This window comes from Mus musculus, chromosome 2 (genome assembly GCF_000001635.26).
Source record: "Mus musculus strain C57BL/6J chromosome 2, GRCm38.p6 C57BL/6J".
Classification (NCBI taxonomy): Eukaryota; Metazoa; Chordata; class Mammalia; order Rodentia; family Muridae; genus Mus; species Mus musculus.
This window is the reverse complement of record NC_000068.7, coordinates 87,922,200-87,994,288: the sequence shown is the minus strand read 5'-3', so window position 1 is coordinate 87,994,288 and position 72,089 is coordinate 87,922,200. Positions and strand designations below refer to the sequence as shown.

Sequence of the window (72,089 nt, the reverse complement as noted above, 5' to 3'; positions counted from 1 at the left end):
TAAGGGCAACAACCAAAGCCCTTCCGAATATGTCCTAGACCTCCCTAATGTCTCAGACTAAGCCAAAAGGAAGCACCTACTGTGAGACTCCAAACCACCCCTAAACTGTGTATAATGATCCTATCCAGAAGGAATATATGTGTGTGAGAATTACTTCAGTGTCTGAGAGCTTCTGTCATAAGAACAATAACACTACCACCAGGGAAGTGAACTGCTCTCCAGAAAAGCCACCCAAGACTCCCCTGCACCCCCTCACTGACTAGTCAGCCTCCTGCAGGCTCAGCCCAAAGGGCTCAGTGCAGTTTGGCCAGTGTCAGCAGAAACAGCAGAAGAATATGCAGTAGCAGAAATGGTGGAGTCAATCCACCCTCCCTGTTCCTGACCTTTTCTCTTTGCTTGAACTGTCCTACCTAGCCTGGCCAGAGATCTCTGTGGATGGATTCCAGTACACAGTGTCACACACACACACACAAAAAAAAAAAAGAAATTAAAGTATATACTCAATCCTGTGTGGAGACTGGGGAAGGGGTTCCTAATGCTCCATATCTAGTGCTGAGGGAAGCTGGAGAGAAAGAGAGGAAGCAGGAGAGGGAGAAAGAGAGGGAGAAGGAGGGGGAGGGGGAGGTGAAGGGGAGGAATGGGGAGGGAGAAGGGGAAGGGTAGGGGGAGAGAGATGGGGAGGGGGAAGGGGAAGGGTAGGGGGAGGGAGAGGGAGAGGGAGAGGGAGAGGGAGAGGGAGAGGGAGAGGGAGAGGGAGAGGGAGGATGAAAGGTGGAGGGATATGACAAAGATGGAATGTAACAATGTCTGTGATTTAAAAACTTAAAATATTCTATGTAGTGAAACAACTCTCATAATATATTCATGTTACTAAAATACACTAGTTTTCACATAGATCAAAGTTGTTCTCATTTTTCAAACACAATATTTCCTATGTTCATGTTCATATATGTATATGTATGTATGCATATACAACTTTTTTTTTTCAACATCGTTAACCGTAAGGAAAATGCAAGTCAAATCAAGCCTGAGATTCTACCTCACACCAGTCAGAATGGCTAAGATCAAAAATTCGGCTGACAGCAGATGCTGGCGAGGATGTGGAGAAAGAGGAACACTCCTCCATTGTTGGTGGGATTGCAAGCTGGTACAACCACTCTGGAAATCAGTTTGGTGGTTCCTCAGAAAATTTGGCATAGTACTACCAGAAGATCCAGTAATACCACTCCTGGGCATATACCCAGAAGGTGCCCCAAATCGTAATAAGGATACATGCTTCACTATGTTCATAGCAGCCTTATTAATAATAGCAAGAAGCTGAAATAAATCCAGATATGCCTCAACAAAAGAGTTGATACAGAAAATGTGGTACATTTACACAATGGAGTACTGCTCAGCTATTAAAAAACAATGAATTCATGAAATTTTTAGACAAATGGATGGAGCTGGAGGATATCATCCTAAGTGAGGTAACCCATTCATAAAAGAACACACATGATATGCACTCACTGATACATAGATATTAGCACAGAAGGTCAGAATACTCAAGACACAATTCAGACCACTTGAAGCTCAAGAAGAAGGAAGACCAAAATGTGGATATTTTGTTTTTTCTTAGAAGGGGGAACAAAATACCCAGGGGAAGAGATCCATAAATTTTGGAGCAGAGACTGAAGGAAAGGCCATCCAGAGACTGCCCCACCTGGGTATACATCCCATATACAGTCACCAATCCCAGACAGTATTGTTGATGCCAACAAGTGCTTGCTGACAGGCGCCTGATATAGCTGTCTCCTCAGAGGCTCTGGCAGTACCTGACAAATAGAGAAGTGGATGGCCTCAGCCAACCATGGGACTGAGCACAGGTTCCCCAATGGAGGATTGAGAGACAGGACCCAAGGAGCTGTAGGGGTTTACAGCCCTATCAGAGGAACAACAATATGAAATAACCAGTACCTCCCAGAACTCCCTGGTACTAAACCACCAATCAAATAAAACACACATGGAGTGACTCGTAGCTCTAGCCTAGTTGGTCATCAATGGGAAGAGAGGCCCTTGGTCCTATGAAGGCTCTATGCCCCAATATAGGGGAATGCCAGGGCCAGGAAGCAGGAGAGGGAAGGATGGGGAACAGGTGGAGGGGGAGAGCATAGGTAATTTTCAAAGGGGATACTAGGAAAGAGGATAACCTTTGAAATGTAAATAAAGAAAATATCTAATAAAAATAAAAACCATATTCATACAATCTGTACATATTATTTAAAAAAGAAACATGTTGGGTAATATCTTACTAAGTATACCTGTATAGATAGGCCAATTTGTAGGATTTAAGTCAAAACACTACAAGAAGAAAATTTACAGTTTTGAATATCAAAATTATACAAAATAAACTAATAGAAACAAATAGCAAACCGATACTTATTTTTTTAAAAAACCACTCAGTTTGTATACAAAGGCAGACACTGTGATCAATCTCATGGGATCAATTGATGAATAGGAATGAATAACTTGGAATTAGAAGACAATACAGCACATAATTAACAAGATAGAAAGGATAGACAAGGTAGATAATAAATAAATAAATTAATTAAATAAATAAATAAATAAATAAATAAATAAATAAATAAATAAATTTCTTACATCTATCATCCAGTTGTAATTTAAAACACAAATTGTCTATGGTAATTAAACATGTTCTAACTGAACAAATACGCTATAATGAGTTTATTTTACTTGTAATTCAAAAAGTAAAGAGAAAATATATAAATCACCTTTTTTATACTAAGATGCAACAACCCACCCCTGTAACACTGCATAGGCACAGAATTTGAGTGAAAAATATGAAAAGCACAAAGATTAATATATTGTAAGTGTGTTGGATCTGGGAAGAGTTGGCAGTGTGAGTAAATCTGATACAACCGCATTATACTATATGCTCATAGGAATAATAAAAGGAGATTTATCTGCAAGTGAGAATCCTGAAGAAAAGTTAGCACAAAAGATGATTTAATTAAGTAGAATGCAATCTTACATGACATATACTAAATAGAGTAAATTTAAAAAGTAAAGTGATCATCAGAAATAAGAGAAGATACCAGTTTCAATGTTAGACACAGTACTTTCTTTCTTAACGGATTCTCATTATTCATACAATTGGGTAATCAAAATATTCAACTGACTTTTAAGACTTTTACATGGAAAAACTAAAGAAGTTTCCTAATGTGAAGCCCATCTTTAAATAACTAAAAAAAACAATTTTTTGCTAATAATTTTTCTAAAGGCGAATTTGACATTTTTGTTCCTGAGACTGTATATCAAGGGGTTAAGCATGGGTATAATCAATGTATAGAACACAGAGGTCATTTTGTCAATATCCATTGAATGGCCTGTACTAGGACACAAATAAATAAAAATCAGGGTGCCATGATAAATGGTGATTACTGCCAGGTGAGAAGCACAAGTAGAGAACCCTTTCTTTCTTCCCTCTGCAGAACCTGTTTTAAGAATGGCCACTATAATATACATATAGGAGAGGAGAACAGCAAGAAGACAGACAGCTTCCACCAAACTTGTGAAAAACACCAGTATAATGTCATGTGTGTAAGTATCAAAGCAGGACAGAGAGAAGAGTGGAGTCATATCACAAAAGAAATGGTTAATTTCTTTGGAGCAGAATGACAACTGGAAAGTGTTAGTTGTATGGATTATTGAACTCATAGTTCCACCCAAGAATGCTTCAAATGCCAGCTGAGTACAGACCCTCTTGGACATAATTACAGTATAGAGCAGGGGGTTACAGATTGCAATGTACCTGTCATAAGCCATGGCAGCCAACAGGAAAGATTCTGTATCAACCAGAGAGCAGCAAAAATAAAACTGTGTAGCACAGCCATTGTAAGAAATCACCTTCTTGTCAGAAATCAAATCCACAAGTAATTTGGGGGCAATGACAGAGGAGGAACATGCATCTATGAAGGACAGCATCCAGAGGAAAAAGTACATGGGAATGTGTAAATTAGGACTGACTGTGATCAATACAATCATGCCAATATTCCCCATCAGAGTAATGGAGTAGATGGAGAAAAACACAGCAAATAGGAGACTCTGGAGCTCTGGATGATCACTGAATCCCAGGAGATAGAATTCAGTCTTCACAGTGCTGTTCTCCACACTCATTATTTGTAGAAATTTTGGTTTCTGTAGCCCAGGTAGAATAAAAATAGAATAAACATGTAAATAAATTTAAAATTCAATAGAAAAGTGATTTATAATCAAGATCATTCTTAAAGAGTAAGAATTATAGCATAATAAATTAATAAATTTTCAATATTTATACTAAATTGGAATTTATAATGTCTTCTTAAAGATTTCATGTTCCATATTCACCATTATATTGTTGTGCTCTATTAATATAGATGACAGTTTATTTTAAATTTCATTGGCTCTGTATAAATGTTGTCAAAAGGTTACTCACTGTATATTTTTATATCTGTGAATAAGTTTGTTAGTTTCCTGTATTTTGCCTCATCAAGTGCTATAATAGATAAAATTATCTCAGTTCCAGAAAAGTTTTCATCGACAAAGGGGTAAAAGGACTGCTTTTCACTTTTAGAAGTCATTTCCAGGTGAGGAACAAGGGCTGTCCCAACAATCATTAACAACACAAAATTAAAATAAAACAAAATAAAGAGTAGGAATGATTATTCTCTGAGTATAAGTTCTGTTCCTCAGAAGCTAAGGAATTTTTAAGAAGACAAACATCTACTATGTCTAAGGTTCAGCTATAATCTGAGAGTAAATGAAAAGGACCAATAAGTCATTAACTAATTATTCAGAGTTCTAAACACTTAATGTCACACTTCTTTCAATACTTTTTGTCAATGTTATGATCTCTCCTGCAGGTTTATTACATGCTTTTGCTTACAGGTAATGATCTCATTAAGTTAAAATAAAGAAAAAATCTGTGTTTTACAAAAATAAAAATAAAAATTTATACCATTGCTATCTGAATCTCCCCTTTCTTTGTTTCTTCATGTATTTATTGATGTTGTTGATTTGAGTCTGCGTCTCATTATGTAGGCGTGTTTGGCTTGGAGCTCACTAAAATATCATGCTGAACTCACCTTTAATCACAGATTTCCACCTGCATCAGCCTCCCAAGTACTAGGTCAAATGTGTGTTTCATCATGCCTGGCTCTGTTAAATTTATTTAGTTAATAGCTAATACATTACTTTAAAAGATTAATATTCAGATGTTTTCTCAATGTTTAATAATTTGGATTGATGTTTTAAAAAATAGCACATTTTAAATGTACTTGAATTTAGCTAGATTTTTTTGTTGTTGTTGGTTTGGGACTCATCAAGAGGATGAAAAACCTGCTTGGCTTTAGTCATGTTCAAAGTCAATAAACAGCTTTCTAGATGGTGATTGTGAGAAGTGAACCACTGTAATCCCACCCATTGTCAATATCTGAGGATTATTATAAGAATACTTACCAGATGATCACCTTTCTGTCATTTACCTCCTTTTTCACTGCTGTGAGCCACAGCTTATTTTTGAACAGAAAACATGAGTAACATTTAAATGAAAAATATAAATCCATTATAGCATTACTCATTTTCCATTTTGACACACCTTCTGTTTTCTTCAAGGAAAGTATACCTTCCTTAAAAAGTTTCCATTCAAAGGAAAAGCAGGACATTTTATTGTTTGCTTTTAGGACATGAATCTCACATGAGCGTCTAGGAACCCAAGCACTAATATCAAAATTCCCATGAGAAAATATGTGAGCAATTAACAATTTCACAAAGGAATTCATTAAGCAAAATATGGAATGATGCAACAAATGTTTGTCTTGGAAATGCCTCAAAGATAATCACTTTGACTTTCCAAATATTAGACTATATAAAACATAATAACGTTTATTAACCCCCTGATTTAAATAAACAGAATAGTTTTTCAGATGGCACTGAGAATATTATGTCCAAAAAGAGTAGTAGAATGAACTGAAATAGCATATTTATTGATATAAAAATATATCAATATATCAATAAATATAATTGCAATAAATAAAATGAGTATATTTCCATTCTTTATAATTAGACTTTTAAAATAAAACTGTGGAAAGAAAACAAACTATGAATAAAATATATTTATTATATCTACACTGAACTGAAATTCTAACTACTTAAAGCAACACAATTTTCTAAAGTCTTCATTCATAAACACCCATACTTTGGAATATTTTGTTTCAGTTCCAAAATTTTGATTTTATTTGGAAAGTAGGAAATGCATCAAGCATGGAACAGCGACAGATAGAGGTACTTTAGTTTACCAATTTGTCTTTCTAATTACCTACATTAAATGTGAACTAAAAGGAATGAATATTTTACAAAAGTAATATAGATAATCAAGTTCACCTCTATGTGTCAAAAAAATGAATGAAATCTTATTGGTCTTCAATTTGTCTGTGCGTTGTATCTTGGGTGTTCTGAGATTTTTTCATAATGTCCACTCATCAGTGAGTACATACCATGTATGTTCTTTTGTGATTGGGTTACCTCATTCAGGATTGTATTCTGTAGTTCCACCCATTTTACTGTGAATTTCATGAAGACACTGTTTTTTATAGCTAAGTTGTACTCCACGGTGAAAATGTACCACATTTTCTGTATCTATTCCTCTGTTGAGGCACACTTGGGTTCTTTCCAGCTTATCGGTATTATAAATAAAACTGCTATGAACATAGTGGAGTATGTGTCCCTGTTATTTGTTTCAGCATCTTTTGGGTATATGCCCAGTAGTGGTATAGCTGGTCCTCTATTTCCAATTTTCTGAGGAACTGTTATATAGATGCGGATGCTTGCAGCCAACTATCAGACTGAGCACAGAAATTCCAATGGAGGAGTTAAGGGAAGAAGTGGAGGAGATGAAGGGGTTTGCAATCCTATAGGAAGAACAACAATATTAACCAACCAGACTCCTCAGAGCTTCCAGGGACTAAGCCACCAACTAGAGTAGTACTCATGGAAGGACCCATGGCTCCAGCTACATATGTAGCAGTGGATTACCTTATATGCCATCATAAGGAGAGGGAGAGGAGCCCCTTGGTCCTATGGATGCTAGACCCAGTGTGGGGGATTGCTAGTGTTCTGAATTGGGAGGGAGAGGGTGGGTGGTGGAGCACTCTCATAGAGCAGAGGAGAAGGTTGAAGGGATAGGGGGTTTAACTGGGAAGGGGAAAAACATTTGAAATGTAAATAAATAAAAGACTACTCATCGAATTGCTCTGCTTAGCCTCACAATCATGTTGGCCATCTGTTCTAATCCCCTGGATCCTTCTCATTCTCTATGTCCTTATCATCACCTGTGTATAGCTAGTTCTCTCTGCAACCTGTCTCTATAAAACTGTCCTGGTAAAACTTGCCTCTGAGTTCCATATACTGTACACCCACAAATTGCATTGAATTTCACTGCATCTCAGAGACAGACTCAGAGATATATATGCCTCTGTCTACTGAGTGTGGGATTAAAGTCATGTACCTTTTATGTGTTCACATAAAGAGATCCTTGTTGATGAAATTTAATCGAGCAGCATGGTTGTTAACATGGTTTCTTAATCCAAACTTTTTTTTTTTTTTTTTTTTTTTTTTTTTTTTTTTTTTTTTTTTTTTTTTTTTACCTGAAACTTGTTCTGGAAAAGAATATTGAACTCAGAATGTTCTAGGCTTACCTATACCTCTTAGATTAAAGGAGTTTTGTCTGTGTGTGTGTGTGTGTGTGTGTGTGTGTGTGTGTGTGTGTGTGTGTGTGTGTGTTTTCCAGCTGGAAGCTGGATCACACAGACCTAGAAGGTGTTAGGATTAAAAAACCATGTTAACAAACATGTTGCTGGATTAAATTTCATCTACAAGAATCTCTTTATGTAAACACATCTGTTGGAGAAGAATGCCTCTGCTATAATGGATGAATAAGGCACCAATCTATATTGTATAGGAGACTATTGATAGGAGATGTTTTAATCCCTACTTTCCTCTGCACTTGCTTTCCATACTGCCCCTCAGAAGATGCCACTTAATTATGGGGTCTCTGCTAACATTCCTTCCCTCAATCCCATCTCCTCTCCCACCTTCTATTGATCCTCCTCTTTTCATGCCCCCCTCGTAAACTCTATTCCTCCTTTAAAATCTATTATATTTCACACTTTCAGGGACGTCCACATATCCACATTCATCCCTTCCTCCATGCCAATCTATCCTCTCTTTGTCTATGGATCATAGATTTTTTTATCATTTATGAAATGGATAATATGCAGATATAAATGAGTATATTCATATTTATCATTCTGGGTGTGGGATACCTACCTCAGAATGATATTTTTCTACTGCCATTTGCCTACAAATTTCGTGATGCCATGTTTTAAACACCTTAGTAATACTACTTCATTGTGTAAATGTATCACCTTTTCTTTTTCCATTCTTTTTTTTCTTCTGTTTATTAATACCTAGATTATTTCTGGCTTCAAGATCTAACAAATTGAGCAGCAATGAACAGGTTTGATCACAAGTACTTTTAGTAGGTAGTGTATGCTATAGGTGGTATAGCTCTATCTTGAGTTAGATAGATTTTATCTTCCTGAGCAACCAGAACACTGATTTTCATTATGAATATAATGTTTGCACTACCACCAACAATAGGTAAGTTTTCTCCTTGCTTCACATATTCATCATCATGACCTAACATGTGCTATTGATTTTAGCCAAGTAAGATAGAATCTCAAAGTAGTTTTGATTTTCATTTCTTTGATAGCTACAGGTGTTGAATCAAGTATTTCTTAGCCATAAGAGACTGCTCTTTTTGAGAATATTCTGCTTAGACCTGTATCTCATTTGAAATTGAGTTATTTTGTTTTTTTTTTTTTTGCTGTCTAGTTCTTGAGTTCTTTGTATATTAGTCCTCTGTGGAAAATGGAGTTGGTAAAATCTTTTTCCCATTCTGTTGGCTCCAGCTCTCTGAGACTGACAGTGTCCATTAGACTCTTCTCAGTTTCATGAAGTCTTATGCATTAATCTTTGATGTCATTGCCTGGGATGTAGGGGTTCTGTTGAGAAAGCTGTCTCCTGTGTCAAAAGTGTTCAAAGTTAGTCTCCAGTTTTTATTCTATCAGGTTCAGTGTATCTGGTTTTAAGTTGATATCTTTGATCCTCTTAGATTTGAATTTGGTGGAAGGTTATAATCATGTGTTTGGAGTCTTCTAGATGTACATTCAAAATTGAAGCAGAATCTTTTGTTATAGATGCTGTCTTTTAACAATTATGTATTTCTTGTTTCATCATAAAAAAATCACATGTTCATATATGTTTGAATTTATGTCTGGGATTTCAATTAGAATCCACTAATTGATGTGTTTGTTTCTTTGTCAATATTATGCAGCTTTTATTACTTGTTCTATAATGTGGTCCAAGAGTCACCAACAAACCACACAAACATAGATTTCAGACAGAAATGGTTCTTGAACACAGAGCCTCTGACTGATAGACCAGGGCTGTTGTTCAATATTTGGTGGCTGAGTGTATGGCACAGAACATATTTTTCTGTCAGCTTATAAAGGCTAAGTTCTCAAAACCACAATGAGCTCCGATGCAGGTGCAGGAAATGCTACCAGTGGTTGGCACTGACTCATGCCATTTTAGACATAACAATTCATATTTACCTTTAATTTGATGAGTCCTATATAAAGCATTCTGGAATTTCTTAATCTTAACAACCCTCATACATAAAATAACAGGATATGTGATTAGACTGACATTGCTCTGAGTCAAGTTTGTGTGTGTGTGTGTGTGTGTGTGTGTGTGTGTGTGTGTGTGTGTGTGTGTGTGTGTCTGAGAGAGAGAGAGAGAGAGAGAGAGAGAGAGAGAGAGAGAATGACTGGCAGGGATATTACAGCAACAGTATGAAATAGATGGCAAGCATGGAACATAATGATTTCAGATATGCTTGATAGGGTTGGGGGCCAGACTTCAACACTTTATAGTTAATTGGAAATTAGGGATAATGATTTTAGCAACCAGACATCTCCTTTGCCTGCCCCAGGGACCTAGGGACAGCAGGAAACATGATTTCTAACTGCCGCACTCTAACACCTTTCCACAGACAAAGTCACATACTCTCTTTATACACAAGCTCTATATGTCCTTATCAAAAGCCAGTGCCTCCTCTATGGACTGTCCTTTTCGCTCCACCTTCCCTAAGAGGCAGCCTCTGTATACGGCACCTCCCCAATAAATCTGTCATGTGAGATCTGCCATGTGATGACTTTCTGGCTTTCATCACTTAGATCACAATGGATGATACCTCCAACAGCTCATTGTTTATAATAGTTTAAAATATGCTGGTTTTTTGTTTGGTTGGTTGGTTGGGTTTTGTTTGTTAGTTTGTTTGTTTGTTTTTGTTTTTGTTTTCCACATGGAGAATTGTCCTTTCAGTACTTGTGAAGAATTGTATTGAGTTTTTTTAGAATTTAATTGATACTGAAAATTGTTTTGGGGTAAGTAAATTACACAAACATAGGCTAGCTGAATGACTTAATCATGAGCAATTAAGGATTGAATGAAACAAAAGAGAGTCTGAAGCACCTGAAAAGCAATGTTGGTAAGCATTGAGTTTGCTGACTATGATAGTCCTAAGATGGGAATTTGTCACAATAAAGCCAATATCAGTGACAGAAAGATATAAGATAAATGGCTATTTAACTACAGTTTCAGGAATTGTAATTAAAACTCGACATACACTTGAAGATACACAGATGGCTTTATGATTAAGAGCACTTCCTAGAACACACATAGTGGCTAACAACCGTAGGATACTACTATACCAGATTACATGACCCCATTTTCTGGTCCCTTTGGTACTGTGGACATGTGATGAATAGATAAAATGAAGGCAAAAGACATATGAATATGACACAAATATAGGTAATAATAAAGAGAAATCCAATTCAAGTAAAAATGAGAGAAATTTTTAAAATCACAGTAAAAATAGTGATATAATTTTTAAAACACAAGATTAAAGGTTTTTAGGTATTTTTTATTTTTATTAGGTATTTTCCTCATTTACATTTCCAATGATATCCCAAAAGTCCCCCATGCCCTCTCCCCCTCCCCTACCCACCCACTCCCACTTTTTGGCCCTGACATTCACCTGTACTGGGGCATATAAAGTTTGCAAGTCCAATGAGACTCTCTTTCCAGTGATGGTCGACTAGGCCATCTTTGATACCTATGCAGATAGAAACAAGAGCTCAGGGGTACTGGTTAGTTCATAATGTTGTTGCACCTCTAGGGTTGCAGATCCCTTTAGCTCCTTGGGTACTTTCTCTAGCTCCTCCATTAGGGGCCCTGTGATCCATCCAATAGCAGACTGTGAGCATCCACTTCTGTGTTTGCTAGGCCCTGGCATAGTCTCACGAGACAGAGCTCTATCTGGGTCCTTTCAGCAAAATCTTGCTAGTGTGTGCAATGGTGTCAGCGTTTGGAAACTAATTATGGGATGGATTCCCGGATATGGCAGTCTCTAAATGGTCAATCCTTTCGTCACAGCTTCAAACATTTTCTCTTTAACTCCTTCCATGGGTGTTTTGTTCCCAATTCTAAGAAAAGGCAAAGTGTCCACACTTTGGTCTTCGTTCTTCAGTTTCATGCATTTAGCAAATTGTATCTTATATCTTGGGTATCCTAAGATTCTGGGCTAATATCCACTTATCAGTGAGCACATATATTGTGAGTTCCTTTGTGATTGGGTTACCTCACTCAGAATGATGCCCTCTAGGTCCATCCATTTGCCTAGGAATTTCATAAATTCATTCTTTTTAATAGCTGAGTAGTACTCCATTGTGTAGATGTACCACATTTTTGTATTCATTCATCTGTTGAGGGGCATCTGGGTTCTTTCCAGGTTCTGGCTATTATAAATAAGGCTGCTATGAACATAGTGGAGCATGTATCCTTCTTACAGGTTGGGACATCTTCTAGATATATGCCAAGGAGAAGTATTGCGGGATCCTCTGGTATTACTATGTCCAGTTTTCAGAGGAACCGCCAGACTGATTTCCAGAGTGGTTGTACAAGCTTGCAATCCTACCAACAATGAAGGAGTGTTCCTCTTTCTCCACATCCTTGCCAGCATCTGCTGTCACCTGAATTTTTGATCTTAGCCATTCTGACTGGTGTGAGGTAGAATCTCAGGGTTGTTTTGATTTGCATTTCCCTGATGATTAAGGATGTTGAACATTTTTTCAGGTGCTTCTCTGCCATTCGGCATTCCTCAGGTGAGAATTTTTTGTTCACCTCTGAGTCCCATTTTTTAATGGTGTTATTTGATTTTCTGGAGCTCACCTTCTTGAGTTCTTTATATATATTGTATATTAGTCCCCTATCTGATTTAGGATAGGTAAAGATCCTTTCCCAATCTGTTGGTGGTCTTTTTTCTTATTGACGGTGTCTTTTGCCTTGCAGAGGCTTTGCAACTTTATGAAGTCCCATTTGTCGATTCTCTATCTTACTGCACAAGTCATTGCTGTTCTATTCAAAAACTTTTCCCCTGTACCCATATCTTTGAAGCTTTTCCCTACTTTCTCCTCTATAGGTTTCAGTGTCTCTGGTTTTATGTGGAGTTCCTTAATCCACTTAGATTTGACCTTAGTACAAGAGTTAGAAATGGATCAATTCGCATTCTTCTACATGATAACCGCCAGTTGTGCCAGCACCATTTGTTGAAAAGGCTGTCTTTTTTCCACGGGATGGTTTTAGCTCCCTTGTCAAAGATCAAATGACCATAGGTGTATGGGTTCATCTCTGGGTCTTCAATTCTGTTCCAGTGTCCTACTTGTCTGTTGCTATACCAGTACCATGCAATTTTTACCACAATTGCTCTGTAGTAAAGCTTTAGGTCAGGCATGGTGATTCCACCAGAGGTTCTCTTATCCTTGAGAAGAGTTTTTGCTATCCTAGGTTTTTTGTTATTCCAGATGAATTTGCAAATTGCTCTTTCTAATTCGTTGAAGAATTGAGTTGGAAATTTGATGGGGATTGCATTGAATCTGTAGATTGCTTTTGGCAAGATAGCCATTTTTACAATGTTGATCCTGCCAATCCATGAGCATGGGAGATCTTTCCATCTTCTGAGATCTTCTTTAATTTCTTTCTTCAGAGACTTGAAGTTCTTATCATACAGATCTTTTACTTCCTTAGTTAGAGTCATGCCAAGGTATTTTATATTATTTGTGACTATTGAGAAAGGTGTTGTTTCCCTAATTTCTTTCTCAGACTGTTTAACCTTTGTATAGAGAAAGCCATTGACTTGTGTGAGTTAATTTTATATCCAGCTACTTCATTGAAGCTGTTTATCAGGCTTAGGAGTTCTCTGGTGGAATTTTCAGGGTCACTTATATATACTATCATATCATCTTCAAAAAGTGATATTTTGACTTCTTCCTTTCCAATTTGTATCCCCTTGATCTCCTTTTGTTGTCTAATTGCTCTGGCTAGGACTTCAAGTACAATGTTGAATAGGTAGGGATAGAGTGGACAGCCTTGTCTAGTCCCTGATTTGAGTGGGATTGCTTCAAGCTTCTCACCATTTATTTTGATGTTGGCTACTGGTTTGCTGTAGATTGCTTTCATCATGGTTAGGTATGGGCCTTGAATTCCTGACTTTTATCATGAATGGGTGTTGGATCTTGTCGAATGCTTTTTCCACATCTAACGAGATGATCATGTGTTTTTTTGTCTTTGAATTTGTTTATATACTGGATTATGTTAATTGATTTCCTTTTATTGAACCATCCCTGCATCCCTGGGATGAAACCTACTTGGTCATGATGGATGATTGTTTTGATGTGTTCTTGGATTCAGTTAGCAAGAACTTTATTGAGGATTTTTGCATCAATATTCATAAGGGAAATTGGTCTGAAGTTCTCTATCTTTGGTGGATCTTTCTGTGTTTTAATATCAGAGTAATTGTGGCTTCATTGAATGAGTTGGGTAGAGTACCTTCTGTTTCTATATTGTAGAATAGTTTGTCAAGAACTGGGATTAGATCTTCTTTGAAGGTCTGATAGAACTCTGCACTAAACCAATTTGGTCCTGGGCTTTTTTTTGGTTGAGAGACTATCAATGACTGCTTCTATTTCTTTGGGGGATATAGAGCTGTTTAGATCATTAACCTGATCTTGATTCAACTTTGGTACCTGGTATCTGTCTAGAAACTTGTCCATTTCATCCAGGTTCTCCAGTTTTGTTGAATATAGCCTTTTGTAGAAGGATCTGATGATATTTTGGATTTCTTCAGAATCTGTTGTTATGTCTCCCTTTTCTTTTCTGATTTTGTTAATTAGAATGCTTTCCCTGTGCCCTCTAGTGAGTCTGGCTAAGGGTTTGTCTATCTTGTTGATTTTCTCAAAGAACCAGCTCCTTGTTTATTTGATTCTTTGAATAGTTCTTCTTGTTTCCACTTGATTGATTTCACCCCTGAGTTTGATTATTTCCTGCCATGTACTCCTCTTGGGTGAATTTGCTTCCTTTTGTTCTAGAGATTTTAGGTGTGTTTTCAAGCTGTTAATGTGTGCTCTCTCTAGTTTCTTTTTGGAGGCACTCAGAGCTATGGGTTTTCCTCTTAGAAATGCTTTCATTGTGTCTCATAAGTTTGGGTATGTTGTGGCTTCATTTTCATTAAACCCCAAAAAGTCCTTAATTTATTTCTTTATTCCTTCCTTGACCAAGGTATCATTGAGAAGAGTGTTGTTCAGTTTCCACGTGAATGTTGGCTTTCTATTATTTATTTTGTTATTGAAGATCAGCCTTAGTCCATGGTGATCTGATAGGATGCAAGAGACAATTTCAATATTTTTGTATAAGTTGAGGCTTGTTTTGTGACCAATTATGTGGTCAATTTTGGAGAAGATACCATGAGGTGCTGAGAAGAAGGTATATCCTTTTGTTTTAGGATAAAATGTTCTGTAGATATCTGTCAGATCCATTTGTTTCATAACTTCTGTTAGTTTCACTGTGTCCCTATTTAGTTTCTGTTTCTATGATCTGTCCATTGATGAAAGTGGTGTGTTGAAGTCTCCCACTATTATTGTGTGAGGTGCAATGTGTGCTTTCTGCTTTACTAAAGTGTCTTTAGTGAATGTACTGCCCTTGTATTTGGAGCATAGTTATTCAGAATTGAGAGTTCATCTTGGAGGATTTTACCTTTGATGAGTATGAAGTGCCCCTCCTTGTCTTTTTTGATGACTTTGGGTTGGAAGTCGATTTTATTAGTTATTAGAATGGCTACTGCAGCTTGTTTCTTCAGACCATTTGCTTAGAAAATTGTTTTCCAGCCTTTCATTCTGAGGTAATGTCTATCTTTTTCTCTGAGATGACTTTCCTGTAAGCAGCAAAATGTTGGGTCCTATTTATATAGCCAGTCTGTTAGTCTATGTCTGTTTATTGGGGAGTTGAGCCCATTGATATTAAAAGATATTAAGGAAAGGTAATTGTTGCTTCCTGTTATTTTTGATGTTAAAGTTGGCGTTCTGTTCTTGTGGCTGTCTTCTTTTAAGTTTGTTGAGGGATTACCTCCTGCTTTTTCTAGGATGTGGTTTCCATCCTTGTATTGGTTTTTTTCTGTCATTATCCTTTGAAGGGCTGGATTAATGGAAAGATAATGTGTGAATTTGATTTTGTCATGGAACACGTTGGTTTCTCCATCTATGGCAATTGAGAGTTTGGCCGAGTATAGTAGCCTGGGCTGGCATTTGTGTTCTCTTAGTGTCTGTATAACATCTGACCAGGCTCTTCTGGCTTTCATAGTCTCTGGTGAAAAATCTGGTGTAATTCTAATAGGCTTACCTTTATATGTTACTTGACCTTTCTCCTTTACTGCTTTTAGTATTCTATCTTTGCTTAGTGCATTTGTTCTTCTGATTATTATGTATCGGGAGGAATTTCTTTTCTGGTCCAGTCTATTTGGAGTTCTGTAGGCTTCTTGTATGTTCATGGGCATGCCTTTCTTTAGGTTTGGGAAGTTTTCTTCTATAATTTTGTTGAAGATATTTGCTGGTTCTTTGAGTTGAAAATCTTCATTCTCATCTACTCCTATTATCCGTAGGTTTGGTCTTCTCGTTGTGTCCTGGATTTCCTGGATGTCTTGAGTTAGGATCTTTTTGCATTTTCCATTTTCTTTTATTGTTGTGCAGATGTTCTGTATGGAATCTTCTGCACCTGAAATTCTCTCTTCCATCTCTTGTATTCTGTTGCTGATGCTCACATCTATGGTTCCAGATTTCTTTTCTAGGGTTTCTATCTCCAGCATTGCCTCACTTTGTGTTTTCTTTATTGTGTCTACTTCCCTTTTTAGATCTTGGATGGTTTTATTCAATTCCATCACCTGTTTGTTGTGTTTTACTTCAATTATTTAAGTGATTTTTGTGCTTCCTCTTTAATGTCTTCTATCTGTTTAGCAGTGTTCTCCTGTATTTCTTTAAGTGAGTTATTAATGTTCTTCTTGATGTCCTCTACCATCGTCATGAGATATACTTTTTAATCCGGGTCTTGTTTTTGGGTGTGTTGGGGTGCCCTGGACTGGGTGAAGTGGGAGTGCTGTGTTCTGATGATGGTGAGTGGTCTTGGTTTCTGTTAGTAAGATTCTTACATTTACCTTTTAACATTTGGTAATCTCTGGAGTTAGTTGTTATAGTTGTCTCTGTTTAGAGATTGTTCCTCTGGTGATTCTGTTACTCTCTATCAGCAGACCCGGGAGACTAGCTCTCTCCTCTGAGTTTCAGTGGTCAGTGCACTCTTCAGGCAAGCTCTCCTCTTACAGGGAAGGTGTACAGATATCTGGCGTTCGGACCTCCCTTCTGGCCGAAGATGAAGGCCCAAAACAGAACCCTTCCCAGAAGCTGTGTTGTGTTGGCCTGTCACAAAAGGTGTTAGCTGTCTGTGTGCACACTCTCACCTGTGCAGACTACTTTTAGGTGGAGTCCCGGAACCAAGATGGCCTCAGCAGTTCCTGAGGCAAAAGCCTCCCTGGCCGGGTGGACACCTGTCCTCTGACCGGGGAGGTGGTTGAAACAACTATTTCTTAATCAAGATTAAAATTTTATGTTTATTTTCTTTAAAAAGTTAAACAAAAAATTTCACAATCACTGATTTACAAAAATTACATCGAATGAGGTAATTAATTCCCACTGCCGATTTAATGATCTCAGGAGAATGGGACTAGATTGTCCCAAAAGTTTGTGCATCGCCAACGCTGTAATTATTCATATAAGGTGTCTCTTGCAGACAAAAGACATCCTACAATTTTTACAATAAGGTTCAAGATCCAAAAGAAAGAAGAAAGATTTGTGTTCTCTCTCTCTCTCTCTCTCTCTCCCTCTCTCTCTCTCTCTCTCTCTCCCTCATTTCAATCAGCAAGACATTTTTGAAGGGAAGAGCCCAGCCATTGTTGCTTCCAACGTTTGGTGTAGTTTTTTTTTTTTTTTCTGAATAATAAAGAAAAGGATTTCTGTCTTTTTGCTGAGCTTTTGTGAGTGTCTCAGCCATGCTTCTCAAGACTCAGGTAAAGAAGGTCAAATGGGATATGAGGATAGAACAGAAGGGAAAACCTGAAAAATGTGTGTGTAACTTTTGCAAGTGGGTAGAATCACAGAGAAGATAAAACATGTAATTCTTTATGAGAAATAATGAAAGAAGAAAAGAAGATTTTAGAAAATGTGTGAGAGTAATAAAACCCTTGTGGGTGAAAGTGGAGAGGCACACTGGGGATAGATTAGAACAGACATGGTGATAAGATGAAGACAGGAGGGTCACGGAAATAAAGTGTGGTGGAAATTTTCATAAGAAAAAGCTGTTTGCTTATGTTAATTAAACAAACAAATAGATTTGGGAAAGTCTTTTCTAGAGAAAACTCTCAAAAGTACCTATATCTGTTAGAATTATGACATAATTATAAATTTCTATTAGAATTACGAGTTCCAGAAGCAAAGAAACAAGTAATCTACATGAGGAAAGATTATAAGAAAGATTAACACCATTTGATAGCAATATAATAACTGCACTATGCTGCTGAAGCTACTGTGTTCTCTGCAAAGTAGGATGACAGGAGTTGAAATGCTTAGTAAAATGAATCACACTGTGAATAAATGCATATGACAACTAGAATCCTTACCTTAATAATAGGCTGTGTTAAGTCAAATTCAGGAGTATAATAGGGGAAAGGACAAATGTGTGACTTACTTTTTTATATATTGTGACTTCTTTGTCAATAGATTTTTCTGAAACTATATCATGGTCTATGTAACCCTAGAGATATTACCAGAAATCAAAGAGGTACATGTTCTGGATAAGGCTGAATCTGATGATTGACCTTCAAGGAAATAATATGATGAAAAATTTTGGGTTATTTTTGTTACTTACTAACCTATTTTCCATAATTTTCCTGTATAATGCTATATTAGTTTGTTGTTTGTTTTTCATTTTCCTCATTCTCAGATAATTGAAGGACAGATATTAACTATTTTGAAGGGAGAATAAAAATACAGGAAAACATTTGAAAAAGGAAGCAAACAAACTTACTTAGAAATGTGAAACTTCTGTCAGTCTTCATGAGAACTTTTTTCTTAGAATAAACCTCCCCTTGCCTTGCATTTTCTTGTGCTTATTCTTAGCAATGGTATAAATGTATAAGCATAAAAATTTTCTATTATAGATGCTCTGATTTTTCCCCAAGATTAGTTTCTTTCACTCAACAAGATGATCATTAAATAAGAAGAATGTCATTATCTGGGCCTAGAACATGAATTATTCTGACTTATGGAAATGAATATGTGGCTAACTGTATGAGGATCAGAGATGTAGATCTAAATATGTAGATGGTCTCTATATGTATGCTAGTGAGAAAGTCAATTTTTTCTGCCTTGAATGCTATCAGTGACTATAAAGAAGTAAAATACTACTACTACGAAATAAAATCTCTGCTCAATTTTTATTATTCCATGTGGAATTATTAATAATTAGAACTGTCTGAAGTAAAAAGGATAATAACAGAAAATGATTAGCATGCATCTGATTTTAAAATGTACTAAGTAACAAAGAATAAAGTGACACAAAATATAACCAAAGAAGCACAACACAAAAATTGTTAAGATTGTGTAAAGATAGGATATATAGTTGATACATTTCCAAGTTGTAATACTGAATACCAATTTAAGATAATCAGTATCTACATTTACATTAAGTCCTGTCATTTTGGAATTTATAGAGCTATTCTAAGAAATTTAATTAAGTTAAAATAAGAGTAATACAATCTTATTATCATATAATCAGAACAAAAATAGGGAAGGATTTGTAGTTTAATCCGATGGATTTTAAGAAGAAATTACAATTGTGATGATTTTATTAGAGCTATAACCCTTTTTAAAAATCGCCTATAGTCTGTCTGAGGAATCAAGTACACAGGCAATGCACACTTTACTTATCCTACAGGTTTCATATGCAAAAATGTGCTTCCTCATTAACCTATTTCTATTTTTTTTTCTCATTTTCAGGGCTAATCTTCATACTCTTACAGGCACACAATGATACTGTCTGAAAAAAACAATAGTGGGATTATTTTCACCCTCTTGGTCTTCTCAGATTATCCTGACCTTAAAGTCCCTCTCTTCTTGGTGTTTCTCGTCATTTACAGCATCACTGTGGTAGGAAATATTGGTATGATCCTCGTGATCAGAATTAATCCCCAACTGCATTCCCCTATGTACTTCTTCCTCAGCCACCTCTCCTTTGTGGATTTCTGCTATTCTTCCATCATTGCTCCCAAGATGCTGGTGAACCTTGTTGCAAAAGACATAACCATTTCATTTGTAGAATGCATAGTACAATATTTTTTATTTTGTGTCTTTGTAGTAACTGAAGCCTTTTTATTAGTGGTTATGGCATATGACCGATTTGTGGCTATCTGTAACCCTCTGCTCTACACAGTAGCCATGTCCCAGAAACTCTGTATCACACTGGTGGTGGGATCCTACGCATGGGGGTTCACATGTTCCTTGACACTGACGTGTTCTACTGTGCAATTATCTTTTCATGGTGTCAATAGGATCGATCACTTCTTCTGTGAACTCTCTTCACTGCTAGCCCTTTCTTCCTCTGATACTCTCATCAGTCAATTACTGCTGTTTGTCTTTGCCACATTTAATGCTGTCAGCACATTACTCCTTATTCTGCTGTCTTACCTGTTCATTGTTGTCACTGTCCTTAAGATGCGTTCAGCCAGTGGGCGTCGTAAGGCTTTCTCCACCTGTGCATCCCACCTGGCAGCCATCACTATCTTCCATGGTACCATTTTATTCCTTTTTTGTGTGCCCAACTCTAAGAATTCCAGGCTCACAGTCAAAGTGGGCTCTGTGTTTTACACAGTGGTGATCCCCATGCTTAACCCCATAATCTATAGTCTGAGAAATAAGGATGTCCAAGATACAATTAGAAAAATAATGACCCTTATCTCATGTGTTAAGAATGATAGACACAATTAAATTGTCAGAAGTTTGGACTGAAGTAATTTCTCATTTGGATATTACATTATTTTGAGGTCTTTGTGAATACATAAACTGTCTTCATGAATGATCTTAAATATACTTTTACAATTTGTAGAGATAATATTATGCATGGATAAATTTTGGGTTTAGTTTAGAAAAAACAAAACTTAGAGTTAGGTCCTCAAAACTTAGAGTTTTGTTTTTTTAAGCTTCTAAATAGAAACAATGATTTTTCTTTATTTTAGCATTTCATTCCAGATTGGGTTGTATAGCTTGAAATACAATATTTAGATTACTTGTTTTTATAATTGCCATCTGGAAACACTTATATCAAAAATATATTATTCTATCTTCTATTAATATCAAATATTCAGGACAGAGAAGCATCTTTTGAAATGTTAAAAGGTTTTCATTCTCACATAAAATAGAACTCACTGTAAATATGAGATCTAATGCTTGCCTACAAAAATGCAGACACAAAATAGGGTGACAAGGATGAATCTGACTATTGGATGATACAGAAAATAAGTTCTGTAAATATTTTGGAAAAAAGGAATACTGTAATTGATTACAGAATGATAGGAAGAAACTTTTACAAACTACACAAAAACTATAAATTTCTTTTGTAAAACAAATATTCATTTTGCATACAACTTCCACTGAGGAATGGATTTTACTCATATATATTCAAATATATAAGAATATTGATATTATATCAGTTATCCTAAAAGTGTTTTTTGAGTGCAAATATTATCTTGTTGATGTGTAATTACATATCTGTATGCATGTGCTTGCCAATAATAAGCATTTAAATAACATATATTTAGTATATTTTAATAAATATCAAGTAAGGCAGTGAGAGAGAGATTGTGATGGACTCAACCAAAATTTTTACTGCTATACTGGATTAAATGAAATTCTGACATCCCCAGTCAGGGCTTCTGTAGTCCTGTCTACCTTTTATTTAATACTGATGTTGATGTAAGACACAGAAAAGAGAAATCAAATTATATCTCCCAAAGGTTGTACAAGCAGCAATGATTGGTTGGGAGAAAGGACTTCCTGACTGGCCAGTTCATGGCCACCTCAATCCATGCAGGTATCACGAATTCTATCTTCCAATGGTTCTGTTTTATTCCTCTTCTGTGTGTATAGCCATAGAAATTTCAAGTTCACAGCCAAGGTGAGGTCTGTGTTAGAAACAGTGGAGATCTCCTAGCTGAATCCCATGTATCTGGAGATGCGCCTTCATGAACAAAGGTTTTCAGTGACATGGCTGGCTTCGAGTTTATTCCTCAGACATGGTCCTCTAAATAATGTCAATAAACGCAGTAAGCTTGACTTGAATGCAGTTATTATTTTTTGTCTGCTACTAGTGCCTTCTGATGAATAAATACATGTTTACTTTCCTTTTTTAAAAAGTGAAACAAAACAGTTTAAATTTATTTTATCATGCTTGCTTGGGGTAGAGATGGTCACATTTTATAAAAAAAATAAATAAATAAAAATCTAACAATGTGTCTTCTTCCCTTACAATTCCTGATAATTAAATGAATATTCAAAGATATGAGTTTCACAATGTCATTTTCTTATCAATATGTTATTGTTTTATGTTCTTACTAAATATAATTGTTTCATGTACTTATTTGCTATGAAAATGTTTGGATAATCAGAATATGTTTGTGGCTAGCCTTCTCTCAATAGTGAATTCACTGTAAGCATGAGACATCAATATGTTATTTCAACTCTCAACAATAAAACTAATAATCCAGAAACTTGAAAATGTAGTAGTAAGAAAAATGTAAACAAATAATAATCCAATCATAACAGAACAAAATAAATAGTGAAAATAGAAAACATCTCTTAATATTCTTATACTTAATTATTCTTAATGTTGTTGAAATACAAACATTAAATATTTTCTCTCATATGTAAGTCTTGGATTCAAATAAACAAACTTCAACTCATGTTTTTTAAAATTGCAAATAGATCCTTCTCCTATATAATACATTCTGAATAAAGTTTCTACTACTTCTATGGCTCCCAATTTCCCTCCATATCTTGGTATATACCCAACCAACTCTATCCTACAACAGCCATATTCATGTTTATTGCATATTCATGTTTATTGACACTACTCTCAAAAGCAAGGATAAGAATGAGCATAAAGTCCAACTGACAGATGAGTACATATATGTTATATATTTTAGAAAATAAAATTTTATTCAATGTAAAGAATATAATTATATTCTTTGTAAGAAGGTGAATAACTGGGCATATATGCCAAAGATGTTCTAATTGGTAAGAAGGACACATGTTCCACTATGTTCATAGCAGCCTTATTTATAAGAGTCAAAGGCTGGAAATAACCCAGATGTCCCTCAACAGAGGAATGGACACAGAAAAGGTGGCATATTTACACAATGGAGTACTACTCAGCTATTAAAAAGAATGAATTTATGAAATTCCTAGGCAAATGGATGGACCTGGAGGGTATCATCCTGAGTGAGGTAACCCAATCACAAAAGAACTCACATGATATGTACTCACTGATAAGTGAATATTAGCCAAGAAACTTAGAATATCCAAGATACAAGATAAAATTTGCAAAACACATGAAACTCAAGAAGAATGAAGACCAAAGTGTGGACACTTTGCCCCTTCTTAGAATTGGGAACAAAAAAACCCATGGAAGGAATTATAGAGACAAAGTTTGGAGCTGAGACGAAAGGATGGACCATTTAGAGACTGCCACACCCGGGATCCATCCCATAATCAGCCTCCAAATGCTTACACCATTGCATACACCAGCAAGACTTTGCTGAAAGAACCCTGATATAGCTGTCTCTTGTGAGACTATGCCAGGGCCTAGCAAACACAGAAGTGGATACTCACAGTCAGCTATTGGATGGATCACAGGGCCCCCAATGAAGGAGCTAGAGAAAATACCCAAGGAGCTAAAGGGATCTGCAACCCTATAGGTAGAACAACAATATGAACTAACCACTAACCCCGGAGCTCGTGTGTCTAGCTGCATATGTAGCAGAAGATGGCCTAGTTGGCCATTATTGGTAAGAGAGGCCCCTTGGTCTTGCAAACTTTATATGCCTCAGTATAGAGAAATGACAGGGAGAAGTGAGAGTGGGGATGGGAGGGAATGGGTAACTTTTGGGATAGCATTGGAAATGTAAATGAAGAAAATACCTAATTTTAAAAAATCAAAAAAGAAGGTGAATAAAATTAATGTTTATATTAATAGGTCTGAAATACAAACATTAAATATTTTCTCTCATATATAAATCATGGATTCAAGGATTTATAATTTGAACATGTATTTGTTTGTTTTTCATGAATGTATAAAGGAGTAATATAAGATCAAACAATCTTAAGTAGGCAGGAACAGAATCAAATTAGGGTAATAGAATATATTCTACATAAATGTGGAAGGAGGATTATTACAGAGAAGGGAACAAGCATGTGTAGACAATTGTACACAAAAGAAAGTTTAAGGAATGATATCAGTGAAGAAAACATTTATTAATAAATAATATAACAAAACTTACTTCTTTGTATGATCACTACACACACAAATATAAAATATAAACATAACTCATAATATTGCCCCAGTCAATGAAGAGACACTAAGAAGAAAGGAAATTTAGTGTACGTTTTAAAATAAATCTAAGTGTTATAAAAAAGGAAAGATTAAATTTCCAATATACATATATGTACAAATTAACTCTGGAATATAGTTAACAATTAATCAAAACTGGTTCATTACTTGTAACAAATATATAAATATACATTCCTAAGAATTTGGTAATGCAGAAAGAGTTTGGTAGAACAGGTCTGATATATTTACTTCTCACTATTCATTAAACCACATTTCTTCAAAAAAATGAATAATATAAAAAAAAGAAAACCCATAATAAAAATATAATAAAGTTGTACATTTATAGTGAGCTTATAATGGTAATGGTTATAAAGGAAATACCAAGTATTTTTAAAAGAATAAGACAAGTCCTAAAATATTTCTCACTCATGTCTCTAGGTCTAAGACAAGTTAAGATTCACCAAAATCTTTATGTATGACATCTGATGGGATGCTGTACATCATTGCTACCAGGACTACTCTATATGGATGCTCTTCCATTTTACTGTTGAGAAACTCAGTCTTTCAAGAGGCATACATAGTGTAACAGTGTCTCTAACGTCAACTAAAAATAAACTGGAGAATGTTCTATGCCCAATTACACCTGAATTTAGCAAAACTTATTTGATAAACTAAGTTATACATAATATATGAATATTTTATATAAAATGAACATATAATTTGAATTGTCTTGAGGAAAAACAAAAAAGTCAGTGATCATCGTTAATACACAAGGGGTTCTCATGGTTTTATTCTTTGGGCATTTTGCTCATGTTTTGATCATTGTGGTGGTTTACATAGGAGATATAAATAATGAAAATCTTGTGACCTTAAAGAACAAGAGAAAAAAATAAAAAACATGTCAAGATACAATGTATAAAAGGCCATTTTGATAATTTCTTCAGAATTAAGAGAGCCTCATGTTAATTTTAGGCAACTATATATAGACTATTGAGAACTAGAAATATTATCTGAGCCGAATTACACTAATACATTTTTTGAACACTTTGATATATCTGAAAATAACACAGGTTGCTTTGAGCACACATATTTAAAATTAACATTGTATAAATAGGAAAAGACCAAACGTGGGAAAAGATCATGAGGTATGCCAATAGCATGCTCTCCCTCAATACACATGGTGTCTACTCTCCCAAATCTTTAGCAGCTGTCATCTTTCCATTGCCATTCAGATTTATTAACCAACTGCTTATTTCAACAAAGTTCACATATTTTTAGCCTAAGATAGGTATAAATGCTGACCTCATTCAGTTTGATAAAGTTGCACTATGACAATTCCTATTTTTAGCTTATTAATAGGGTATAAGAGGAGGGGGAGGGGATATGGGGTTTTGGGGAGGGAAACTAGGAAAGGGGATAGCATTTGAAATGTAAATAAAGAAAATATATATTAAAAATATTTTTAAAAAGGGACTCACTATATTCATTCTCACTTCTCTCCAATTTGGGGAAAACGCTACGGTGACTTGGCGCTTTACTGTGTCAGTGGTATAGTATTGAAATAAGACAACATATCCTATGCGATCTATTCACATATTACACAGAGGTAAAACTTAGTTGTTGTATACATTGTTTACCAAGAAACTTCAACTTAATTATGTTACATTCAGATACAATGAATCATACTAATAATATTCCCATTTTATATCTCATTACATGAATAATTGAATCTCAAGAGAGAATATATTCTTGCTGTCATGTTGATATCCTACAGAGACTGCTGCTTGTTTTCAGAAATTTGGGATTATAAGCTTTAGGGATACACAGTGAAACAAAGACTATGGCATTTTGTACAATGACATCTTTAGGAGAAGAGAGAGGTCTGCAATATTTGTTTCATTGGTGAGTTGTTAGTATATGCTTAACTACATTGTATTTGGTGGAATACACTGAAATAATAGATTCTTAGAGCTCAAATTTTGAATTATTTCCTCTCTGGGATAATATATTTGCACTCATAAAGAAGAATTTGTAAAGGGAACTACTGAACCAAACACAATTGCTTTTTTGAGTTTATGCCTTGCTTCTAGAGTGTGCATTATTATATAACATGTCATGAGAATGCACATAGAATAATATATTTATTCCTTGGCAGTGGATAATCCTGGCAGTAAATGTTATAAGTTTAATCTGCAGGAAAAAAATTGGATAATTACTGCTCTGAGAGTAAAATCTGAGAGTCGGAAGTGAACAAAATTTTGCTATTTGAATAAGAAAAATAGTGAAGAACAAATTTTTATGTTATGCTCTGTAAATATACAGATAATAAAAAATGAAAAATATGTCAAAATGGATTTATAGAGAGAAGACAATAGTAAGATATGCCATGAAATTGAATGGAGCTAACTCTGATACAGAAAGCATTATGGGATATTTTTGAGAACATGACAACATTTTTACTATAAAGTCACTTGGATTTACAAACTGATCAATTTCATATTTAGAATATTCCCTTATTTATTGTATCATAGTTTATACACCATCTATGTTAATAAAATTGGTAAAAAAAAATCATTGAATTTAGTAGAGATATATTGTGGAATATAAAAAAAATGTCATGGTGGTTATGTGAATCTTGGATTATGTTATACAAAGGAGAGACTATTGTATGTCTAGCAATAATTTTTCATTTTTATTTGCATACATATTAACAGACATTATGCATTTCTTTATTTTTTTGGCTATATTATTATTTACATTTCAAATGTTATCCCCTTTCCCAGTTTCCCCTCTACAAAACCCCTATCCCATCCTCCCTGCCTCTGCTTCTATAAGAGTGCTTCCCCACCAACCCTCCCACTTCTACCTCACCACCCTGGCATAGAGAAACATATTTTATTTCCTTAATATTACATATAATACATATAAGTTAATATGCTTTCATTGTAATATAATTGCATCACATCACCCTCCCCTTTCCTCCATTCAACATTTTCCATTTCCTCAACTCTTGCTCAGCTCCCATCAATAGACAAGGTAGTTACCTAGGTGTGTAGTACCAAGCCTGATTTCTCTCTTGTTAGATAAGTCTTTAGTTGAATCATGCATCTGTTGGTTACTACAAAAACATGAGTAGTACGATTATGCCTGTAAGATATCTTTGGCATTATTGTCATCAAAGCTGACTAGGGCTGTTTCTGCTTCTATCCCCTGCCAGCTTGCATAGTATATCTTCTGATAAGAAAATTGCTCAGTAACTATTACTGCCACTCTATTTGCAACAGCTAGAAAATGGAAATGATCTGAACAAAAAGAAATGTTCTTGGATTCTCGTGAATATCCTCCTTTATCAAATCTCTTGCTAACAAGGAGGCAGTGCTTGGGAGGCAATGTGCAAGATAGTTTTCATCATTAATCCTGTTGCTGGTCAAGCATTTTATTTGCATTTTTTTACATTTTTAGTTTCATTTTTAAAGTTCTCTTTAATCTTGTTTTTTTAAACAGTTTATTCTTTATCCATCCCCAGTCCACTTTCCAATAGTCAAAATTATGTTTTCTTTGGAAGTCAGTGAAAGACATTTAAGGAAGAAGCATTTTCATATCAGAACAATGACATTGGTTGAGAATGATAAGTATTAATGAATCCATCCTCAAGTCTCTGAAATCAGTAGATAAATTGACAAAACCTTGTCTGTGATCTTTTCTACATTCTTCTTCCCACAAATATCTATTTGGTGCTCCAGCACCATGCCTCATGAATGCTTCTACCAAGGGTCTTGACAAGTGGGCAAATAAGGCTTTCTACATTTTTGAGATTCAAATATCTAAATTATATCAATTTCCATCACAGCTATTATCTGAAAACATGCTTTAGAATCTGACTACATTAAAAATTCTTTCAAATAATATGAATAAATTATTTATGTTTAAAGTTAAAAGCAAAGTTTGTTGATTATGGATATAATATTTGCCCTTTATCCATCATGTTTTTTACTTCTATTTAATCTCTCTTGTATTTTGTGCATGAAATTATACAAATTTAGAAAATTAGATGATATATGTTTTCATATCTATTCCAAAAGTTTTATAATCACTCTCAATTTTCCACTTGATTTATGAATTTTCAGTTTACATATTAACAATTTTCATTAGCCAATTTCTGTAATGATATTTTTCTATAGTTTTGATTATTTTTCCAAGAAATTCAAAGAAACATATTTGGTTTTTTAAAACAGATGTCTTTCAAGCAGAGCGTGGTGGCACATGCCTTTAATCCCAGCACTCGGGTGGCAGAGGCAGACAGATTTCTGAGTTCGAGGCCAGCCTGGTCTACAAAGTGAGTTCCAGGATAGCCAGAGCTACACAGAGAAACCCTGTCTCAAAAAAAAAAAAAAAAAAAAAGATGTTTTTCAAAAAATTTGAACAGTCACATATATATAGTTGGAGGTAATACTCAAGAGTATTTATTCTCTGAACCATGTCTGTAATTAAATCCAAAATCAATTGAATCAGTATGTAATTACAATTTTACTTTCCTGAAATAATTGTCATCGCAAAGGCTTATTGCTAAATAAGCTCGCCATTTCTAGTTCTTTCTGAATTCTGGCTGGCTGGCTCAACTCTGCTTTTCTGGCCCAAACTCCTCTCCAAACTGAATGATTCTCACTGAATTTCTCTGTTTGGACTGAAACTAACCCTGGCAAGCTGTTCTAACCTGGCTTTTTATCATTTGCTTGCCGCTTCTGTCTTCACCTGACACATGTTTTTGTAAAACTGTTCTGGTAAAACTCTCTCTTCTCTCTTCTCTCTGTCTCTGTCTCTGTCTCTGTCTCTGTCTCTGTCTCTGTCTCTGTCTCTGCCTCTGCCTCTGTCTCTGTCTCTGTCTCTGTCTCTCTCTCTGTCTCTGTCTCTGTCTCTGCTTCTGTCTCTGTCTCTCTGTCTCTGTTTCTGTCTCTCTGTCTCTGTCTCTCTGTCTCTGTCTCTGTCTCTGTCTCTCTCTCTCTCCCTCTCTTCCTCTCTCTATCTCTGCACTGTTCTCTCTTTTTTATTCTTTATTTGGTTGTTATTTTATTTATTTAAATTGTATCCCCCTTCCTGGTTTCCCCTCTGCAAACCCCCTTTGCCTTCTGTCTTTTCCCCTGCTTCTATGAGGATGCTCCCCCCACCACCACCCACTCCCACCTCACCTTCTAGCATTCCCCCACAGGAACAATGGCCTCCCATACCACTGATGGCAGATTAGGCAATCCTCAGCTACCTATGCAACTAGAGCAATGGGTCCTTCCATTCTTACTCTGGTTGGTGTTTTAGTCCCTGGGAATTCTAGGGGATCTAGTTGGTTGAAATACTGTTGTTCTTTCTATGGGGTTGTAAACTCCTTCAGCTCCTTCAGTCCATCCCCTATCTCTTCTACTGAGGTCAGATCGATTGTTATCTGTGAGAATCCACATCTATATTGGACAGGTTCTGTCAGAGCCTCTCAAGTGACAGCTATATCAGGGTCCTATCCGAAACTGCTTCTTGGCATCAAGAGTAGCATCTGGGTTTAGTGTCTGCAGAAGGGATGGATCCCTGGGTGAGGCAGTCTCTGGATAGCCTTTCCTTCAGTCTTTACTTCACTCTTTGTCCTTGCATTTTCTTTTGAGGAGCAATTCTGGGTTAGTAGTTTTGAGATGTGTGGGAGGCCCCATCCCTCAAACAGAGGCTGTTCCTAACTTCTTGATATCGTTTCTACAGGTTTTTTTCCCTTTTGTTGGGTATTTCAGCTAACATCATCATGTTGGATTATGGAAGCCTCTTGTTTTTCTGGCACCTGGGAATTTCTAGTGGCAACTTCCAGTTTTCCATCCCCTGCTGCTACATACCTCCATTCAATTTCCTGACCCCCTGTATTTCTCCTGAGTCTTCTCCCACACTTGATCCTGCCCCCTTTTCCCTTCCCCTCTTTTCTCCCTCCCAGGTTCCTCCCTCCCTCTAGCCCCTGTGATTATTTTGTTACCAATCTAAGTAGGACTGAAGAATCAACACTTTAGTCTTCCTTCTTGAGCTTCATATAGTGTGTGAGTGGCTCAGACTCTAAGATCAACTATAGACAAATAGGATCTCATAAAATTGAAACGCTTTCTGTAAGGCAAAAGACGCTGACAATAAGACACAACCGCAAGGAAAAGACCTTACCAACCCTATATCCATTTGATAGAGAGCTAATATCCAATACATACAAAGAATTCAAGAAGTTAGACTCTAGAGAACCAAATAACTCTATTAAAAATGAGGTACAGATCTAAACAAAGAATTCTCAACTGAGGAATCTCAAATGGCTGAGATGCACTGTTCTCTTAGATAACCTCCCTCTCTTGTCTACACTCTTGAGAGTTTGGCATATCTTATTTATCACTCATTATGTCAAATTATTCTCTGATTCTTCAATTTTTTTCTGCCCCTTAATTGGACATCACATTCAAAGAAGGTTGCTCCATTCTACAAATTAAATTTCCCTAAATTGTTTGAGATTAAATATGTGTTCTAAAGGAATATTTTTATTCCAGAGTGAGGGGTAAAAGGTATGTGGGCAGTCTGTATTCAACCTTTATCATACACATCTAGAAGGTCTCTGGATATGATGCCTTGCCAGAATAGATATGTGGCTGGATTGAAATTCCTCTACATCAGTGTTATTATTTCACCTAGGTAAATGATAATATAGAAATCAATCCTGTTTCCAGGTTAGAAACATTAGAGGAGCAAATAATTTACCACATCAGTTATGTAATTTTCTCCGGAGACTCAGTGAAGATCACCTGAGAACTTTGCCAGAGGCCTAATATTTACAATATTAGCAGATGAGAAATCAGGGTAAATAGATTTCTAATTTTAGAGTTCAGTGAAGTAACAAAATGGAAGATACTATATGCTGCTTCTGTGTAATTTAAGTCCATGTTTGCAATTTTGACGAAATCAATTGACACAATTAAGTACAATCCACAGATTTTAATTCTGGTATGACTTCTGAGTTCAATCGTGGGTTTAACTACTTCTATTTTCAAGGTTTTAGTTAATGTGAAATTTCATATGAAGACGTTCTTTATATTTTCAGATGTATACTACACCCTACCATCTGAGAAGAGTTTAAACTAAATTTTCAATCATAAAATAAAGAATAATGTAGTTCTCTTCCCAAGCAACACTTAAAGGCAGCAGATGGATGAGGAAAACTGCAGCACTGTGGCACAGTTCATCCTCCTGGGATTTTCAGATGTCCCCGAGCTGAGTGGTGTTCTCTCCTTGCTTTTTCTCCTCATTTATGGAGTCACCGCCCTGGCCAACCTGGGAATGACTGCACTGATTCAGGTCAGCTCTCAACTTCACACCCCCATGTACTTTTTTCTCAGCCATCTGTCCTTTGTGGATTTCTGCTACTCCTCCGTCATTGTGCCTAAAATGCTAGCTAACATCTTCAATAAGGACAAAGCCATATCATCCCTGGCATGTATGGTCCAATTCTACCTGTTTTGCACATGTGTGGTCACTGAAGTCTTCCTACTGGCTGTGATGGCCTATGACCGTTTTGTAGCCATCTGTAACCCACTACTATATACGGCTATCATGTCCTCAAATCTCCGTATGATACTGGTGTCTGGATGCTACCTGTGTGCATCAATGTGTTCTCTGATTCATTTGTGCTTAGCCCTTGAGATCCCATCATTTAAGTCAAATGTGATCAATCACTTCTTCTGTGATCTGCCTCCTCTCTTGAGCCTTGCTTGCTCTGATGTCACTGTTAATAAAGTGCTGCTGTTTGTTGTAGCCACCTTCAATGAGAGCTTTAGTATTGTGGTTATCTTCACCTCCTACTTGTTTATCCTCATTACCATCCTGAGAATGCGCTCTGTAGAGGGGAGGCGCAAAGCATTTTCCACCTGTGCCTCCCACCTCACAGTCATCATTGTCTTCCATGGGACGATCCTTTCCATTTATTGTTCTTCTACTTCAGACAACAGTGGAGATGCTGACAAAGTGGCCACAGTGTTCTACACTGTAGTAATTCCCATGCTGAACCCTTTGATCTACAGCCTGAGAAACAAGGATGTCAAAGGTGCTCTCAGAAAAGTTGTGAACTCTAAGATATATTCCCAATGAACACTGTATTGTTCAGGATGCAGAATCAAAGGTAGATACTGGCAGAGAGATTAATAGATGAAACAACATTTGGCTAGAATATATAGTAAGGTTCATGACAGTTTTGCTTGAATTGTATTTTTTTCTGGTCAGTATTGTGACTCCTAAATATAAAAGCATAACATTAAAATATTTCAGATTTTCAAATTAATTTCATCATTTGATTTAAAATGGTTAGTTATTATTCATACTCTACCAGGGCAAATACATTTATTTTTGTGTAAGGTCTTCCCAAATCTAAGAAGAAGGATTTTGCAAAGTTTCTAATTTTATTTCTGCATCCACAAATGGACATTATTATTCATTTCAAATAGTATGTCTATAAGTTACAATGAAAATTATGACACATACATGCATGTACAGAGTGACAGTATCACATATATTTGCTCAGAATTTTATTTTTTTGCTATTCCATGCTCCTAACCTACTTTATTTTCACTCTTGCAATGTTTCTATAGCATTTATGCCTTAGAAATATTGGATAATATGGAATCACTTAAGAAAATATTTGAGTAATATTTATTTATGAATATTATATTGTAATTGTATGGTATGAATATACAATATGTGATCTCTTCACATGAATGCAGAACCCACAGAGGATAGAAGAGTCTTAGATCTTCTGGATCTAGAGTTTCATCACCTACACCTCACCAGATCTGAGGTCTTAGAATTCAATTTACATCCTCTGGAACACCAGAAATCTGTCATGAGTGCTTAGCTATCTAAAAAGCTCCTCTACAAAGTAGAAAGTAAACATTAAAAAGCTTTGAATTCCTTGAAAAAAATTCTTTGTTTTCAGCCTCTTGAGAACTGTCATTGAAGACAGAAATTCTGAGCTCTGTGTATCCTCACTTTATATTTAATTCTGTGTTCATGCTAACTGAGATACTGATGACGTCCTCTATTCATGCTCTATGTTTATATAAACACATGTATATTTAATGAGAGTTGTACTTTGACAATTTCATATATGTGCTGTCTCATTACTGTCAATCCATTTCCTGACTCCCTCACCTTTTATGCTCCCATCTCCCTCCAAGCCTCATTCTCATCTTCAGGAATATTTTGGGTTTTTTTTTGGGGGGGGGGGTTGTTTGTTTGCTTGTCTTGCTCTTTTTGTGGTTTATCAAGTTTATTCAGGGCCATCTGTGTGATCACGGATTTTAGAATATCCACTGGAGTATAGTGCCTCATTAGTGGGTTTGAAATGGTATCTTATTCTCCATAGGATATCTATAGCTCCTTGTTGAACTCACATATTATTAAAATGATACAATTCATTTCATTTCCAAAATTTCCATGTTTCTCAACCACAATTGTTTTTAGCTTTATATAAAAGTTCAGTTTATAAGGTATTTTTAGTTGATAGTCAACTCTCCCTTTGTATTTACAAAGTTAGAATAGAAATGAGCTCGTGTTCAGGGAAGGCAGGTTACTCTAATTTTTCTTTGTCAATGTTATTTTATTCATTGATTCTTAAAAAGTTTTTTTACATTAACCTATATATTCTAGGGACCATATGTGACAGAAAATATACAGTATTTTTCTTTCTCACATTGAATTATCTTAATATGATTATATAAGTTTTCTTACAAATGGCCTTCATGGATTCTACTGTATAACACGTTGTCTTTATTCATTTCTCTGTGGTTGAACACCTAAACCACTTCACTCTTTTATCTATTGTACATAGTTCTATAGTAAATATTGACTTTAAGAACTATCATTGATTTAATTTTCCATGGTCTGGTGGAAAGCCCATGGAAAATGCTCATAGTAGGCATTTTAAATACCATCATTACCCAAGAATTGAAAAGCTTCTGAACAAACCAAATTTGACTTAGTCAGCTTCTTACATGCTTTGAGTACAGAATGCAGGAGAGACATTTTACCTGCTTGTACTGCAGCAAGATATACCATTCTTTCCATAATGTCTGAGTGCACAGTACAAAAGTTATTTCTCTATCATAGTTCTTAGTTCATTTGATACTTGGTAACAGTCATAAAATGCATGTGAGGAAAAGTGTAATCTATTCTTCATGACACAGCTAAATAAAGTCCCCTATGGATAAATTACATGATAAAGCTACTGCTTTATCCATAAGTCATAAATTAATTGACTTTATAATATCCTGAGTAAACAAGATTAATCTCCATGAAACAAATGATCCGAGTATGCTGACAAATGCAAAGGGTGTTTTAAAACCTTAGAGCACATGGAAGTAAAGTATAAGAGACTTAACAGTAAGGTTTAAGATTGGACATTTACATGTATATTGATATTTTTTTTTGTATTGGCTTAAAATGATACTTGCAAGGCATGTAATTGGCCAGAAAAAAAAATGCCTCACCATGCCATATGGATGCAAATGGATGAAACTGGAAAATATCCTGAGTGAGGTAACTCAGCCCCAAAAGGGCATGCATGGTATGTACTCACTAATAAGTGGATATTAGCCAAAAAAAAAAAAATGTACAGGATACCCAGGATGTAATCCACAGAACTCAAACAGAATAACAAGTCAAAAGGCCCAATGAGGATGTTTCAATCTCACTTGGGAGGGAGAAGAAAGCAATCATAGGAGTAGGGAAGGCAGAAGGGAGGGAGCTGGGTGGGAAAGGGGGCAGAGAGGGGAAGAAGGTAGCATGACCAGGAATTGGGTAAGTGAAACGCCCTAAGGCCAGAAGAAGGAATAGAAACAGGCAACCTAGGTAGGTAGGACGTTGGGGGGACCCTCCAGAATGTGTCAGAGACCTGAGAGGTGAGAGACTCTCAGGATTCAAAGGGAGAAACATTAGATGATAGGCCCTACAGTGGGAAGCAGGAACTTGTATAGTCCACCTCCAGTAGAAAGACAGGGCATCAAGTGAGCGGGGTTGCTATTCCATAAAAAACTCTGACCCATAATTGTGCCTGTCTGAAAGAACTGAAGGGCCAAAAATGGAGAAGAGACAGAGGAAAATGAGGTCTAGTGACAGACCCAAATGTGGATTTAGCTCAAGGGGAGGCTCCAAGGACTAACACTGATTGAGGCTGTGGAGTGCTCACAAAATGGGGCCTATCATGACTGCCCTCTGAAAGACCCAACAAGAAGTAGAAAGTCTGATACAGATATTTACACCCAACCAATGTACAGAAAAATGTAGACCCCTGTGGTTGAATTTGGGAAAAGCTGGAAGAAGAAGAGAAGGAAGATGATGCTGTAAGAGGACCAGCAGACTCAATTAACCTGGACCCCCCGGGATCTCTCAGACACTGCACCACTAACCAGGCAGCATACACTAGCATATATGAGGCCCCAGCACATATTAAAGCAGAGGACTGTTTGGTCTTGGTTCAGTCAGCGAAGATTCATCTAACCCCCAAGAGACTGGAGGCCCCAGGGATTGGGAGGCCCCAGGGATTAGGGTAGGGGTTGAAGGAAGGGGGCATCCTTGTGGAGATTTGACGGGGGGGGGGGAAGGTATGGGATGTGGAACAGTTAGAGGGTGAACTTTTAAGGGGATAAAATCTGGAGTGTAAAAAAACAATTAAGTAAAATTAAAATTTTAAAAAAAGAGGGATATTTTGTCTATAATACTGTTCCAACTCATGAAATCAATGCTGGCATATGTGAGATGATAGTTACTGCTACATAAACCAGAAATTGGAAGACTTAGAAAACTTTTAAAAGGTTTAAAAGTAAAATGGAATGCAATTATTAATATTGTCTACTACTTTTAGTAAGATCTGTGCAATCACTATGATCCTATTTCTATAGGATATTAATGGTTTTTAATAATGATTAACAATATGGTTGAACTAACCCTCAATACACTGGAAGCCCCATGGAGTTGGGAGGTCTGGTAGGGTGGTAGACTGAGGTGGTGGGGACATCTTCATGGAGACTGGGGCATGGGGGTGGTATGGTGGTATGGGATATGTAACAGTCAGAGGGTGGACCAGGAGGGGGGATAAAATCTAGAGTATACAAAAAAAAGATTAAATAATTTTTAAATAAAGGTTAAATGAAAACAAAGCAAAACAGTATGAATGAAAATTGAATATCACTATGTAAAATATTTATACAGAAAAAACATTAGAAGTCAGTGTACATCTTTTAGAGAAAGGAATCTCAATCACCCTGTGAACAAGATGTAAGAAATGAAATACTCTTGGGAATACCCCGCAATTTTAGGTATGATTCATGCTTTTAAATATATACTGTATACATACATTTGAATTTTTTGAAAATTCAAAGACAGAGAAAATAAGTATTGTTCCATTCAAGTTTCTTCTCAAATTTATAATGATTTGATATAGACAATTCATTTAATTGTGTTTCTGGATTTCTCACTCATGACTAATCGTCAAATGAATATTTCCAAATTAAATAGTAGTAGTCACAGTATAGTTTATTAGGCTAAAAGTTTAAAATATTCCTGAAAGCAATGCTGATAATTTAAGAAATCCCTTTTTATCATCAGAAGTAGTTTATACCTGTAGATAATTAATATTACAGCTTGGGAAACCTGCCACCGTCTCCAAACAAACATGTTTTAGGAATGATTTCATATTAAATTTACACTGATGGACATAGCTTTGGTACATGGAAATCTTGAGAAGTTATTACAACCCTTCAACAGAACATAGAAAATACAACATACAGGCATAGATTAATATTTTAGGCCATGTGGGGAGCCGCCCTCACATTCGCCATTACAAGATGGCGCTGACATCCTGTGTTCTAAGTAGTAAACAAATAATCTGCGCATGTGCCGGGGTAGTTCTCCACTCCATGTGCTCTGCCTTCCCCGAGACTACAACTCAGCCAATGGGCTGCAGCCAATCAGGGATCACACGACCTAGGCAGAGGATAATTCTCCTTAAAAGGGATGGGGTTTTGCCATTTTCTCTCTTGCCCCTGAAGAAGTAAGCAATAAAGCTTTTGCCACAGAAGATTCCGTTTGTCCTGAGTGTGTTCTTGCCGGTGGGGACAAAAGCTCGGGATAAGGCCAGAACACCCAGAGAAAGCAGATGACTGGCATGCTTCCATCTAAGGACGTGAAACTCTAAATCTAGAAGGGAGAACACAGTGCTGACATCATTTTGAGCTTGTATCTTTAACCATAGATTCTAGCAGATTAGGAGGCCATAAACTGACATTTTGCCATTGTAGCAACTAATTTTTATTTTCCCACCAATTTGCTTGCTTTTTGTCTTTGTAAGATTGGCATAAATCCAATAATATATTTTTGGTAGACTGTGATGAAGTTTAAACAAACTAATTTTCACATAAATTTTAGGAGAAGCTAAGTGTCTACTTTTATTGGCCAGTTTATCTCATTGTAAAGTGGTCCCTGCTGAGAACTAAAATGTTTCATAACAATATGACAAAGAACAATTTTATGACAAACACCAATGAAATCTGAATTATAGTAGCACACTTTATACAAGAATGTTGGCATCCAGAATCATTCAATTATGAAATACAATGTTTGTATTTTTAGATAGCTCTTAGTGTGTGTGTGTGTGTGTGTGTGTGTGTGTGCCTGAGTGTGGCAATTTACATAAATGAAAACTCTGGGAGCATATTTCTACCTGAACATTGTGAGAATCTGGGTTGAAATTAATATTGTCAAAACATTGTGCTTGTGCCTAGACCCAATGAGCCATCTAGACATTGTATGTACTTGGATTTCCATGGTCATTTCTTAAACTGGGTGTTGATAAGTATATACTTTGAGAACACTGCACACAAGAAGTGTATCTATATAGCTTCCACCACTCTCTAACCTCAATCTTCTCTTATACAACCTCCAAAATTATAATTTGTGTGTGTGTGTGTGTGTGTGTGTTTGCGCGTGCGCATGCGCACACACACAGGCATGCACATGATCATTTTATTTACTGTTTCCATATAATTGCTTCTTGCAATGCAATGGAGAGATGATCACTTGGAATTTTTTTTTCTATAATGTTGGAGCTGAATTTTTGATACACACATAATAATTATATATATTTGGAGGGAATCTGTCAATTTGATTGCATGTGCTCATTATGCAGTTAACTGGACCATTAAAATAGACAGCAAGGGAAACAACTTTTCTTTATAGTGATAACACTCAACTTGTTTGGATCTAACTACAGCAGCAGGGCAAGAACCAAAGTGTCTCATTACTCTTTCTAGCTGCATAGGACATTTTCTCAGAGATCTTCTTTCTGGTAGAGCTGACAGACTTGACCTCCCTGCAGAAAAGAATTGTATAATGTGTCTGTATGAAGCAGAGTTGGAATTTATTAGTTAAAAGTTTCAACATAGAATTATGGAGAAGGTTGGAAATGAGAGGTCCTCAGGCAAAGGATAAACTATCCCTAACTGATAGTGTTTCTCAAAAGAGTGTATCAGTCAAATGACTTTATGACTATTTTGGAGCCCTCTGAAGTCACATCTCAAATCCTCCCTATGGCAACTTAGATTTGAGTATAGTATTTGATTGCTAATTGAATGGGATTAATGTTTATAAGGTAAATTGCTAGGATATTTGGATTATCCTTCAAATTTAGAGATCTTTTTACACTGTTAAAAGAAAAGTTTAAAAACTTGTATAAGATTGTAATCCCACCATCAGTGGAGGATTACTGCCGTTTTTCTACATCCCTGATAGCATGTGCTTAAGTTTTTTATCTTAGACTTCTGATTGGTGTAAGATAGAATCTCATGGTCATTTTGATTTGCATTTTTCCCTGATTACTAGGAATGTTGAATATTCATTTAGGTGCTTCTTGGCCAATAAGATTACTCTGTTGCTAATTCTGTTTAGCTCTGTACCCCATTGTTTGGGGGCTTATTTGGTTTGTTGGAGTCTACATGATTTCTTTATATATTTTCGCTATTAGCTCTCTGTAGGCAACAGGGTTGATGAAGTTACTTTCCAAACTGTGGGCTGATTTTTTTTCCCCTATGGACAGTGTCCTTTGTCTCACAGAAGTTTTTCAGTTTCATGAAATTTCATTTATCAATTGTTTATCTTAAAACCTCAGTCATTGGTGTTCTATTCAGGAAATTGTCTGGCAATCAATATGTTGCTTTCTCACAAAATTGGAAATAGTTATACCTAAAGACCCAGCCATATGACTCCTGGGTATAAGCCCAAAAGATACTCCACCATACCCCAAGGGTAAATTCTCTACTATTTTCATAACAGGTTTATTCCAAATAGCCAGAAACTGGAAACAAACAAGATACTTCATGTACACAGTAGAATACTATTCAGATATTAATAGCAAGGACAATGTGAATTTTTCATGCAAAGATTCTGAGTGGGTTAGCCCAGACCCAAAAAAACATGCATGGTATGTGCTCACTGATAAGATGATTATTAACTATAAAATATATAATATCCATGATATATCCCACAGAGTAAAATAAATTAAACACAGAGGAAAGTACAAGTGAGCATGCTGGAATCTTAGTAAAAATGGAGAATAAAATAGTTATAGGAAGCAGAGGGAGGGAGAGAACTGGGTAAGACAGGGGAGGGGGAGAGCAATTAGGGGCAAGATCAGAAGTAGAGGGAAAGAGGAGAGAGACTCAGAGGGCCAGGAGAATGAATGGCAATCTACAGCTGGCAGGGGTTTATGTTTGTGAATCCCCAGAGACCTGGGGTGTGGGAGACTCCAACGAGTCAATGCAGGTAACTTTAGCCAAAATGCTTAACGGTGGGTACATGGAATCTGAAGAAGTTACCCCCTGTAGCAAGGAATGATGTCCAGTGGAGGAATAAGGATATCAACCCAGTGAAAGACTTTTCAACCCCAAGTTTGACCTGTCTAAAAGAAATGCAGGGACAAAGATGAATCAAAGAGTGAAGGAATGGACAACCAATACATAGCGCAACTTGAGACCCCTCCCTCAGGCAAACACCAATCCCTGACACTATTAATGAAACTCTTATACTTGTAGATAGGAGTTTATCATGGCTATCCTCTGTGAAGTTCTCTACTCAGCAGCTGACTAAAACAGATGCAGATAACCACAGCCAAATAAAAACAGTGAACGGGGAGTCCTATGAAAGAGGGGGGAAGGTTTTGAAAGCAGTGAAGGGATAGGAACCCAATAGGAAGACCAACAGAGTCAACTAACTTTGATTCCTGGGAGCTCTCAGAGACTGAGACACCAAGCAAAGTGCATAAACTTGCTGGACCAAAGACCCTGGTGCACATGTAATAGACATGTAGTTCAGTCTCTGTGACTGCCTTTTCTATGCTCGGTGGGAGAAGATGGGCCTGTAAAGACTTTGTGCACTAGGTGCTTGGGTATCCATAGCAGTCTCACCTTCTCAGAGGCAAGGAGAAGGGAGGGAGACAGTCCATGAAGGGTGGGGGATAAAAATTTAAATATTAATTATTCAGAAATGAAAGAAAATATAAAAATGAAGGAAAATTTAGACCATTTTGATAATCAGGTTTCCAGAAATTGTCAAGGAAACTGTCATCCCGGAAAAAAGGGCCTCATCTGAAGGTTTAATAGACTTGGACATAAGAATAGCTCATCATTATTTTAACTCTATATATGAAAGTATCTGTCACTAAAGATATTTAATCTTTATAAGGGTAAACTTCAGTACAAATGCTGTATTTTCACATACACTTTATATTATTCAACTTTATTAATAAGGTTGTGCAACAGTTCCCTAAATCTTGGTGGCTTATAAACAAATTTCTGCTGATATTCTACAGAGAATACTTTTAGCCCACCAGGAAACACATCTCTACTTCAGCTTTATTAATTTTTGTTATGGTGCAGAAATTAGTCTTTGCATTACACAAGGGATCCTTTTCCCTAGAGCTTAATTTCCAGTTATAAACTCCCTTTCTATGAGAAATGTTTAAATTCTGCAGTCCTGGTGAGTACATGTTTCAGGTTTGTTCATAAGAATAAAGCTCTAAGTACTGAAGATTGGAAATGGGTATATTTTATCAAGTAAAGTTATTTTAAATACATTTAAATTTTCTCTCTTCTAATGGAGATTGCATATGAGAACTCTTAAACTTTACTTTGACATTAAAAAGTTTCTTAGTGTTTTCAGGAATGACATCTGATGACAAATGAAAATAATTCCTTTCTAATATCAAACATTATGAGAATGAAAGTTTGAGACTAAAGATGTAACATATTTTTCTTTCCATCTCTCTTTCCATCTGTTTCTGTGTTTCTTTCCTTTTTTCCTTTCTCCTCTGTGTGTGTGTGTGTGTGTGTGTGTGTGTGTATGTGTGTGTGTGTGTGTGTGTGTGTGTGTGTGTTTGTATTTGTATGTGTTTTTGCATGTGTGTGATACTCTTGTTCTCTCTTTCCTCTCTCGTACCAACTTATTTCGTGACAGAGTGTGAGCTTCCATTTGCCATACATAACCAATTCAGAGGGTTGAATAGTTTTTATGCTGTAGCCAGCCAGTCAGTTCCTGCTTGTGAACAGAAATAAGCATTTTGCATTCAATTTTTGTTGCATTTATCAAAAAGTACTTTCAATGTTATCGCTATAGAACAATGCAAAACTGACTTCCAAAATTTTCTAACATTTTCTTTACATTGTCCTTTATTTTCATTTTACTGTCCTTTTCTTTCTTTATTTTTCTTTTTGTATGACTTAGAAAAACATTTAAGGAAAGTCTTTTTAATTATTTTGCTATTATTTGGGGAATTTTAACTTAATTGCAACATTTCCTCCTTTCCTTTTCTTCCTTTAAAACCTCTCATACACCACGGCCAGCTCTCTTTCCATAGCCTCTGTCTCACTGCTATTGCATGTATGTATGTATATATCTATATATTTACATTCCTACTTATTACCTGTTCATATATGTAGTGCATATATCTATGTTTTCAAAGCTGACTATTTACCATCATACAACCAATGGTTGAACTCTTTGCTGGGCAAGAGAACATCTTGTGCTTCCAGCTTTATTCAGTTGCTTATATTTCTTGGTGTAGAGTTGATGCTTTGTGGGCTTTTAACTATTTACTTTAATGTGTTTGTTGGTTTCTTCCCTTCCTTCCTTCCTTCCTTCCTTCCTTCCTTCCTTCCTTCCTTCCTTCCTTCCTTCCTTCCTTCCTTTCTGTCTCTTTCTTTCTTTCTTTCTTTCTTTCTCTCTCTCTCTCTCTCTCTTTTCTTTTCCTTCCTTCCTTCCTTCCTTCCTTCCTTCCTTCCTTCCTTCCTTCCTTCCTTCCTTCCTCCTTCCTCCTTACTTATTTCTTTTCTTCCTTCTACTTTCCTTTTTGTTTGCCTTCATTTTTCTCTGCCTCTGTTTCTTTGTCTCCAGCAATCAATCTCTCTCTCTCTCTCTCTCTCTCTCTCTCTCTCTCTCTCTCTCTCTCTCTCTTTTTCTCTCTCTCTCTTTCTTCTTGACAAAAAATGATGAAGTTAAGACTATACATGTTAGTTCAAGATGGAAAAAATGCTACACTCTCTTGGTTTTTGTTTCTGTTTTCCTCAGGTTTATTTGAAGTAATTAAAAACACACACACACATTTTATTTCAGAAAGTCAGGGAATAAAAACTCCACTGTGAGATTGTGTTTACACTGTCATGACATTTTAAGTCAGCCACTTTGTCCAACAAATTATTTAAACAAATCTGGAGAAGTTTTAATTTATTCTTTCTTAATTTAATCAATTATAATATATGAATATATACCTAAATATGTATATATTATAATTTGGGCAAGTATAAAATATCATGTATTATATCTATCATATATTTTATATACATTATTATAGAAAACCAGATTTATGTTTTTGCATGCTCTAAGTTTTGGGAATTAATAATATCTAAGATATAATTTGAAAAGTACTTTCTAATTTTCCAAATTATATGCAATGATGAGTCATAATTTAATGATTGTTCCTTTTGACAGTTTTTATTAATATTCTAAGAAATATTCTAATACAATTTTGTAAATTGTTTTCAATTATTTTCAATATGATTAGATTTTATGAAACACTGGGCTTACTATCTTTAATTTAGTATAATTTAGGTTTAAATTTTTATTGAATGTCATAATAAGATTTTAAATACATTTTCCCATTCATTTCCTCAAAAATTGACTCATATATCTGACTAATTTTAGAGCTTGCTTGTAATGAAACAAGTAGTTTTAATGAGGAATGAAAAGTGTTATGGATTTATCATTGGGTTTTCTGAATTTTATTTTTACTTTTTAATATTATTGAAATTTTAGGACCTTTCCATCATAGTGCTACAACATGCAATTGTAGGTAATTTGCTCTGAATTTCATATTATTAGGGTGAGTGAATGTAGTACAAGTGTGTAAATGACCCAGACAAAATAGACTACAAACTGCCAGGTCGTAGCTTTAATAAAGTTCACTGATTAGAGTAAATCTCATAGTATAACAAATTACAGCAGTCAGTGTGTTTCAAACAAAAGTACACCACCCACCTCAGAGATACACTTAATTTAGATGGGGCTTATATTTACATGTATGAGAGGAGTTTACTGAGATTTGATTTTTGTATCAATCTGATCTACCCAATGTTTTGAAATTTTCATAAATCTGTTTTCGTTAACATTAATTCAAGATTTTTTTCTGCAGTTAATAGAAATCTCTTATATTCCCCCCTTTTCTCTTTGCAGAAGTAGTAAGGTCGTCTTGGCTAAATTGCCATGTAGCAGACATGGAAGAGGTAAACTGTACCTTTATGGCAGAGTTCATTCTTCTTGGCTTTTCTGATGTCCCAGAGCTGGCAATCTTTCTCTTTCTCGTGTTTCTTGTCATTTATGGAGTGACAGTCATAGCAAACCTGGGCATGACTGTACTGATTCAGGTCAGCTCTCAACTTCATACTCCTATGTACTTTTTTCTCAGCCACCTGTCATTTGTGGATTTCTGCTATGCTTCCATCATTGTGCCAAAGATGTTCACTGATATTATCAACCAGGATCAAGTTATTTCTTACCTGGAATGCATGTTACAATTTTATTTATTTTGCACTTTTGCTATCACTGAAGTCTTCCTATTGGCTGTAATGGCCTATGACCGCTTCGTGGCCATTTGTAATCCACTATTGTACACTGTCATCATGTCCCCAAAGCTCCGTCTTGTACTGGTGTCCTGTTGCTACCTCTATGCATCAGTGTGTTCTCTAATTCACCTGTGCTTGGCCCTTGAGATCACATCATTTAAATCAAATGTGATTAACCACTTCTTTTGTGATCTGCCTCCTCTCTTAAGTCTTGCTTGCTCTGATGTTAGTACAAATGAGTTTTTCCTGTTCATCATTGTCAATTTCAATGAGATTCTCACTATTGTGATCATCTTCACCTCCTATTTGTTTATCCTCATCACCATCCTGAAGATGCGCTCTGCAGAGGGGAGACGCAAAGCCTTTTCTACCTGTGCCTCCCATCTCACAGTCATCATGGTCTTCCATGGAACGATCCTTTTTATTTATTGTCAGCCCAACTCTGGTAACAGTCTAGATGTTGATAAAGTGACTACAGTTTTCTATACTGTGATCATTCCCATGCTGAACCCCCTGATCTACAGTCTGAGGAATAAGGATGTGAAAGAGGCTCTTAGAAAAATGTTAGGCTCTAAAAAGAATTCTTTACTAGATTTCTTTTTTTTTGTTTTTAGCAAAACTTAGGGTTTCATAGTGAAGACCAATATATATAGGCAAATAGGTGAGCCTAATGTAGAGCATTGAAAAGGATGGCTATTTCAAAAGGATACATATTACTGAGTCTTAGTATTCACATACCCCTGCATGTTCTCTGTGTGCAAAAGTACAATTGAGAAATATTAACGGTTGTACATGCATGTTGCCCATCATTTTTTAGTTTTTTTAAGCTGATGTGAGTTATGATGTAGTAAAACCATCTTTTTATGATTGTAAACCTTTATTATAGCATAATTTATGGAATATATGATTACTTAAAATTGACTTCCTCTGTTGAGGGACATCTGGGTTTTTTCCAGCTTCTGGCTATTATAAATAAGGCTGCTATGAACATAGTGGAGCATGTGTCCTTATTACCGGTTGGAACATCTTCTGGGTATATACCCAGGAGAGGTATTGTGGGATCCTCCGGTAGTACTATGTCCAATTTTCTGAGGCACCGCCAGACTGATTTGCAGAGTGGTTGCCTCAACAGAGGAATGGATACAGAAAATGTGGTACATTTACACAATGGAGTACTACTCAGCTATTAAAAAGAATGAATTTATGAAATTCCTAGGCAAATGGTTGGACCTGGAGGGCATCATCCTGAGTGAGGTAACCCAATCACTAAAGAACTCACACAATATGTACTAACTGATAAGTGGATATTAGCCCAGAAACTTAGAATACCCAAGATATAAGATACAATTTGCTAAATGCATGAAACTCAAGAAGAACGAAGACCAAAGTGTGGACACTTTGCCCCTTCTTAGAATTGGGAACAAAACACCCATAGAAGGAGTTACAGAGACACAGTTTGGAGCTGAGATGAAAGGATGGACCATCTAGAGACTGCCATATCCGGGGATCCATCCCATAATATGCTTCCAAATGCTGGCACCATTGGATACTGTCCTTGTAACGTTTCGCCAGCAAAACACACTCGGACAACCAGATCCTTCTATGGCAAAGCTTTATTGCTTACTTCTCAGGAAGACCCCGAACCCGGAAAATGGAGCTGCTTAAATACCCCTCTGTGTGACATGTCAGCTCCTGATTAGCTGCTCACTCATCACCCCACTCCTACACCCCGGGATTGGCAGTGACTTGGCACGAATTTACTCCAGCACCTGCGCACATTGCTTGTTTACTAGTTAGGCACTGTGGATGCCAGTGCCATCTTGTAATGGCAATTGTTCACGGCTCTCCACAGGATACACTAGCAAGATTTTGCTGAAAGGACCCAGATATAGCTGTCTCTTGTGAGATTCTTCCAGGGCCTAGCAAACACAGATGTGGATGCTCACAGTCAGCTATTGGATGGATCACAGGACCCACAATGGAGGAGCTAGGGAAAGTACCCAAGGAGCTAAAGGGATCTGCAACCCTATAGGTGGAACAACAATATGAACTACCTAGTACTCCCCAGAGCTCATGTCTCTAGCTGCATATGTATCAGAAGATGGCCTAGTCGGCCATCAATGGAAAGAGAGGCCCATTGGTCGTGCAAACTTTATCTGCCTCAGTACAGCGGAACGCCAGGGCCAAGAAGTGGGAGGGGGTGGGTGGGGGAGTGGGTGGGGGAGCGGGGGTGGGGAACTTTTGGGATAGCATTGGAAATGTAAATGAAATAAATTCCTAATAAAAAAGTAAAATTGACTTCCTGATAAGAACATTTTGTCAGCAGTTTATACACAAGTATCTATAGTTTATAATCTAGTTTATATATTATATAAATTGAGGTTTTCTATATTTTCCTTACTATTTGGTATTTGAATCACTGTGTTGACTTAGAACTTCATTTAATAATTATTTTAAAAATGAATGTCACAATAACATTTATTCACAAGAATCCAGAAAATATTAATTGCATGTTATACTCAAGGAGCTTTCAATCCATCTTATTTATAATCCTTTGTATATTTTATCTTTGTATTTCTATGTATTGGCCTTTTCTATCATTGGCTTGCCTTATCGGTGTCTGCATTTATGACTTATCACTGACTTCTTTCTACTCTTTCACCACTACAGTGAGATTTAATATGGACCTCACCTGTAAGTACATCTCCAGTCTCTGTTAGGTTTTTGCATATATATTTGATCTTAATAAAATATTGTTTTGTCACTCTTTATAGATACGAAGCTCATATTTATTCATACATCTTGATTCATGTTTCAATTCTACAATCCAAGACAATGAATATCAGTTTCTACCTTATATTTACTTGTTAGAAGTAAAAACATTTATTCTGGTATCTAATGTTAGAAAACAGTTGAATTTAGTTCAAGAAAGTGAAAGTTGTTGTTTTGATTTTGAATTTTAAGGTTTAAGCAATTTACCTGTTCATTCAGTATTCTATGTGTTAATATTGGTTATATCTTTTATACTCATGGTTCCTCATTTATTAAATTTTGATTTCTCAGGATAGGAACTCACAGATATTTATATTCAGAAACAAAAAATAAAATTTTACTCACTAAAGAATGATATAGTATATTTTATAGCTACTTTTGTTACATATCTCCATTAAATATGGATGTTTTGTATTTATTGGTAAAATTGGCTAAAATAAATCTTAGGATAAATTCAATGTGGGATTTAAATAACAATAATTATTTCAAAAAATATAGCAGGAAAATAGCACTTGCTTTTATATTTTCAATTATCTTACCCTGGGCTTTTATAGCTGAAAGAAGACATTCTAGAACTGTTCATCCTACACCAGAGGCCTAGGTTTTGTGCTTCATATAATGCAAGCAAAAATAAGTATGTCAATATATATATTTATCTAATACCTTTGGCATATACACAGTAAGTGGCTAATAGATGTGAGGTAAAATGCAATCACTTCTCTACTTTGGTATGAATAAGATAGCAATAGTTTCGTGCTATAAAGTCCAGAGATGTGGAAATTCAAGAATAATTTTGAAGTAAGTAAAAATAAAGTTCATGTCATAAATTTCCATTAATCAAAAAAAATGGTTAAGAATAGGCATTAAGGAAATGAGGATTGAAAATAGAGTTGCAGACTAACCTGAACTCTCGGGGCCTGCTAGAGACTGGATCAACAACCAAAGAGTGAACACAGGCTGGAACTAGGCCCCTTGCACATATGCAGCAGTCGACCTTCTTGATCTACATGCATGTTCCCCCAAAACTGAAGTAGGACTGCCCTGAGTCTGTGGCCTACATGTCTGTCTGTTGATCCAAAAATGGACAGCGTTTTCTGGAATCAGTCGAAGAGGATGTACCTAGTCCCCTAGCAACGTGATATGGAGGGTTTAGGTTGGGAGTACATGGGAGTGGAATGAGAAATGGGGGGGGGGAATAGGGTGTTGACACTCAGTGGTGAGTTTCCTTTTCTTTTCTTTTTTTGTTTTTTCTTGTGTGTGTACTTGGCTTTTTGTTTGTTTGGTTTTTTTGTTTGTTTGTTTTGTTTTGTTTTGTTTTATTAGTTATTTTCTTCATTTACATTTCAAATGATATCCCCAAAGCCCCCTTTACTCTCCCCCTGCCCTGCTTCCCAGCACACCCACTCCTGCTTCCTGGCCCTGGAATTCTCCTGTACTGGGGCATATGATCTTTGTAATACCAAGGGCCTCTCCTCCCATTGATGACCAACTAGGCCATCCTCTGCTACATATGCAGACACAGCTCTGGTGGGTACTGGTTAGTTCATATCATTGTTCCTCCTATAGGGTTTCAAACCTCTTTAGCTCCTTGGGTACTTTCTCTACCTCCTTCATTAGGGGCCCTGTGTTCCATCCAATAGATGACTGTGAGCATCCACTTCGGTATTTGCCAGGCATTGGCATAGACTCACAAAAGAGTGGGGGACTTACTTAAGGGAATACTATGAGGAGAAAAAAGGCAGATATTAGGTTTTAAAGTGAACAAATAAATAAATTCAATAAATAAATAAGTAAATAAATAATATAAAATAGAGTTGCAGATGATATTAACAAAGCTAAAACTCAGAGGAAATACTTCCAAAGATGCTGTAGCTTTCCTTCAAGTTTTCCGTGAAATTAAAATTACATCATAAATAGTATTTAATGTTAATTGCTTGTTCTATAGTCCCTATAGAATAACACAGCCAATTATTTCTAGACTATAATGCTGGGGGAGAGGCAGTAAACATAATAATGGAGTTAGCAACTGCTTCAAATAAGTTCTTTCTATAGAGGCAAGAGGAGACTGCACTTACTACCAACAGGTTTGTACGCAGGTCTGAAAAATTATTGGTAATATTTTCCCTGTGAGCTATGTAGTCTTTGTATCACTATTTCATGAGAAAACATAATTTAGGAGAATATTTGAAACACTAATGGCATTTGCATCTCAAATTCAGGAAACAAAAGGTCTACTCTGTTAAAAGTTATGTTGAAAGAACCTTGTTTCAGTGTGAGCATGTATTTGGAATATGATAGGTCATGCGGGTTTTCAACACATATCTCCTATGTAAGTGAAAATTTGGACTAGTTTCCAGTTCAGAATGACATTTAAATTGTTGAATCACAATGAATAAGGAATACCTTCTGGGAAAACAAAATGAAGAAAGACTTTAACAAGCTTTCATTCTCTTCACATGAATATAGGATTGAATGACTATTTGAGATGTCTTACAGGGAGAACAAAGAAATTCATAAAAAGACACACCATTCTCACTCTTTGTGAACTATTATTTCTAGATAAGAGTATTTCCTGATTTTTACTCTTTGTGTTTAATTCAGTAAAGATATTCAGAATATCTTTGAAGCAATCTTCAAATTCAATAAATGCCATAGTTTACATCTTAAAGATTTGGTTTAAATATTTCAAGAAGAGATGCTATAAAAGACAACCAAAACAGTTAAGATAATAGATTGTAAAAACTGAATTTTATCATTTCACATGCGAAAATCTCATTCTGTAATGCTAATGACCATTTAACTGAAAGTGAAAACACAGTAGTTTGGGGAGGTTTTCTTTTTTTCCTTCTGAAGAAGTTTTGTTAAACTTCAACTTGCTCATCAGCAGAAAAAAGCAGCATAAAAGGTAACTTATTTTACTTTAAAAGCAAATGTAAAAGTTGAATATAATAAATAAGATCCTTAGTCAATTCCTATAATATTAATATTGCTGTTATTACAAAAAACGTAGATTGTTTTGTAATACCTCAGCATGCACAAATATTAGTATAAGGTAGTTTTCGTAGGTGAAGCTTTCTGTTCTTCTATATTTCATTGGAAATTCCAGTACCATAAAAATAAATTATTTCACTTGACCATTTTTTAAGAGAAAGAACTTGAAACTTCAGTAAAATTATATTGCTTCACATTTGATCAAGGTTTTATTTGTTTCTTTAGTTAATTATTGTATTGCACAATACTGACTTAAAAATCACATTTAAGCATATTTAAGAAAATGACTAGAGAAATCACTCATAATATACTGGCAATTTAATTTCTGAATCTCTGGTTAGTATGTCTTGATATTTCAGTACTTCAATATCACATAAGCTATGTATATTCTTTCATCTTTAGGCTTACTGATAGTCAATTAGGCATACTTTATCTGTGAACTTTTTTCCCTATTTTTTTCCAAGATCAATTTTCAGATCTCACCAGAAGACATCATGATTCTGACAGACATAAATCTAACTTCTGAGGTCACATTCGCTCTCTTGGGCTTCTCAGATTACCCAGAACTGCAGGTTCCCCTCTTCTTGTTGTTTCTGGCAATCTACAGCTTCAGTGTGGTGGGGAACATAGGGATGATGATAATCATCAAGATTAACCCCAAACTGCACACCCCCATGTACTTCTTCCTCAGCCACCTTTCCTTTGCAGATTTCTGCTATTCCTCCATCATTGCTCCCAAGATGCTGGTGAACCTTGTTGTAGAAGATAGGACCATTTCATTTTTAGGATGTATAATGCAGTTCTTTTTCTTTTGCACATTTGTAGTGACTGAACTAATTCTATTTGCTGTGATGGCCTATGACCGCTTTGTGGCTGTCTGTAACCCCCTGCTGTACACAGTAGTCATGTCACAGAGGCTCTGTGCACTGCTAGTGCTTGGATCATATGCATGGGGGGTGGTGTGCTCCCTGACACTCACCTGTTCTGCCCTAAATTTATATTTTCGGGGTTTCAACACAATCAATCACTTCTTCTGTGAACTGTCATCCCTAATAGCCCTCTCTTGCTCTGATTCTCATCTTACCCAGTTACTGCTTTTTATTGTTGCCACTTTCAATGAAATAAGCACACTGCTCATCATTCTTACATCGTATTTGTTCATTGTTGTCACTGCCCTGAAAATGCATTCATCTAGTGGACACCGAAAAGTCTTTTCTACCTGTGCTTCCCATATGACAGCCATCACTATCTTCCATGGAACCATATTATTTCTCTACTGTGTGCCCAACTCCAAGAACTCCAGGCACACCGTCAAAGTGGCTTCTTTGTTTTACACAGTTGTGATCCCCATGCTAAACCCCTTGATCTACAGTCTGAGAAATAAAGATGTCAAAGACACAGTCAGTAAATTAATGAATGTGAGAAAATTTTCTCAGTGACTGTAAGCCTTAAGAGGTTAACAAGAAATTAATGCAGTTAATTGTACTATTGAAAACATGTTTATTTTTGAGTGAATGAACTGGGCATTAAAAATTCATTTTAAAACATCTGATTTTTCAACAAAGAAACAAAATTTTCAAGTGAAAAATATATTTAAAGACCAAAAGATGATACTGTGTTAGGCATGAAAATATTGTACAAATGTGGTTGACCTTAACTTTAGTCTTTTGTTGTTAATGTGCAGTGTAGTTTTGTTCACAGAATAATTCTGTGTAACAAATGAAAACATATAAGTCATAGGTGACACATTATAAGCATGTGACTCCAACTTACAATGCCAAATATTTATTCTTTGTGACAAATAATACTGGAATGCTAAAACAGTCTCATCTCCACACTGTGAATGTAGAGAAGTAAATGGTAGATAGGGAAAGATGGTTTCAACTTTTCATGACCCCAAAATCCACTGTTATTGTGAAATAACCATAATAATGCATCTGGTGAGAATTAATTCCAAATGCATTTGGGACATAGGAATAAATGCTTCCTAATTTCATATTGTTTACTCTTGTAATTTAATAGATGACACACACTTAAAAGCAAACAAAACAACAGGGAAGACATTTTATTTATCATGGCTTGTGAAAGAGTGACTTTTTATTCAGGAACACCAGCAATGTCCAGGCAGTAATTATGTTTTATTACAACAACAATCCCATAATTACTTGGAGCTATTTTTCTGTGTCTAATAAATAAAGGACTTGTTATAATGTGTTCTAAGAAGTGTACATGAAAATCAGATGGTCTTACTATTTTAATTATTTCTGAAAAGTATCACAATGGAGTTGGCTATATGGATTTGTAAGAGGTTTAAAATCAGTAAATGGCTTTTTAGAATGTTGATAATTGTCAACAATATGTTCATTTTAATTTTAATGCTATTTTGTTGGTGTTTATTTGAAATTATAGTTGCTTACCATCTTCAATTATCAAATTATTGTTGTTTCTCTTTCTGTAAATGGTAATTACGTATTTTCATTAATAAAAGATGATGACAACTAAGATTTTACTCTAAAAATAATATTTTTCCAAGCTTTTTTTTATTAGATATTTTCTTTATTTACATTTAAATTTTATCCCTTTCCTAATTTCCCCTTCGAAAATCCCCTATCCCCTCCCCTGTCCCCCTGCTCCCCAACCCACCCACTCCTATTCCCAGTCTTGGGATTACCCTATACTGGGGCATAGCACCTTCAGAGGACCTAGGGCCTCTCCTCCTATTGATGACCAATATACAGATGATCCTCATCTACATAAACAGTTAGAGCCACATGTCCCACAATGTGTTTCCTGTGATTGGTGGTTTAGTTCCAAGGAACTCTGGTGTTATTAGACGCGTTCTCACGCCCGGCCAGGAAGAACACCACAGACCAGAATCTTCTGCGGCAAAACTTTATTGCTTACATCTTCAGGAGCAAGAGTGTAAGAAGCAAGAGAGAGAGAAAACGAAACCCCGTCCCTATTAAGGAGAATTCTCCTTCGCCTAGGACGTGTCACTCCCTGATTGGCTGCAGCCCATCGGCCGAGTTGACGTCACGGGGAAGGCAGAGCACATGGAGTGGAGAACCACCCTCGGCACATGCGCAGATTATTTGTTTACCACTTAGAACACAGCTGTCAGCGCCATCTTGTAACGGCGAATGTGGGCGCGGCTCCCAACATCTCCCCCTTTCCTTTTAATAAGAGCAAATAGGCCACCCATATTAATGAGAGTGGAGATAGAGGTCAAATCCCCAGTGTGTAGGTAAAGGAGCCATGTACAGGATTAGCTCTTAGGCTCACAGGCTTTTACCCAGAGCAACCCTGACCTGCTCCCGTGTCGTTTTGCCTGGAGAGAAGGACACTTGGACACTCAACCTTCTTGAAAGATGACATGTCTCCCTAGAATAGGCTCATATATGCCGCAGAGCCTTTCTACTGCAGTGCTTAGCCGTGCAACTCTCTCGGGCTGCTGAAGCACACTCACTCTATCCCGTGCAATGAGACTAGCCTCATGGGATATAAGAGCTGAGTGGCCAGCGACCTATTGCCTAAGCATAGATAACCATATATCAGGGGGAGCACCATGTTCTAGAGCTGCAAGCGCCTGGGCAATAACCACCTTGTCTCTCCTAGTTTGGGTCTTAAGCTTACAGACCAATCAAAGAAGCAACACTAATCCACAGCAAAGTGTATCTCCAAATAATATTAATCCCACCCATTTTTTAAAGAAAGAAAATGCTGAGGAGATCCAATTGGGTAATCCTTTGGTCAGGGACAGGTCCAAGCGCGTGGAGTTGACCTGAAGTCTCAATTCCCGAAGGATCTGTTCAAATTCAGCCATCCAATTCTGTAACATATACTGAAAAAGACTTTTTGACAAATTAGCTGCCCTAGTAAATTTAACATACTGAATGGAAGTAACACACAATCCCGGAAACTTTTGTTTACATCCCAGCTGAGTTATTTGTCATAATACATCTAGTTGTATCTGGACAAGATCTATGAGTTGATTAACCAGCATGAGACCTCTCTGTATCTTGACATTAGCTGAGGCCTGTTCATCTATGACTGTAGTCACTGAGGCTGACAAAGTGTTAATGGTGTCAGTCGTCTGGACCTGTCCAGACAGAGCCAAGGCTGTCTGAATTAAGGCTAAACCCAGTTCCCAGTTAGTGGTAAAAAAGCAGGAGAATACTTGAGCATTATACATCACCGTCATTGGGAGTGGAAATATCGACATTATCCCCCAACGCTGCTCTCTCTTTATTATTGACACCCTGGACATCACCAAGACGAGGGACATCAGTATTCCCTTGGTCAGTCTGGATTTTTCGGGTGAGTCTTTCTGGTATCCAAAATGGGTTGTCTTCATTCTGTGGAAAAACACAGATAGCTCCCCTGGATCTTATCAAAATAGGATCCGGGCCATACCATTTATTATCAAGGACATTTTTCCATTTAACCATCTCATTAGGCCTATCTGGCTCTGAACAATGACGTTCAGCCGCAGTATGGCCATGAGCATCAATATTTAAAAAATTGAGTGTAAAGAGTGCCAAAGACACAGACACTCTTGGTGCTTGGGGTAAAATCTCTTCAATTCCCCTCTTCTGTTTTATAAGATAGGTTTTGAGGGTGCGATGCGCACGCTCAACAATACCCTGTCCTTGAGGGTTGTATGGAAGTCCAGTCAGGTGGGTCACATCCATCTGACGGCAGAACTGCTGGAATTTTTGAGACGTATAAGCTGGTCCATTATCAGTCTTAAGGAGTCTGGGTTTCCCCCAAGCACTCCATGCCTCAAGACAATGTTGAATCACATGTGAGGCTTTTTCTCCGGTTAACGGAGAAGCAAACATGATGCCAGAACATGTGTCAATGGACACATGGAGATATTGAAGTTTTCCAAAGGAAGAAACATGTGTAACATCCATTTGCCAGACCTGTAGAGGTCGAATACCACGTGGGTTAATTCCCACATGAGGAACTGGCAAGAACTCACAGCAGCTTTGACATTGAGTAACAATGTCACAGGCTTCTTTTCTTGTCAGGGAGAAACGACTGCGTAATGTTTCAGCCGTCACATGAAAATTGTTATGAAAATTTCTTGCAGCCTCTACCGGGGATGATAGGGCAGCAGCCACCACTTTAGTGGCCTTATCTGCCAAATCATTTCCCAGAGCCATGGGGCCAGGTAGGCCTGAATGGGCTCTAACATGAGTAATATAAACAGGAAATCTTCTAGATAACAAAACTAATTGTATCTGCTGAAAAATATTGGCAACTCTACTGGAAGGCTTAATCACTCCAGCCACTTCTAAAAGATTTACTGCATTAACCACATAACAGGAATCTGACACAATATTAAGGGGTTCTAAAAAGGTTTTTAAAACTTCTAAAACCACTAAACATTCTACCACTTGAGGTGAAATTTCATTATACTGTTTGGATACCACTTTACCATTAGCCACATAGGCACCTATGCCAGTTTTTGATCCATCAGTATATACCACAATCCCATTTTTAAGTGGGTTTCTTACTGTTATTTGTGGAAAAACAACAGATTGATTTTGGGCAAACTGTAAGATTGGATGCTTTGGATAATGGTTATCTATTTTTCCTGAAAAGGAGGTAACTAAAACTGCCCAATCATTAGATGTGGCTGCCAAGGTTTGAACCTGTGCAGCGGTATAAGGTACAATTAAAAGATATGGACTTCGCCCAAAGTGGGTGATTGCTGCTTTTAGACCTTTAAGGGCAAGCTGTGCAATTGCATCAGGATACCAATCTATTATTTTAGCTGGGGATACGTTTGGATGGATCCACAACAATGGCCCATTCTGCCACAAAACTGCAGTTGGCAATTGTGCTGTCTTAAAGACACACAAACTGAAAGGCTGCGAATCCTCAATACGTTGTAATTGTGCATTCTGTAAGGCTTTTTCCACTTTTTGTAAGGCCTGGTTAGCAGCTAGAGTAAGAGTCCTAGGGGAGGAGATATGAGGATCTCCTTCTAAAATACCAAACAAAGGCCTTAACTCAGCGGAAGGAATCTTTAAAAAAGGTCTGAGCCAATTAATATCTCCCAACAGCTTTTGAAAATCATTTAAGGTATGGAGGTGATCTCTTCTTATCTCTACCTTTTGGGGCACAATCTTATCTGGGGACACCACAGAGCCCAAGAATTGTCCTGTATCAGAAATTTGGACCTTTTCTGTGGCTATCTGTAAACCCCACTGACTTAAAGTTTTAAGTAGAAAAGGATATGCCTTTTGTAGCATGGTAAGGTCTTTATGGCACAGGAGGATGTCATCCATGTAAAGGAGCAAAATTAAAGAGGGGAATTGTTCCCTCACTGGCAAAAGAGCTTCTTGCACATAAAGTTGACACATAGTAGGACTATTGGACATTCCCTGTGGTAAGACCTTCCATTGATACCTCTTATCAGGTTCCATGTGATTAATAGAGGGGATGGTAAAGGCAAATCTGGGCCTATCCCTTGGACACAAAGGTATAGAAAAGAAACAATCTTTAATATCTATAATAATTAAATTCCAGCCACGTGGTAAGGCGGAAAGTACAGGGAGACCCCTCTGTACTGGGCCAAATAAGTTCATTTGCTCATTAATGGCTCTGAGGTCATGGAGCAGTCTCCACTTTCCTGACTTTTTCTTAATTACAAAAATTGGAGTATTCCAAGGTGAGGTAGAGGGTTCAATATGGCCTAGTTTTAATTGTTCCTCTACCAGTTGAATCACAGCTTCTAGTTTTTCAGAGGATAGGTGCCATTGAGGAACCCACACTGGGTCCCCTGTTTTCCATGGTATGGGTCGTGCTGCCCCAATGGCCGCTAAGGAAAACCCAGACCCTGTCTGTCTTGGTTTCCATTAGGTGAGATGGGCTCTATCCTTCCCTGTTCTTGATGTCCTAACCCTTTTCCTTCTTTATAACCCATCTTTGCCATGATATTTTTTGCTTTAGTTGAATACCCTCCCGATGGGGCGTTTTCATTGGACAAAATAAGGCCCAAATGCTGCATAATATCCCTTCCCCAGAGGTTAACCGGGAGTGGGAGCACATAAGGTATGAATTTCCCTTGCTGTCCTTCAGAGGATTCCCACGTCAAGGCAATGGAGCTTATAGTGGGACATGATTGATAACCTAGGCCCTGTAATGAATGAGATGACTCTGTGGTGGGCCATGCTTTGGGCCACCAATGTGTAGAGATTATACTTTTATCTGCTCCGGTATCAAGGATGCCTTCAAACTCTTTTCCATTAATCTTAAGGCGGAGCTTAGGTCTATCATTTAAAGATACAACCAAATAGGCAGAATCATTTCCTGAGGAGCCCATTTTCTTTATCTCAGGTCCTGCAAATTTCTCCCTGGTATTATCAGGGAGGAGCAGCAGCTGAGCTATCCTATCTCCTTTACTAATAGAAAAAACGCCCTTAGGGCTTGAGCACAGGACCTGTATTTCAGGGGAATGTTGACAATCCATAACTCCAGGGTGGACTACTAAGCCCTGCAAGGTGAGTGAACCCCGGCCGAGAATAAGGCCCATGGTTCCCGGGGGCAAGGATGGTATAGGCTCCACTGGCACCGGCTGAATACTCATTTGAGGCATTAATAGGAAGTCGGAGGCGGCACGCAGGTCTACCCTTGTGGGTCTTCCTGGGTCGCCTCTCTGACTGCTTCCTGGGTCCTGACAAACCGGTTCCCATATCTTTGAGGGCCCTGGGACCGAGGGCCCGATGACCCGTTTTTTGGCACATCAGTTGATTGACTATCAGGTGGGGGAAGAATTCTGCCCTTTATATCCCTCACAGAGCTACACTGGTCAGCTCTATGATAACCCTTGCCACACTTAGAGCAAAGAGTGAGAGTCCCTCCCTGTTTATCTGGAGCTCTGCAATCTTTCTTAAAATGCCCAGGCTTTCCGCAGTTAAAACATGTCCTCTGATTATTTCTGCTCATGGAGCGGTTCTGAGATTGGAGGATGGCGGCCGCTAAGCCTGCATTGGTGAGAGGTCCCCCAAGCTCTCGACAGACCCTGAGCCAGTCTTGTAAGCCTTTGTTCTTTCTTGGGGCTATGGCCGCTCGGCACTCCTTTGTGGCTTGCTCATAGATTAGCTGTTCTACCAGAGGCGCGGCTTGCTCTGAATCTCCAAAAATACGCTCTGCTGCCTCTGTCATTCTGGCCACAAAATCTGAGAAGGATTCCTGAGGTCCCTGGACAACTTTTGTTAATTGACCAGTGGTTTCACCTGCTCGGGAGAGCGCCTTCCAGGCCCTAATAGCCGTGGAAGAGATCTGGGCATAAGCTCCCCAATGGTAGTTTGTTTGATCAGCAGAATAAGCTCCCTGACCCGTTAACAAGTCAAAAGTCCAATCTCTCTGCTCTGGAGTCAAAGCAGCTGCGTTTGCTCGGGCCTGCGCTTGTGCAGTTTCATGCCAAAGAGCTCTCCATTCCATATATTTGCCCATACTAGGGAGAGCGGCTTTTACAACCGTTTGCCAGTCAGCAGGAGTTAGTGCCATGCCGGCGAGCCTGTCTAACTGCACCAAGGTAAAATTAGCATTGGTTCCGTATTTACGGACCGACTCGGCAAGCTCTTTAATTTGTAAGTATTCTACCGGAGCGTGGACACGCCCACCCTCGGCTCCTTCAAAGACCGGAAATGCCTGTTGTATTTTCCTTTGTTCCTCTCTGGGAATGAATGAGTCTGCGCACTGCCTCTCTGCGCATTGCCTCTCTGCGCAGGGCTGACGCACTACGCAGGGCAGGGACTCCGCATAGGGCGGACCTTGAAGCCGACTGCCCTGAGGCCAATCAGCAAACTGGCCTTCGCCAGCCGCTTTTGGCTTCCTTAACTGATTAGCTAGCACTTTACCTGGCTGGTACCCTTTTTTCTCATAATGAGCTGCTTCTTCCTCCCAGTCTGTTTCTTCAGAGGAGAATTCATCATCTGATTCAGAGCTACCAAGAGCTGGCTCCCCGAGCCCATCCAGCGATGAGCACAGGCTCCTTTTCCTAGAGACCTCCGCTAATTGATCTTTCTTCTTTTCCCTTTTTCCTCTTTTTCTTCTAATCTCTCTCCAGGTATTCCTACCTAACCTTAACTTTTCCTCGGGTTCAAGACCCTTGGAAAGGCCTGTATACTTATTTTGTGTACCATATTTCCTCTTTGTTCCTACTCTCTCTCCCCACTTTACTTCTGATAGCTTGTCCTGAATTTCCTCTAGAATTTTCAGCCCTATCTTAATCACTTGATAACATGTGAAAAGGAACAAAAGGGCTCCTAACACCAGAAAAAATTCAAGGCCAAACATATTCCACTTTACTTCTGATAGACTGTCTTGAATTTCCTTAGAAAGTTCAAGGCCAGGCTTACCTCGTAAAGCTATACTCACTGGTACTCTCGTTCCCCAGCTGAAAAGTTCTGAATTCATGCAGTTGAATCCTTCTTAACAGTCTGCTTTACGGGAACCTTTATTACCGCGACCCGCAGTTCTGGTTCTGGAATGAGGGATCTTCCTTGCGCCAGTCCCGAGTTTTTTCTCGTCCCGGAATTCGGCACCAATTGTTATTAGACGCGTTCTCACGCCCGGCCAGGAAGAACACCACAGACCAGAATCTTCTGCGGCAAAACTTTATTGCTTACATCTTCAGGAGCAAGAGTGTAAGAAGCAAGAGAGAGAGAAAACGAAACCCCGTCCCTATTAAGGAGAATTCTCCTTCGCCTAGGACGTGTCACTCCCTGATTGGCTGCAGCCCATCGGCCGAGTTGACGTCACGGGGAAGGCAGAGCACATGGAGTGGAGAACCACCCTCGGCACATGCGCAGATTATTTGTTTACCACTTAGAACACAGCTGTCAGCGCCATCTTGTAACGGCGAATGTGGGCGCGGCTCCCAACACTCTGGGAGTACTGATTAGTTCATATTGATGATCCTCCTATGGGGCTTCAGACCCCTTCAGCTCCTTGGGTACTTTTTCTAGCTCATTCATTGGGGACCATGTGCTCCATCCTATGGATGATTGTGAGAATCCACTTCTGTATTTGCCAGGCACTGACAAAGGCCATCAGGACACAGTTATATTTTTAAAAATAATTTAGTTCCATCCATTTGCCTGCAAAATACATGATGTCCTCATTTTTAATAGCTGCATTTTGTAAATGAATGACATTTTCTGTATTATTTCTTCTGTTGTGGAACATCTGGGTTGTTTCCAGCCTCTGGCTTTCACAAATAAGGCTGCTATTTTAACATAATGTAATACATGCAACTGTGGCATAGTGAGGCATCTTTTAGGTATATGCTCAAAAGGCAGCTTAAAGAGTCAGATGTAGATACTTACACCCAACCAATGGACAGAAGCTGTGGACTCCTGTGGTTAAATTGGGAAAGGACTGGAAGAAGTTGAGGAGGAGGATCCTTATAGGATGAACAGCAGTCTCAGCTAAGTTGGACCCCCAAGATCTCTCAGACACTGAGCCACCAACCAGGCAGCATACACCAGCTGATATGAGGCCACTGACACATATATAATAGAGGGCTCCCTAGTTTGGCCTCAGTGAGAGGATGCCCCTAATCCTTGAAAGACTTGAAGCCTCAGGGAGTGGAAATGTCTGGTGGGGTGATGATCTCTTGGAGACAATGGAGGGGGACTGGGATGGGTAGTTGTCAGTGGCAGAGCGGGAAAGGTATGGCAACCGGGCTGTGAAAAAAATTAAACATAATATTACTAATAACAGTAATATTTTTTTTAATTTCTACTCCATCTTTACCCCTGCACACCTTGTAGGCAGGAAAATATGTGGATCTAACATTTTGTAGCTGGGTTGGTGTAAAAATACCTTCATTGGAAGTCTTGCCTGGCTGTAGGAAATAGCAAGTTGAGATTCCATAACCTCCATTGTTGGGAGTCTTTGCTAGTGTTACCCTCATACATTCTTCAGAGTTTCCATTGCCTTAGGTTTCTAGCTTGTCCTAGAGATACACCTCCCTTTCCAGGTGTCTATGAGTACTCTCTCTATCTTCTCTCCCCCAAACCCATTCTGATCCCTTCTGTACTCATCCCCATCCCTATTCCTATCCAGTCCCCTCCCTCAGTTTTAAAATCATGATGACTATGAGGGGATATAAATTATATACAGGACTTAATTTATTTTTTATGAATTAAATTTTGTAAATTTATACTTGAAATAAATTTACAAAATAAGAATAGTTTCCATTCTTAGTGAGACTCACATATCTCCCTTGAGTGGCCAAACAATGAATGGTCCAGCTTGATCTCCATGCCATGAGATGCCAGATCCCACCGCTGATGGAAACAAATGCAAAGACTGAAAGTCAATTATTTGGGGCTTGGGGAATCCTGCTGCAGAGGGCTAGGAAGAATTGCAGAACCAGAGGAATCAAGAATACCAGAAGAAAACCTACAGAATCAGTAACTATGGGCCCATAGAAGCACACAGAGACTGAATTGCCAACCAGGGAACATGCATGAAACTGACTTAGGCCTTCTGTGCATGTGTAACAGATGTGAAGCTTGGTGTTCATGTGGGACTCCTAACCACAGGAGCATGGGCCTTCTCTGACTCTGTTATCTCTCTCTGGTACCCTTTCCCCTTACTGGGCTGCCTTGTCTACTTTCAGTGAAAGAGCATGCCCATAATCTTAGTGTGACTTGATGTGGCAAGGCTGGTTAATACCCATGGAAGACCTCCTTCATAACTCATTTTTATTCTAAATGCTAATTCAAGAATATTTATGGACTACATGTTTGAAATACTAATGAATTTAAATATCACAATTGTATCTATTATATCTAAGCCATTAATTTAAAAATAATAAAAATAATTTCAGAATTAATGTGATATGTAGTAGAATATAACATTTTACCTAGGATTATTCTTTTTAAAAAATAATTATTTTTTACATTCCATATTCCATTCCCTGCCCCTGCCATCCACCCTCTGACTGCTCCATATCCCACACCTCCTCCCCATCCCCCTGTCTCCACGTGGATACCCCCAACCCCCAACCCACCTGACCTCTAAATTTCCTAGGGCCTCCCTTTTTCTAAAAAGAAAGAAAGGAGGGATGGATGAATGGGAGAGGAAGGGGGAAGACTGGAAGGAGGGATGGATGAATGGGAGAGGAAGGGGGAAGTCTGGAAGGAGAGAAGAGAGGAGAAACTGCAGTCAGGTTGTAAAGTAAATAATAACAATAATAATAATAGTTATTATTATTATTATTATTTTGAGCTTCTGAAATGAAAAAAGCAATTTAGAAATAGTGCTATATAAACAAATATCTTTAGTAACATGTATTGAAAATTATAGTTCTTTCCTTTAATTTCAAAGAACCCAAGGCAGGGAATATAAATTATATACAGGACTTAATTTATTTTTGTGAATTAAATTTTGTAAATTTATACTTAAAATAATGCTAAATACAATTTTAATTCATATTTGTACATGTTTTGTTCGATATTTTCATATATTTAAATTGAAGCATTATGAAACTGGAGAGATTGCTCAATGGTTAAGAACACTAATAGTCTTCTGGAGAACCTGGGTTTGGTATTCAGCATCCACATGGTGACTCACAACACTTGATATCTCCATTCCCAAGATATCCAGTATCATCTCACTTCCTCCTTATAAAATAAAATAAGTAAATTAAAAATAGACACAATTTTCAGTTTATGTCATAAATACATTATGTCCAACATAATTAAACTAAAATAAATTCATGGGACACACTGAAACTAACAGAAGTGATGAAACAAATGGATCTGACAGATATCTACAGAACATTTTATCCTAAAACAAAAGGATATACCTTCTTCTCAGCACCTCATGGTACCTTCTCCAAAAGTGACCACATAATAGGTCACAAAACAGGCCTCAACAGATTCAAAAATATTGAAATTGTCCCATGTATCCTATCAGATCACCATGCACTAAGGCTGATCTTCAATAACAAAAAAAATAACAGAAAGCCAACACTCACGTGGAAACTGAACAACACTCTTCTCAATGATACCTTGGTCAAGGAAGGAATAAAGAAAGAATTTAAAGACTTTTTAGAGTTTAATGAAAATGAAGCCACAACGTACCCAAACCTTTGGGACACAATGAAAGCATTTCTAAGAGGGAAACTCATAGCTCTGAGTGCCTCCATGAAGAAACGGGAGAGAGCACATACTAGCAGCTTGACAACACATCTAAAAGCTCTAGAAAAAAAGGAAGCAAATTCACCCAAGAGGAGTAGACGGCAGGAAATAATCAAACTCAGGGGTGAAATCAACCAAGTGGAAACAAGAAGAACTATTCAAAGAATTAACCAAACGAGGAGTTGGTTCTTTGAGAAAATCAACAAGATAGATAAACCCTTAGCTAGACTCACTAGAGGGCACAGAGACAAAATCCTAATTAACAAAATCAGAACTGAAAAGGGAGACATAACAACAGATCCTGAAGAAATCCAAAACACCATCAGATCCTTCTACAAAAGGCTATACTCAACAAAACTGGAAAACCTGGACGAAATGGACAAATTTCTGGACAGATACCAGGTACCAAAGTTGAATCAGGATCAAGTTGACCTTCTAAACAGTCCCATATCCCCTAAAGAAATAGAAGCAGTTATAAATAGTCTCCCAGCCAAAAAAAGCCCAGGACCAGACGGGTTTAGTGCAGAGTTCTATCAGACCTTCAAAGAAGATCTAATTCCAGTTCTGCACAAACTTTTTCACAAGATAGAAGTAGAAAGTACTCTACCCAACTCATTTTATGAAGCCACTATTACTCTGATACCTAAACCACGGAAATATCCAACAAAGATAGAGAACTTCAGACCAATTTCTCTTATGAATATCGATGCAAAAATCCTCAATAAAATTCTCGCTAACCGAATCCAAGAACACATTAAAGCAATCATCCATCCTGACCAAGTAGGTTTTATTCCAGGAATGCAGGGATGGTTTAATATACGAAAATCCATCAATGTAATCCACTATATAAACAAACTCAAAGACAAAAACCACATGATCATCTCGTTGGATGCAGAAAAAGCATTTGACAAGATCCAACACCCATTCATGATAAAAGTTCTGGAAAGATCAGGAATTCAAGGCCCATACCTAAACATGATAAAAGCAATCTACAGCAAACCAGTAGCCAACATCAAAGTAAATGGAGAGAAGCTGGAAGCAATCCCACAAAAATCAGGGACTAGACAAGGCTGCCCACTTTCTCCCTACCTTTTCAACATAGTACTTGAAATATTAGCCAGAGCAATTCGACAACAAAAGGAGATCAAGGGGATACAAATTGGAAAGGAGGAAGTCAAAATATCACTTTTTGCAGATGATATGATAGTATATATAAGTGACCCTAAAAATTCCACCAGAGAACTCCTAAACCTGATAAACAGCTTCGGTGAAGTAGCTGGATATAAAATTAACTCAAACAAGTCAATGGCCTTTCTCTACACAAAGAATAAACAGGCTGAGAAAGAAATTAGGGAAACAACACCCTTCTCAATAGTCACAAATAATATAAAATATCTCGGCGTGACTCTAACTAAGGAAGTGAAAGATCTGTATGATAAAAACTTCAAGTCTCTGAAGAAAGAAATTAAAGAAGATCTCAGAAGATGGAAAGATCTCCCATGCTCATGGATTGGCAGGATCAACATTGTAAAAATGGCTATCTTGCCAAAAGCAATCTACAGATTCAATGCAATCCCCATCAAAATTCCAACTAAATTCTTCAACGAATTAGAAGGAGCAATTTGCAAATTCATCTGGAATAACAAAAAACCTAGGATAGCAAAAACTCTTCTCAAGGATAAAAGAACCTCTGGTGGAATCACCATGCCTGACCTAAAGCTTTACTACAGAGCAATTGTGGTAAAAACTGCATGGTACTGGTATAGAGACAGACAAGTAGACCAATGGAATAGAATTGAAGACCCAGAAATGAACCCACACACCTATGGTCACTTGATCTTCGACAAGGGAGCTAAAACCATCCAGTGGAAGAAAGACAGCATTTTCAACAAATGGTGCTGGCACAACTGGCTGTTATCATGTAGAAGAATGCGAATCGATCCATACTTATCTCCTTGTACTAAGGTCAAATCTAAATGGATCAAAGAACTTCACATAAAACCAGAGACACTGAAACTTATAGAGGAGAAAGTGGGGAAAAGCCTTGAAGATATGGGCACAGGGGAAAAATTCCTGAACAGAACAGCAATGGCTTGTGCTGTAAGATCGAGAATTGACAAATGGGACCTAATGAAACTCCAAAGTTTCTGCAAGGCAAAAGACACCGTCAATAAGACAAAGAGACCACCAACAGATTGGGAAAGGATCTTTACCTATCCTAAATCAGATAGGTGACTAATATCCAACATATATAAAGAACTCAAGAAGGTGGACTTCAGAAAATCAAACAACCCCATTAAAAAATGGGGCTCAGAACTGAACAAAGAATTCTCACCTGAGGAATACCGAATGGCAGAGAAGCACCTGAAAAAATGTTCAACATCCTTAATCATCAGAGAAATGCAAATCAAAACAACCCTGAGATTCCACCTCACACCAGTCAGAATGTCTAAGATCAAAAATTCAGGTGACAGCAGATGCTGGCGAGGATGTGGAGAAAGAGGAACACTCCTCCATTGTTGGTGGGATTGCAGGCTTGTACAACCACTCTGGAAATCTGTCTGGCGGTTCCTCAGAAAATTGGACATAGTACTACCGGAGGATCCAGCAATACCTCTCCTGGGCATATATCCAGAAGATGCCCCAACTGGTAAGAAGGACACATGCTCCACTATGTTCATAGCAGCCTTATTTATAATAGCCAGAAGCTGGAAAGAACCCAGATGCCCCTCAACAGAGGAATGGATACAGAAAATGTGGTACATCTACACAATGGAGTACTACTCAGCTATTAAAAAGAATGAATTTATGAAATTCCTAGCCAAATGGATGGACCTGGAGGGCATCATCCTGAGTGAGGTAACACATTCACAAAGGAACTCACACAATATGTACTCACTGATAAGTGGATATTAGCCCAAAACCTAGGATACCCAAGATATAAGATACAATTTCCTAAACACATGAAACTCAAGAAAAATGAAGACTGAAGTGTGGACACTATGCCCTTCCTTAGAAGTGGGAACAAAACACCCTTGGAAGGAGTTACAGAGACAAAGTTTGGAGCTGAGATGAAAGGATGGACCATGTAGAGACTGCCTTATCCAGGTATCCAGGGATCCACCCCATCATCAGCATCCAAACGCTGACACCATTGCATACACTAGCAAGATTTTATTGAAAGGACCCAGATGTAGCTGTCTCTTGTGAGACTATGCCGGGGCCTAGCAAACACAGAAGTGGATGCCCACAGTCAGCTAATGGATGGATTACAGGGCTCCCAATGGAGGAGCTAGAGAAAGTACCCAAGGAGCTAAAGGGATCTGCAACCCTATAGGTGGATCAACATTATGAACTAACCAGTACCCCGGAGCTCTTGTCTCTAGCTGTGTATGTATCAAAAGATGGCCTAGTCGGCCATCATTGGAAAGAGAGGCCCATTGGACACACAAACTTTATATGCCCCAGAACAGGGGAACGCCAGGGCCAAAAAGGGGGAGTGGGCGGGTAGGGGAGTGGGGGTGGGTGGGTATGGGGGACTTTTGGTATAGCATTGGAAATGTAAATGAGCTAAATACCTAATAAAAAATGGAAAAAAAAAAAAAAACACGAGGAGGAAGACCTCTCTCTACCACCACAGCTCCCAGCATCTCACTTAAGCATCCTGGGGCAATCAAGCACATTATCTCTCCATCAAGCTTGACAAGATGAATGGCGATTAAAGCAACCCCTCCCCCAATTACTACTCTACTTCTCCTTCAAATGGAATCACTGCAAAGAGACATGGGACAAAACTTTCATGAGTCAGACACAGATAGCAGCTTCCTGTCTAGATCCTACTATCTCAGGAAGAAACAACTATTGAGAAATGAGATCACATCAGCTTTGAAAACTTCCACACACAAAAGGAAGCCCTCAGCAGAGTGATAGCCTACAGAAAATCTTTGCTAACTGTTCATCCTATAAGGTATTAATATATAAAAAAATTAAGAAAAAAAAAACCACCAAAACAAGAAATAATACAACAAATGGGAAGATTGACTGACCTTTTTTAAAATAATAAATACACAGAGCCAATCAATACAGGAAAAATACGTTCTATATCCTTAGCCATCAGGGAAAAGCAAATTAAAATAATAGAGACTCCAACTCACTCCAGTCAGAATGGTCACTGTCAAAGAAAAAAAAGAAAGGAACAGCTCTTTACTCTCAAGGATAAGGGGGAAACAGAAATCTTAAACCCATATATTCCCTGTGTTTATGGTGCCAAAAATTCATAATAGTTCCGTCATAGGATCAGCCTAGGTTCCATTGACTGGTGAGGGAGTAGGGAAAATATGGTATTTATATTTAAATGAGTATTACAAAGCCACATGGAAGAACGGACACATGTTACTTTCAGGAAAAAAAAAATCATCATGTTAAGTGAAATAAGCAAGAATCAGAAAAGCCAGTACCAACATGGTTTTCTGCCATGCAATATCTAAACTAAAAACAGACACTAAAGCAGAGGTGAGCAATTTAAAACCAAGTGAAGCAGGAGTAGCAGTGGAGATGGGGAGCAGGGGAGGGTGGTGGTGAAAGTGAACAAATCCTGGGGTAATTGATCATTTATGAAAATGTTATAATGAAACATGTTACTTTACACAATTAATATACAATAAAAAATGGAAAAACAAAAAAAAATAAATTCATGTTAGATTTTTCGACACTTTTCCTGCCTGTGACTAACACATTATATTTGTATTCTGTGCTCATTTCTTATATTAATCATATGAATATCTTTTGTGAAACCTAAAAATATATGGAAGTTGATGTTTATTTATTTATATTCATAAGAATAAACAAACAACTCATTAACGGATTACAGCTTTCTAGAATACATTGGTCACAAGTCAGGATCCCTAAAACTGACCTTACTCATTTGGTCAGTGCAGGAAAGAATGTTTGTAGAAACAAGTTGTCACCCTTCAAGCAGACAATTCAAGTCCTAGCATCTTGTGGCTGTGGACACATCCTCATCCAATCCGATAGAGTCAAAGATGGATTTGCTACCTCCAGGCAATCTGTTTTCAGGAAGTGTGCATCCTACACAATGTGTAAGGAACAGTCCATTCTGTTGAGATTAGGCTCTGTCTTGTTTCTGCCTTTAGCCTCCTCACACTGCCTCATAAATATGACATACCCTAGTAGTATGAGTAGTTTCTATGAAATATTTTGTTATGTCTTAAAAATCATAAAACATATCTTGAATTACATTCTTTAGTCATATCTGTTAAGATGTCTTTTTATTCATATTTTGATTAATTAATATATTTATTTTATAGCCTCATCACAACTTCACCTCTCTGTTCTCCTTTCAGTGCCTCCCTCTAACCTCTCCAAGTTCCATTTCCACCCATCCTCTCCTTCTGCTTGAAATAGGGGAGGCCTCCCATGAATACCAACAAGCCTTGTCATATCAAGTTGCAGTAAGACTAAGGGCATCTTCTCCTATTGAGGCAAGACAAGGCATCCCAGTTAGTGGAAAGGGACTGAAAGGCAGGTAACAAAGTTAGAGACCACCCCTGTCCCTGCTGTTATAAGTCTTACAGGAAGTCCAAGATGCACAAAATTTACATATGTGCAGAGAACTGAGATCTGTCTTTTACATACCTTCTGGTTAGCAATTTAGTCATTATGAACCTCTATGGACCCAGGTTGTGGTATTGTTCATGTTTCTATCTCTTTCAATCCCCTTCCCTTCCAAAGGATTCCCCAAGTTCCACATAATGTTTGGTTTTGGGTCTCTGCATCTATTTCTACCAGATTTAGGGAGAAACCTCTCTGATAACAGTTATGCTAGGATCCTGTCTACAAGTATGCCAGAGTATCATTAATAGTGTTAGACTTGGGCTCCTTCCCATGGAATAAATCTCAAGTTGGGTCAGTCATTAGTTAGTCCATCCCTTATATTCTGCTTCATCTTTTATCCCTGCACATCTTGGAGGCAGGAAAAATTGAGGGTCTAAAATTTCATAGGTAGGCTGGTATCACAGTCCCTCCCTTAGAAGTCTTGCCTGGTTACAGGGGATGGGCAGTTGAGGTGTCATATGCCCTATTGCTAAGAGTCTTGGCTATGGTCACTTTAATAGATTTGTGGGAGTTTCCATAGTTCACGGTTTCTAGCTAATCCCAGACATGCCCCTCCATACCTCCTGCCTGCCCAATCCAGTTTTCTCTCCCAGTATTCTCTCCTTTCATCTTCCCTCCACCTCTTCTGTTTCCCATTCCCAACCCATCCTAACTCATTCCCCTCTCTCATTCTACCCATGGTACTTAATCTATTTCCACATCTCTGTGAGATTCAAGTATCCCCACTCCCACCCCTTGTGCCCTCCTTGATATGACTCTCCTTTGGGTTTATGTTTAATAGCATGGTTATTCTGTACTTTATAACTAACATCCACTTATAAGTGAATACATACCATATTTCTCTTCCAGGATCTTGATTGTCTTACTCATGATGATCTTTTCTAGTTCTATGTCATGAGTCAGGATAGAGAGCTAGAGAGCCAGGAGAATGGATGAAAATATGCAGCTGCCAGGGGTCAGGGGTGTGAAGAATAGGAAGTCACAGAAACCCAGTATCCATTTTGCCTTGCTTGGCTGCCTTTTCTGTCCTCAGTAGGAAGTGATGCAACTAGTCCCGCTGTCACTTGATGTACATGGGTGACTTGGTTCACATGGGGGGTGTTCTCTTCTCAAAGAAGGGGAGGGAAAATGGGGGAAGGAGTTATGAGGGTGGGACTGGAAGGGATTAAGGGAGGTGGAGCTGGGATCAGGATGTAAAATGGACAAATAAATAAATAAATAAATAAACTAAATGCGGGGGGGGGGGAGAAATAATAATCTTTGGCCTAGGTGGGAACCTAACATTCCAACTAGGCTAGGTTAATCACCTTACCAAGAGACCACCTCCTAGGAAGGCAGGCTCACCATAAGTTCTATTAAAATAATAGGAAGAATAAATATTATGTTAATGAGATAGTGTACTTTTTCTTCTCTCTACCTCTGAGTGCAGCACAGCTATGCTTCCATGGTGATGGTCCTCTGGATTTTTCACCTTGGAGCCCAGTCAAAAAACAGTAACTTTTCCTTTTTCCTACTTTTATTTTTTCTTGTCCTTTTCTCTCTGATGCTGGTCAAAACCTAAATATGTCTTTTGTGAATCATTGGGCTTCATTACCTTTTCTCTAAAGTTCCTCTCTCATTTTTCACTGCTTTCCTATTAAGCATATGACCTTGATGCTGACTTCAAAGTTATTATGTCTTTCTTTTTTTTTTAATGTCTTTCTTTCTAACCTACATTTTCTTCCTTCAGGCATCAACTGGGAGTTACAACTTGACTGTTGTGGTTGTTGTTGTTCGTGTTTTTTTTTTTTCATGTAAAGCCCCATAAATTCATTCATAAGGTTGTGTTTGAATTAATTCTTAAATTATTTTAATAAGTCTAAAACTCTAAGGAAGAACTTGTATTTGCCCTACATGAAAATTATAAATTTGGCTTCTGTTGATTATGGTCTTGCACTTGCCTCTTGCCATCTGGTTATCCCTGGTGTTTGCTGGTCTGGGTGACTCCGTCTGGAGTCTGTCTCTTTTGTCCCTGGGTTGCTTCAGGTCTCCTGGTAAACCTGCAGCCCACCCATGGGGCCTTCCAACTGGGGGATTATTCAGAGGGGCAAAGAAGCTGCTGATCTGTTGCCCTGGTTGCAGTAGAACTCCTGGGAGGCCTTTGGACAGTTGGGTCTTCAGAAGAACAGTCAAATTGTTGTCCTATGTGAAGATGTTCTCAGGGGTGGGGTGTGGGGAGGGGGGATATGGACTGTGATTTCTGTTTCCCTGTGTGCAGCAGAACTGTGGTCAGTTTCCCTGCATGCCACAGAGCAACTGGGATGTGTTCAGACTGTGATGTCTGTTGCCCGGTTGCTCTGTGTACAGAGGAGCTCCTGAAATGCCTTCAAGCTATGGTGTCTTTGGGGACAAAAACAAGCTGGTGATCTGTTGCCCTGTGTGCAGCAGATCTCCTGGATTGCCTCAGGCTGTGATGTCAGTTGCCTCTCTGCACTGAGTGCAGAGAAACTTTTGGGATAGCTCGGGATATGGTGTCTTCAGGGGAGCAGACTAGCTAGCAGTCTGGCCCAGCAGAAAGGACCAGGCAAGAGGAGAGAGGTATTCCAGGCAAGGCGGGGATATTGGTGGGAGATGAGTCCTGAGTTCACTGTGCTCCTAGCAGAGGGCATGGGTCTTTGGGGGCAGGGGGAGTCTTACCAACTACTCTGAGTGCACCAGATCCTCTAGGATGGTTCAGGATATGGTGTCTCCAGGAAGCACACCAGCAGGCAGTCTGCCCCAGCAGAAAGAACCAGGCAGAAGCACCTTAGTGAAAAAATAACAACTGTCACTAGAGATTTCTTCTATTTTATGACCTGGAAAATTAAGTATAGTTAAAATGCTGAATGTTTCTGAAATTATTTGATGAGTCAATAAAATTCCTGTCGAATATCACAAACAAAAATTATTTGTCAGAAATGTGTACTAAGTAATCCTAAAGTTCATGTAGTGTTATACAGCAAGTGATCAATAAAACCAAAGCTAGAGAGTAATTGACACAATTTATAAACAGTGTAAATAAAAGAGACAGATCAACACTAAAGTGAAAGAAATTAGAAGTCATGGTGTTCGTTGTGGTCTGGGAATCATTGCAAAA

General features: G+C 37.6%; 5 protein-coding genes across 6 annotated transcripts; 4 read left to right on the top strand and 1 right to left on the bottom strand.

Annotated features, from left to right (window-relative positions):
• Nucleotides 1-3,234: 3,234 nt before the first annotated feature.
• On the bottom strand, nt 3,235-4,176 carry Olfr1158 (olfactory receptor 1158). Its single transcript, NM_146645.2, has one exon. The coding sequence runs from the start codon at nt 4,174-4,176 to the stop codon at nt 3,235-3,237; it is 942 nt and encodes a 313-aa protein (NP_666856.2).
• A 15,449-nt stretch (nt 4,177-19,625) lies between these two features.
• Nucleotides 19,626-20,582, top strand: Olfr74 (olfactory receptor 74). The gene has a single exon (NM_054091.2). The coding sequence runs from the start codon at nt 19,626-19,628 to the stop codon at nt 20,580-20,582; it is 957 nt and encodes a 318-aa protein (NP_473432.2).
• Nucleotides 20,583-26,031: 5,449 nt separating this feature from the next.
• Nucleotides 26,032-32,337, top strand: Olfr1157 (olfactory receptor 1157). 2 transcript variants are annotated; one of them, NM_146849.2, is made up of 2 exons: nt 26,032-26,100; nt 31,295-32,337. In NM_146849.2, exon 2 carries the CDS (start codon nt 31,399-31,401, stop codon nt 32,335-32,337), a length of 939 nt encoding a protein of 312 aa, NP_667060.2. In that variant the 5' UTR covers nt 26,032-26,100; nt 31,295-31,398. The 2 variants fall into 2 exon arrangements, with proteins under 2 accessions (NP_667060.2, XP_017174033.1); XM_017318544.1 differs by lacking the exon at nt 26,032-26,100 and adding an exon at nt 27,808-27,830 and having other exon boundaries at nt 31,419-32,337.
• An 11,686-nt stretch (nt 32,338-44,023) lies between these two features.
• Olfr1156 (olfactory receptor 1156) lies at nt 44,024-45,099 on the top strand. Its single transcript, NM_146817.2, has one exon. The coding sequence runs from the start codon at nt 44,058-44,060 to the stop codon at nt 45,027-45,029; it is 972 nt and encodes a 323-aa protein (NP_667028.2). The 5' UTR covers nt 44,024-44,057; the 3' UTR covers nt 45,030-45,099.
• A 5,563-nt stretch (nt 45,100-50,662) lies between these two features.
• On the top strand, nt 50,663-51,607 carry Olfr1155 (olfactory receptor 1155). The gene has a single exon (NM_146643.2). The coding sequence runs from the start codon at nt 50,663-50,665 to the stop codon at nt 51,605-51,607; it is 945 nt and encodes a 314-aa protein (NP_666854.1).
• Nucleotides 51,608-72,089: the final 20,482 nt, after the last annotated feature.

Excerpts from the sequence above, each read along its gene's own strand:
- Olfr1158 (NM_146645.2), bottom strand. The coding sequence starts at position 4,176 with ATGAGTGTGGAGAACAGCACTGTGAAGACTGAATTCTATCTCCTGGGA.
- Olfr74 (NM_054091.2), top strand. The coding sequence starts at position 19,626 with ATGATACTGTCTGAAAAAAACAATAGTGGGATTATTTTCACCCTCTTG.
- Olfr1157 (XM_017318544.1), top strand. The coding sequence starts at position 27,808 with ATGACATTGGTTGAGAATGATAA. Across the intron at positions 27,831-31,418 it reads ACATTGGTTGAGAATGATAA|CACTGTGGCACAGTTCATCC; the intron begins GTATTAATGAAT and ends GGAAAACTGCAG.
- Olfr1156 (NM_146817.2), top strand. The coding sequence starts at position 44,058 with ATGGAAGAGGTAAACTGTACCTTTATGGCAGAGTTCATTCTTCTTGGC.
- Olfr1155 (NM_146643.2), top strand. The coding sequence starts at position 50,663 with ATGATTCTGACAGACATAAATCTAACTTCTGAGGTCACATTCGCTCTC.